Genomic DNA, 66,606 nt, shown 5'->3' with positions numbered 1-66,606 from the left:
ACTAGACGAGCAGAGCGGTGGAGTGAAAAAAATGTACGAGGCAGACTGGGCTGCTGGGTGGGCGTGTCTTTGAACCGTGCCAGGGACAGGAAGTTCTGCTGGGTCTCAGGCAGACGCCCAAATATAGAGTTCCTCTACTTTGTGACATCACAAAGTGAAGCATCTGGAGAAGTCTGTCTGAAAGCAAGCGTTCACAGCAGCCTGTAGACTGAGCAGGGGATTACTCCAACATACTTTAACCTACAGATTTGAAACTTTTAGTCTGAACATCCAACAGTGTAACATTCTGTCTTAAAATGTGAAACAGCGTAACACCCCCTCTTTAAATAAAGTGTTTTTTCCTATTATAGTGCTAACAGCGTAGGACCTTGTTGTCTGGAGTTGCCTTCCCCTTGGTCCACACATGAACAATACACTGTACATGACATCACACACTTGCTAGCATGGCACATGCTGTTGGCTTGTGGCGCAATACCCAAACATACATACACCCAAACGCACACACACACACTCCTCTTCAGGCAGGCTGGGTCAGGCGGTAACTGGGGTGGGTGGGGGTGAAAGGTCAGCTGCATGTCCGTACAGCTGCAGCTCTGTATTTACCTGCTGTGGCTTATTTACCCAGGGCTTTGATGCCGATCGCGGCTTCTTCATCCATTGCATTTAGAACGGTGATCTGGAGGAGCACACGGGAGTTTGGGTGAGTTTCAATTAAATACTTAAAGTTTCTGTCCAACATCAGCTTCAAAAGTCAAACCAAGGGCACCAAATCTGACCCAAGAGACAAGATTCAAAAGTGTCCCATGTCTTGCATGGTAACAGTAATCATTTACATTTCTGTTAAGACACCTGACAGCATAGAAACGTTGGAGCAGAAGCATCTGTCGTATTTGTGAGGCAAACACTGCTGTTCTCCATGAATAAGAGAATCTGCGGCCTTTGATTCACAGCAGTAAACTGGACACAAGGGATACAAACAGGCCAAGGCAAGTTCAGCTCCGAAGTGTTTGAAACGGTTGAATTGTTTGTAGTTGTTTACCACCTGGTAATCTGAGAGCCTTGTTGTAACCACGCAGATCATTTGCGTCATTGTCCTTTAAAAAGAAGCTACTTGAAGTTTTATAATGTGGACGAGAGGAGCTTGAGTTGTTTAATGTCTTTCTGTAAACACAATTTGTGCTGTAATGTTTTACATCACTTTAATATGAGTGCTTTGCTCAGGCAAACCAGCCTGACACACAGGCAACGCTTTTAATTTGAAAGGGAATCAATCAATACTGACTAATCACTAGCCAGCTCCCTAATGCTATCATACATCAAGCGCATCTGTTGTGCTAATGCGGTCGTCAATAAAGCTAATGTCTGATGATCTGGTAAATATATCACAGCGACATCTCGGCTCTTTATCACCTAGCTGCAGTCGAACTGATTCTTATTATCGTCTCCACAGCCGCGTGAAAGGTGTACTGACCATGATCTCCTCTCCGGCTTCATGCTTGCTCTCTATCTCTTTGCCCAGGTCTCCCTCAGGAATCTTCAAGTCCTCTCTCACCTCACCGCTGTCCTGGAGCAGGGACAGGTAGCCATCTTGGATACCAATCAGCTGGGAGAAGGGAAACGACAGGAAAGAGTAAGCAGATGCGGCAGATGTTACCTTTTTTAAGCTGCACGCAAGGTGTTTCAATCAACCCGGTCTGATCAGCCGCGCTAGCACCAAGTAGCCTCTTTGGTAACATATCAGTTTTCAGTCCCTCCACAAATAGACTGTAATCAAGAGGCTGCAGCACTTTGACATTTCTGACATTCATTTGTATGCTCGGAATTACATCATGAGTTTGAGATGATATGAAATCACAAAATGCTTAGACTTTGAACTTTGTTCACCAGCGACTCGCTAACTTTGTCTCTTAGTTGGAGCTGGGCAGGTACGTTAGCACACAGTGCATTTGTCTGAGCGTTTTTCCTGAGCGACAAGGAGCTGAAAGAAGAACTTCTTAGCTCTGAAAACGTTTCTCTGTTGGTTTATCACAACAAGAGACATCTCTCTATTAAAGACAGCTTTAGGAGCATATTTCAGATATTTGTATGAGCTTTCCAGCTACACACCGTACAAGTTTAAATGTTTCTCACACTGGTGCTCTGTGCAGGATCTCACACAGCCTCTGCCTTCAACGACTAAGTCAGCTCTGTCCCTTTAAGAAACCCCGCTCCTACGAGCCAGTTTTCAACTGATTGAGAACACTCCGAAGCCTGCTGAGGCTGCACTTTGTGACGTCACAAAGTGCAGCGTGTAGAAAAAGCTGTGTGAAACCTGCCGTTCACAGCAGCCTGCAGACTGAGCGGGGAGCGTGGGGATTACTCCAACATACTTTGACCTACAGATCTGAAACTCCACCCACGTTTAGCCTGAACATCCAACATTATAACATTATATACATCTTGTCTCTGCGGTAAAAAACAGTTTAAGTGACTATTTGATACTTAAAAATCGTAGTTTTATATCATCAACTTATTCTAATTCTCCAACATGCCTCTTTGTTTCTTTCTTTGTGGCTTCATGTCGGCAAAGTTTCCGAATAATCATGGGGCTTTTACAAATGATCATCCACTAATTGTCCCCCAGCAGCCATGTAGAAACATCTCTGAACACTTTGTATATTAAAGACCAAAGCATAGTAGTGAATATTGCTCTTTCCCCATAGGACGATCATTACGAAAATCACTCATCAGCTCAAAATGACTCACTGGCAACGAGGAGGAAGCCGTAGTTTTAATGGACTTTTATATTGCAATTGTTTGTATGTTAATTTTGTTGGATGTTTGTTTGTCAGGAGCCAGAGGCGGCTCTTTATTTGGCCAAACGTCCTCCATACAAGAACAAAGCAGACTTGGGTAATTTATGCTAACAATACTCAGGGTAACGAGGTATTGTCTCAGCATTGTCGCGCTCACCTGGTAATCCATTCTCTTGATGTTGGGGACATCCATGTTGTGGGTGGAGGGGCAGATATCTTCATATTTCTTACCAGAGAAGATGTCAATGCCGACCAAGTGGACCTGTGCCCGCACAGAACACAGAAAGAATCTCACTCCAACACTTTTCAATACTAAAGTTTAATAATGTAAACTGTCACCCATCAGGGGCACAGAAGTGTTCGGGATTAAAGTGTCCATTAATGTGATTAATGTTAACGACAGTGACCTTGTGCTTATTGCAGAGATTAATGGAAAGATAGGCGAGTGAAAATTCACCAACTCCACATTAGTGGGAAAAATGTTCAACCTATTTCACATTTTAGTTGTTATTCTTTCGCAATACAACCGAACACACAACACCTTTAGCTTCATTAGTTTGAAACAGTTTAGTAGTTTAGAATCGGGCATAACTTCAGCATGTTCTGACCTTAGCGTGGCCGTGCTTGCCGGTCTTGGAGGTGGACATCTCAACGATCTTGCAGGGTCGATTTTTCAGGACAACGAAGCCATTTTTACGCAGCGCCGAGCACTGCATGGGGTAGGTGGCGGATGCCCCGGCATCACCTGTCTGGAAGTCCAGGTCCGCATCTGCCATGCCTGCTGTGGAGGTCGACAGAGGACGCAGACATTATTGAGGCAATCAGGCATTAAAAAAAACTATATAGAAATAATCAATCTTGTCGCTGATGGTCTGGTTTGCTTTTGTAGGTCATATAGAGTCATCAGAGTTAATTTCATAACCAGCAAAAACTCTTTATCTTTAAGTAAGTTCAGACGTCCAGATAAAGGTTATCATCATTATCTTCTTACAACCTGTTTTACTTGCAGGTCACACAACTACTTTGTGTTACACTGGTGTAAATCTGCATTCATAAGCATAGAATAAGTAGTGTTTGTATGAATTAGCGCATAAGCACTCATTTGGGCCTGGTCAATATGGGGAAAGCAGAACAAGGTGGAAATGTGAGAGTTGGCTGGTTGGCAATTAAAACTTGGGAGTGCAAAAGAAGAAGCACACCAGACAGGGCTAAATAAAGCAGCAGAAACATGGCACCTGTTAGCCGGTCCTACTGTAAAACGTTATCAAAAAAAACACCACAATGTAAATGTTAGAAACTGAGTTGAACACTGGCTTTTACCGCTTTAATGACCTGTCAGTTGCTGTACCAAACTTGTAAGGTGCTTCGAGCTGTCTGCCACGAGGACGATATAATTGACAGACAACTACTCAAAGTTTAACAACCAAAACGCTATATTAATCGAAACAGACATGTTCCTGAAAAATTACAGACAGCAAAACAACTTAAATACATGGATAACGGGCTTTTCTAGGCAATTAGGGTGGCTGTTCGCCGGGTAAAACGTTAAACCAGCGCCGCTAATCCGTGCTAATAACCCATAAATCAAATTTCAAGGCGGCGTCTGCAGCCGTGACTTATTAAACTACCTCTGGTGTTGTAACCTGAACATATAACGGGGCGAAATGTAGCGGTAAGTCACACCCAGGGGAGCAAAGGGTTGTACAGTTTGTCCGCAGTGTTGAAAAGAAGCTGACTGCGGCCTAGTGCGTACGGAACGTGACACGGCCCGCCGCCGTTAACGTACACCAACTGTCGGTGTCCCCGCATCCACGCGCACTGACTGCACGCGGGCCGAGGCCCTTCTTCTGATAAAGACAGCTCACAAGGAAAAATGATAACCTTAAGGTCACTCAAACCAGTCGCCATATGAATGTAGATCATATTAATAATGACGCGCTTTATTTTATCCCAGCCGCACGTCCACAGACATGGAAATTTATTGAATTTTGGCCCGCTTGTGTACAGTAATGACTAAGCTAATACTTGTGATGGCTACGGCGTGCACCAGCGCATTGGGGAGGCGATATCAGTTGGTTTTATGATGCTGTGTGCGGAGTTATTACCGGTGGCATGTATGTGAAAACAGTAAAAAGTTGTACTATATGTTTAATATTAAACATCAGCCAAGTGTTGGGGGATTTGCAAACTTAAAACAATAAAAAAAAAAAGAGGCGAAGGAGTCCTCTGGTATTTTCTCCATTTCAGCTCCCGTTCGGATGTGATAAGTTAGCTGCACGTGCCGGTGGTCCTCTCGTTAAACACACCGCTGTTGTTACTTCATGGGGGCGTTTAAAGGGAATTGGTCATAATACAGCCTCAGACGGACATGTGCATGGGATAACTTTTCTGCTCAGGCGCAAACACGTCCCGTCTATTGGATGTGTAGATAAGGAACTTACCCTAGTGATAATGGCTCTCCTCTTTTGTGTTCTTTATCAGCCTGTCTCCCGATAGGTCCACCTCCTCTTCGCCTCACTGTATCCGTGCTAACGGGTCGTCTGGCCGGGGTCTGTCTCCTCCTCAGCGGCTCGTTCGCGGCGTCGCTCCCTTTTTCTAAAGCTATCCGCTATCTGTTTTATTCCTCTCTCATTCCTGTCGTTTTCTGCTCTTCTATCTTCCCTTAATACTTCGTTATCCAAAAGGCAGTTTACCTCGTACAGAGGTACACAACCGTTAAAGTCAGCCGCAGGGCCGAGAAGAAGAACACCCCTGGACCCAGCTATGTCTCTACTGTCTGTGGCTAACACTCCACCTTCTCGGTCTCTCCCTCATCCAGCTCCTCACCACTGACAGAACGTGGGAATAAAAGCTGGGCAACGACTTCCCGTTGCAACTGTCAGAATAAAATCCCCCCATTAATAACACGTTATTGTGGAGTTACACAGTAAATACAGTATATCAACTCCAATACACTGCTGACATTGTGTTTTAGTACACTGTAACTTACATTATAAAAGACAACGTAACATCTACTGTCCAGAGCATAAAGGGACAAACTACTCACTTTGCAAACTTACACTGATGTCAACCATCTCCATGACAAAGGTGCTATACATTTTATTTGCTAGCCTTTATTTAGACAGGTGTCTCAATGTGATCGCCTGTATTTCATGATGTACAATACAATGAACTGAAAAACAATGTCTTCATGGTACTCTGTGATCTAAATGTTTCATTGTATTCAAAATTGAATCTATTGCAATACAGTGTCAACAGTGCATACTTAAATCTCGTTGTTAAATTGATTATGTATAATGTCATTTAGTTCAACACAGTGACTGCGATGTATCCTCCATCCAATAGTTGTTGTACATAATTGCATGCTTTTACTTTGAAGCTCAAAGTGTAACTGTTGCAGTCTTCTCTTCACTAACTTCAAGTGGCTTGATGCTGCTTTCATCCCACTACCCAACAAACCTCGGCAATTTGGCATATTGTGCGCATGCGCAGCTTTTTATTCTAGTGCAGCATGGACCACTCTGCTCTGCTGGACTTTATTTTACTTCGCATGGAGCTCTGTTCTTAGTGTGTAGTAACACCACTACAAATGTGTGCGTGAGCCTTCCCACGCTTTTTCAGGTCATTTTGACGTCACTATGCTAGCTGTAATCACTCGTCAACAGTTTACTATTTCCATGTCATTTTATTGTTTTTCGTTCCTCCAAATAAAAAGGGTCAAACTGTATATTTTACAGATCAACAGTCAGTGTTAGTGTGCTGTTAGTGTCCTTCTGTTACTAATAATTACACCTCTAATTAGAGCCCTCTGTCTGTCCAGAGACCCATGGCTTCTGTGCTCTGTCAATGGTTTCGTTGAACTTGGCAGTTCTTAGAGCTGCAGGGTTAAATTTAGTGCTGTGAAACCGGAGTCCTATGACCTATGTGCTGAGGGCTGTAGTTAAAGACACAGATACTACAACTCCAAATGAATATTCAGGTATTGCTTCCTAACGCCTTGGTCAAATGTAGCTTATTACATTTTAAATAATAGTTTTTTATCACCAATAATGGGTTAGCTCACCATATATAATATAAAAAGTATCCCTATCCATTGATTTTCTTCTAAATTAAAGCAAAGATGATCATCGCTACACTAAACGCACAACGTTAGTCTTTACTTCCCCCTACTGGTCACAAGCAGACATGTCTGGTGGACCCGTGAAACAAGTTGAGGCATGTTGAACAGACAGTACAATGTAATACATCACTTCACCAGCAGATTAAATGTGTGTCATGTTGTAATTTCCTTAAACATTCTTCATGGATCAAAAACATAATTTTCTCAGTGTTTCATTTAAAGAGGAATTGTTTCCTCTTTCCATTCATCACAAGTAGGCTACATAATGTCTGGTACTGTACGTGTCAGACAATAATCTTTCATTTAATTTCACAGAAATATTTTATAATGTCCTAGGGGAAGTCTGGGTAAAACCTTCCAATGAGTATTTCAATTTTATAGACGACTTTTACCTTAGAGAGAAAAAAAATGTCTTTACTTTCCTTTGTTTACGTCACTACACGATGTGACGGCTTGTTACTTCTCAAATTAAAATGTAACATTTTACAAACATATTATTCATAAAAAACTATACATATTTTCACGCTTGATGTAATGAGCAGTTTTCCCCTCTAAAGGTCTCACATGGTTTCATAGAGATTAGATCAAGGTCAAAGGTCAAATACACAACATTTCACAAAAGTTTTCTTTATTTATTTCAAATAAATACAAAAATGTTTTGCAGAATTTTGAATTATATTATTCTACCGCTAATAATCTCTCAACTTTTCTGATTTAACTTATATCATTTCAAGGCATCAACCAGTGAACTAAACTCAGGTAACATCAAATAGACAGCTGCACCTGATTCAAATAACAGGAAGCGACTTGTGCATTTTTGGGATTTAATAATGTAACTTATTAGGCACCGAGTCTAAGCTACTATACTTCAAGTATGTTGTAGTTCTTATGTACTTTTCCTTAGGTGAGGTTTTAAATGCTTATTAAATGGCCTTCAGGTGATAGTGGACTCACTTGAAAATGTCGAGTAAGATGAGCCTATATCCAGAAGGAGGCAGTAATGCGACGTCCTGGATGCCAACCGCCGCAAACCCTCAAAGAAGAAGAAGACGAAGAAGAAGAAAAGTTTCGGGAAGAGCAGGAGGGAGGGGACTCCTGAGTGAAAGTGTAGTATTCCGACAGCGAGCATGACCGACGCCGAGGCGCAGAGCGCTCCTCCATCGGCACCCGTGGAAGACAAACCACAGCCAGAGAGGAAAGTCATAGGTGGGTGTTTGAATGTTTAAGGAAACATTATAATTATTTTGTGTGTGTGGTTTTAGAATCATTCTTTTGGATGAGTGACAAAAAGAGACTTTTATCGTTGACACATAAGTTTGATGTGCATGTATTTTAAATTTCCGCTACTTGATGCTTGAAACATTATCAAGAGAGTTTTGTGTCAATTACAAATTTTAAACGAGCAAGTAACTGTCAATTATGGACTTTTGTCTGTGACATCACGGTGTGTTTCGTCCTTTTTAGCAACACGTGTGCTGAGTTTTAAACTTTGGTTTAGTTTTAAGTAATTATTGAGTCAAACCTTCACTTTGTAATTAAAAACAAGCTTAGAGCTTGTATTGACAAAAAAATAAACCGTTTTATTTAGCCAGTGGTCACAAAGTAGGTCACTGGAGCATGATCATTTCTGCTTGTATTTCCGCGCATTTATTATTTTTTAGGCGAATTCTTTTTTGCTTTGTCTGTACTAAAAGAAACAATTTCACGAGTGTTTAAAGTGTTAGTTGAAAGTGTGAACGTTTGACCTAAATTCAGTTTTTATCAGCCGTCTCGCGCTTTAACTGTGACGTGCGCGCGGGCCCTCACAGGTGCAAATTAATTGTTGGCGAAGCCAACGTGCCAATTAAAGGGGCGCAAGTGATTCTTAAAGGGAGCTGCTCACCACTGTTCCTCGTGAAGGCTGTGAAAAGTTGAGTTTCTTGTGTTTCTAAAGTAAAAATCGCGTTGTCTTGTTGTTAAGCAGCCCCTGTGCTCGTGACCTAGTGCTGCCCTGGTTTCAAAGTCTTATTGTTAATGATTGACACGCAGAGCTCCCATTTCTTCTTGTAAGCCAGGTTGCCATTGATAAAAGCGAGATAACAGTAACCTATAATATGTTCTCTGACTGACATTGTGGCAACATATCTTGTGTAAGATGTTGGAGATACACATTTAATCATGTGCTTCCTGTTGCCGTAGCCACCTTGGTCCAAGGCACAGTGAAGTGGTTCAATGTGCGAAATGGATATGGCTTCATTAACAGGTACTGTTTTCTCTACATTACATACATCATAGTTTTCTAAGTACCAATAGTCAATCTTAACCGTCCAATTTAAAGCCCAGTTAGCCAAGTTTGCTTAAGGTGTATTTTTCTCACAGACATGATACCAAAGAAGATGTGTTTGTTCATCAGGTAAGTAAAAAGGATTTTTTTAAATAAGTTTTGTGGGTTTATGGAACCATTATTTGATATATATTTGTCTCATCAGACTGCCATCAAGAAGAACAATCCTAGAAAATTCCTCCGTAGTGTGGGAGACGGGGAGGTCGTAGAGTTTGACGTGATTGAAGCCGCCAAGGTAAAGATCTGTGAATCCTCATGAAGACACCACGACAGTTTAAGGGACACCCTATTCACAAACTCCGCCCCTCTTTGGTGTCCCACAGGGCTCGGAAGCAGCCAATGTAACCGGTCCAGGCGGCATTCCAGTCAAAGGCAGCCGATACGCACCCAACAAGCGCCGCTTCCGTCGACGATTCTTCCCCCGCAGCCCTCGGCCCGGAGATGAGGGCAAACCGGCTGATGGCCAGGCCCCATCCGGGGAAGGCGAGGGATCGGGGGAGAACGACGTGGCGAGGCCTCAGCAGCGCCGCCGGAGGCCCCGCAGACCACGGCCGGAGGATGTAAGCTGAAGAAAAAGATTGCTTTAAGAAAAACTACAACCTGAAGCAAAAAAATGGGGTCATGTCTTACGATTGACAGTTTTAGTTTGAAGCAGGTTTTGGGGTTAGAGAGAAAACTGTTGAACATTAAGGGAAACTTTCTGACGTATAAAGCTTTAAAAAGTTGGAAGGAACTCCCAAAAGTCATGGGACAAGGTTATTTAAAATGATTTAGAGCTGTTCCTGTCTGAAGTTTTGTCTGCTTGGTCGCCCTCAGGGTGAGCCTGTAGAGCAGAACGGAGAGGCCGACCAAACGCAGCGACCGCCACAGCGCAGATTCTGGCGCCAATATCGCAGGTGACCTGACGACCTCGCTTGTTTAACAGGACTTCTTTTTTATCCTTCTGAATTAAACATGCAGAGCGTATTTATTTTGTTCTTGTTGATTGACAGGCCGTTCCGCCCTCGCCAGCCTTCTGATCAGACTGCGGATGGCCAACAGGATGCACCAGGAGATGTCCAGGAGCAAGGTCAGGAGCAAGGTGAGGTGAAGCAGACGGAGGCCTCCGAAGGCCCCCACATGAACGGAGAAACGGCCGAGGGTCAGAAAGAACGCCGCCAAACCAGACGCCGCCGGCAAAGGAACTCGGAGTCCTCCACCTCGAAAGTGAGTGCGGGTATCATTTAGTGGTTTAACTGCACACGTAGAAAGAGATTCTGAAATATGTGCTTACTTGTTTTCTGTCGCCTCCTTTAGTCGTGTTTTTAAATGTATTTTCTTGACATCCATTTATTGCAGAATGATACAGAGAAGTCTGCATCAGAGCCCGGTACCCCCCCTCAGTCCTCAAAACCAGCCGACCTTAAATCAACAACAAAATCGCCAAAGGCCTCCCCGAAAACCTCGCCTAAAACGCCAAAGTCCACCGAAGTAAGGCCCCTGAAACATCCCAGCACAGCCACCGGTGTTTGACATGTCGGCGTGAAAGTCTTAACCGTCTTCTTCCTCCCAGCAGGCAGATGCCCCAACAGTCCCAGCAGCGACAGAGTGACGCCAGCGAGAGGACAGTCACGTGACCCTTGGCAAGAGGTGGGGACCCCACGCTGGAGCGGTCAGGTCTGGGTCAGGCGGGGCGGGAGACATGAGGGTGTAGTGTTGCGGTGTGTGTCACAGAGGGGAAGAGGCCGGACGTTAAAGGGATAGAGTTTAACTTTAATATATTCTCGCTCCGGGTTAAACGTACATGTGTGTCTTTCTTCGTGTTCTGTCTTCTCCCTTCGTTTCCTTGTTTTTATTCCTTGTCTCTGTCTTCGTAGGTCCTAGGGTTGGAGGACTGGACCTATTTCAGAACACATGCACTGCTCTCCCCTCCCTGCACTCCCCCCTCATCCTCCAACCCACCCTGTCTCGCTGTCAGACCCCCCCCTCCCCCTCCTCCTCCTCTCACCTTGTCTTGTGTTGTCCTGTCTAGACACTGACATTTGGAGAGGGTTGAGGTAGAGAGGACGGGGGGGGATACATACAGGTGGGTGGTGGGTGCATATTTAGAAATTGAAAGTACATCTTTAAAAAGAAAAATGGGAAAGAGGACGATCTGCTTGGTAGCCCAGTTATTCCAACCCCCTTTAAAATCTACTTTTCTTTAATCGCCTAGACATGGGACACGTCAAGTAGCCTTGATTTTTATTTAACTTTTTTAATTTGGTTGAAGAGGGGAAACCCAAGCAGGTGTGAGGTTGGTGGTGCATTATGGGAGTCAGTTTAGTTCTGTTACCACCTCAAGTCTTAAAAACGTGCGACTCCCTTCGTCTCCTCCGTTGAGGATGGATTGAAAAAAGAATTTATTTTTTTGTTTTACTTATTTGTGTGTGCTTTTCTTTGGAGGGGATTATGTGCAATGTCGATACTTAAAATGGTAATTAATAAATCATGTTTGCAAACCGCAGGATTCGCTCCTCATTTCTTGCTCGAGTAATAACTACTTGTGTAAGTCAGACATTAAAGGAGGCGTTCACAGGTGTCTTTAAGTCACATTATTTACAGCACTTTCATCCCTTTGTCACATGACCACAGCATCAATATTCACTCTATACAAATACAGGTCCTCTGAACAGCCTCAATATGAATCCTCAGACGGTAGTGATACACACCATTACAGACCACAAACGGCACACAAAACAAATGGAAACACAAATACACGACGCTTGTGTGGTTAGAAATACTTCCTCTCTTTACAGTCGGCCTCTTTGATTCCAGTGTTTACAAAACCAAACATGTACTGGAGTGCATAAAGAATTTAAACTTCTAGACCCTCATACCTTTTTAAATATTAACCACATAACACACTAATGTACATAAAAAGTACTAAAATACACTTTGTTATAAAGTAGCATTTCTGCAGGTTGTGCAATGAGTCTCAAGATTATATTTTGTGATAGCATTTAAACTGGGAAGACAATACATGAAAACCTAATTTGGCACTGAAGGATTTAATGCTCTCTGAAGTTTATGCAACACCATGGACTTTGATAGTTTGGGCTGGGTATTGATGCCAATAGCGTACTTTTAGATATAGAACCCTCTTCCTAAAGGCAATGGTTTAGCTCAGTTGGCAGAGTGTAAGGCTATCGTCCTCCTGCAGCCGCCCTGTTGTCATGTGGCGCTCGCCCTTGGCTACATGTCATCCCCACTCTCTCCTCCCAACACTTCCCGTCCCAAATGCAATTTTAAAGTTGTAATCTTGAAGTCCTCTTTGGCGGCACCTGTGGCGATAAACGGTAATTGCGGGGAGCACACTTCCCAGATATATATCCAGACAGTGCTGCATGTGTGACGTCCACGGTCGGCTCCGGTTGTAACTCTTGATTTTCCTTTTCAGACTGTTTGCTTCATCTGAGCGTCGAGTTTGTTTCTTCTTCTTTGGATTTTCACTTCTTGTTGAAGTTGTATCTGTAGTCATCCATCTTTTCTTTGTTTGTTCAGCCATAGTAGATTACTGTTTACTCGCAACACTTGCAGAGAGCGGAGAAGCAGCCGCTTAGCTCCGCCTACCCTCTCTGGCAGACCAACCACTGCTGGCTGATGGAAAACGCGTCACTAACTGGGCGGGGCTTGTGATTTTTACCGTGAAAGTTGCGATAGATAGAGACTTTACAGACATTTATTTAATTGAAAATCTTGGAGATGATCACTCAAATCTTAAACTGTTTAAAGACGTAAACAAGTGTATTAATCTGACCTAAAGTTTGACACCAGCTTTTAGTTCTCTACAATTCTCAATAAGTGGCATATTTATGTTATTATTTAGCATTAAATACCCAGCCCAAGTAACTGTATGATCAGGTCGACCCACACCAAAGTCTGAATGCTGTTCACCAGTCTCTGAGATCTGACCACGCTACAATCAGATGGATTTACACATGCAGAGTGCTCCAGCTTAAAAACAAAACAGGAAAGCGTACTTGACTTCATGGCTGTATATTCTACTGTTTTAAACTTTGAAATCTTTGGATGTCTTTGTAGATAAAGTGCAGGAATCCCAAAGTCTCTTCTACTCCGTCTGTCAATATTGCATCACCATGGAATAAAATCCTACCACAATGGCAGTCAATGCCCCAACAGTCAGACCCTTTGTTCTTATGTGCATCTTATCCCTAAAAACTACAGTCAACTCTTAAATCAAAGGCTTTTCGCCCTTTTCAAGGCCCACTTGGTAACCATTAACCTCATATTGCAGTGGTACCAGCAATGGACAATTCACCCTTCAACAATATACATGACAGAGAATAAAAGTTTGGAGTCAGGCCCGTGTAAAGTTCATTAAAAACTGTACTTAGTCCGGTCTTTGTTCAGACAGGGCGTCCTCAGTTCATGCTTTCGTCCCCCAAGTAGTCCAGCTCTGTGCTCGGCTTGTCCAGGTCCATGTCCAGGTCCATATCCATCATTCCTCCCGCCGAGTGAAGGTGGAAGTTTGCCGCGATCTGGTCGAAGGTCTTACCCCTCGTTTCAGGCACACGGAAGAATGTGAATATGAGGAAGAAAAGGAGGAGTGCTGCGAAGATCAGGAAGACGTATGGCCCGCAAAGGTCCTGGGAACGAACGGGATCAGACACGACATAAGAGGGAGCAGACCTCGGACATTTGCCGACAATACTGGAGGTACACAAATGAGGTACATTATGACATTCGCAGTACATCTATAGAAAGGTAGAATATACTTACAGCAACGTATTGGAAGCACATGCCGATGATGAAGTTGGCAGTCCAGTTAGAAAACCCGGCGACAGCCATGGCAGCCGGCCGTGGACCCTGAGAGAACAGCTCGGCTACGAAGAACCAGGGGATGGGACCCGGGCCGACCTCAAAGAAGGCCACAAAGCCAAAGATGGACAGCATGCTGATGTAGCTCATCCAAGGAACAGAGTCCTGAAGGTTGGGAGATAGAGGAGTTCAGAGGCTTGTAGAGACAATTTCCATAACACCAGTGAATTCTTTCAACTTTGGGAGACTTACCAATAAAGCAAGAGCCGTGGTCATGATGACGGCGCAGATACACATCCCACCGAGTCCAAGCATGTGTAGCGTCCGTCGACCCATCCTCTCTATCAGGAAGAGCTGTTTGTAATAAGCAAACATGGAAACAGAGAGGTTATCCTCAGTTGGCTAAAACTAGCATATGTAAGTTGCCACCTAGTCGAACCTGATGCAAACATGCTAACATTGTCAATGCTAGCATGACCATAGTGTGGTAACATGCTAACATTGTCAATGCTAACATGACCATAGTGTGTTAACATGCTAACATTGACAATGCTAACATGACCATAGTATGTTAACATGCTAACATTGACAATGCTAATATGACCAAAGTGTGTTAACATGCTAACACTGACAATGCTAACATGACCATAGTATGTTAACATGCTAACACTGACAATGCTAATATGACCATAGTATGTTAACATGCTAACACTGACAATGCTATCATGACCATAGTGTGTTAACATGCTAACACTGACAAGGCTAACATGATCATAGTGTGTTAACATGCTAACACTGACAATGCTAACATGACCAAAGTGTTAACATGCTAACATTGACAATGCTAACATGACCATAGTATGTTAATATGCTAACACTGACAATGCTAACATGACCAAAGTGTGTTAACATGCTAACATGACCATAATGTGTTAACATGCTAACAATGACAAAGCTAACATGACCATAGTGTGTTAACATGCTAACAAAAGTAGCACAAACTACCGCTGATGATGTAGCTTGATGAAATGTCAGAGAAACACCAGTGTTGTAACAATTTAACTTGAAGGGGAGATGACTGTTTGTACCAAACCTTATTCCAATCCGTCCACTAGTTTCAGTGTCATCAAATGAGTCACAAAGTTGTATTTTAGCCATGCTAGCATCATGCTACTTGGGATGGGATAGTTTTGAAAATATTTAACTTAAACCCACAAATATCAACCTCATGGTGGCGCTAGAGAATAGCGGGGAGTGTCTGTATGATTACATCGCAATCCATTCTAATCTATAAAAGGTGGACGGACATTGCCATCTCAATATCCATACTGCTAGCAAGGCAAAACAGTAGCATTTTTAGCCTGTTTAATGAACATCTTGATCTGCCAAACCAAACTTGGCCTATTTGGAAGCAGGAAGGTTTTAACATAACAACATAACAACCAACCTGTCGTGTTATCTTATTTGCGCTTTGATAACAATGTTAAACAGTAATAGAGACACACTTTGGTACATAGCAGGGCTGTACTCTTATCAAACTACATTCATAAAAGACTGAGCTAAATTCTTTATCAAGGAAGGAGGAGCTTATTAAAAAGCCAAGATGAATGAAGGCATGTTGGGTTGGTTACTGACCGAGACCACAGTGAAGGCACAGTTCACCACGCCCGCTCCTATAGTGGCATAGACCGGACTTTGGACTCCGGCCTTCATGAAGATACTGGTGGAGTAGTAGAAAATCTGTCCAGAGGGGTAAACAGATTGAGATTAAGTCAATATTATTCCTGCACTGATTCAGATTTTCCCTTTGAACTTAAGTCTACAAAGGAGCCCTCTGACTCACTGCATTGATCCCGGACAGCTGCTGCGAGAGCTGCAGCAGGATGGAGATGATGATGGGCTGGCGGTAGAGCGGAGAGCGAAAGAGCTCCAGGATGGACACCTTCCTCTCCATGTCCATCTTCCTCTTCTCCTCCTTCATCTCCGCCAGCATGTCGCCCACTTCCTGTTTGCCCGTCAACCTCCTCAGACCTGCGCACAGGAGGAAATTTAAGAATTACAACTGAGTGTTGAGAAAGTGACATGAGAGTTTAGGCTCTATTTCTTTAAGGACGAATGGTTGAAGCTACAGAGGCTCTTTGGGGCCAATTTAAGGTCTTATATACAGACGTGTAGCAATAGTTCAACCAAAACAAGTACAGAAAACGCCGGTCTCACCTCTCTTGGCGTGGTGCTCCTGGCAGCGGACGATGTAGAGGAAGCGGGGGCTCTCAGGGCAGAAAGGCAGAAGAGACATCTGAAGTACAGTCGGTATGACGGTTAAACCCATCAGGACCGGCCACAGGTCCTCACTGCCCAGTAACACCTCCAGACCCAGGATCTGCATACAGAGAGGTATCCAGTGTGAGGGGAAGAGCATTTAAAACTTTAAAACTCAAGACAAAGCTCATACGTGTTCACACACAAAGGTGTGCTGTCATACCTGTGCTATGAGAATACCAGTGACTATAGCCAGTTGGTGCAGCGTGCCCAGCGCCCCTCTCAGACTTGTTGGAGAAATCTCACCCACATACATTGGAGTCAAGCCTGATGCCAACCCTGCACAAAGTTGGATGACATTCAAGGACTTTGATAGCAAAAAAAATTCTTGAAATTTTAAGGTAAATAAAAACAAAATAAGAGAAAAGATGTGCTGCTCACCACAGTAGGCGCCGATGACGAAGCGTCCCAGGATCATCATTTCAAAGGAGCGGCACAGCTTGGACAACCCCATCAGACTGCCGCCGATGAAGGCAAACAAGTTGTTTATGAGCATGGCTTTCCTCCTGGAGAAACACAGGCAAGAGATTCAGTTCGATTGAACTGATGTGTTATTTTAGCCTCCAGAGGGCAGTATCATACAAAAGCATTGTGAAGGTTGCATAATCCACGAGTGAAATCAGAAGTTACTCTAAAACAAACTGAAATATGTAACATTTACGAGCCCCGATGCTCTCTTATTATTACTTTTAAAGCTACTTTTACAGCGTGAGTAAACCAACATGCCAGAAATTCATGGTGCGTTCAAGTGTTGTACAGCAAAGTGACCGGACCGTAGACAACACATCAAGATCAACATTGAGATATTTTTAAAGACACAACACACATTTTAAGACGATAAAAATGTACCCTGAAATTCAAACATCACGCCTGTCGCTTCCTCTCTCCTGTTAGTAATGAACTCTGTGTGTGCACTGGAGACCCGAGTTGCATCTCAATCATTTGACCTCAAAGGTCACAGCAGCTCCCATCCGAGCTACCACTGTCTGCTGCTTTTTTAGGAAGACCATGTCCCCGCTGCACCCAAGCTGGACGCCACACCCCATACCCCCTCCTGACCCAGTGCTGCCAGCTTGTTTAGATCCACTTTCAGTCAGTTGGAGCTGTGGGCTGCAGTCCCGTTTGCATCCGAGCTCAGGTTGCAGAGGGAAACTGGGTCTACGAGGAAAATCCTGCGCAGAGTTTCCACTGAATGAGTAGACTTTGGGATCTATGTAGAGGTAGGAAGGAGGCCACTGAAATATTCTACAATTTTATGGTCTGTAACAACTTATGAGAGTGTGGATCCAGGAAGATATTTGTAATCTCTACGGCTATATTGTTATTTTTAAAGGCCTACTTAAAGCTTTCATTTAAAACGCCAAGAAGCTTTGATTAAACCAAAATCCTTCTGTCAGAGATGGTTAAATAGATGCTTTTCTTGCACCTGTAACCCCCTTAAATACGAAGAGTCAAGAGTCGTGTGTGTCCCTACCTGCCCAGCCACTCAGACACAAAGCCCACGCAGAAGGAGGACAGCATGCCACCGATGGAGAAGATGGCCACAGACAGGGACCAGAGCGAGGTGAGGGTCCCTGTGGGGATGTGCTCTCCATACCGATGGATCCATGTTGCATTATAGTCCTTCTCAATCATCTACAACGTAGAGGTAAGGGTAAAAAAGGTAAGGGTATTTCCTGTATGACTTACATTTTAAAAAACAAGCATCGCTCAGTAAGCTCAGTCTAAAACAACTCTATTGTCAAACAAAAGCGTCCTAAAATCTCGCGCACACATAGAAACACAATAGCTCAGCTTCTATTTTTGTTTTTATTCTCGTGCCTCTGTGAAACTTCGTCAGCCGTGTCATGTTTGCACTCGAGGGTCAAGGCTCAACAACAGATGACCACCGGCAGCCGAGGACTCACCTGACTCGGCTCGAGTTCTCCGCCTCCCTTAATTCTCTGACTGCGAATGTGTCACGACATGCCGACGACACTCTACTGTTACGTCTGTGACGGATTTATGTGTTCAATGAAGTGGAAGAATTTATTTCATTTGTGAAGTGTTTCTTCATGGACCTGCATATTAAAGCCCTGATAATACAGCGGGAGACATACTTGATATAGGCCGTCATAAATAATACAGTACATTTCTCACATGCAGTACTCCAGTGCGGCTGCAACATGAGCAGCTACACGTTCTGTGGCAGGAGCACACCAGGTTTTCTTTCTATTTATACATTCATACAGTGTTTGTGGTGATGTGACAGAGAGCTAATCATATAACCCCTTGATCCCTTCCCTTCTGTTGAAACCAGACGAAAAATATATATTTAAATCAGTCACACTCAGGGTGGGAAGCTCAAATGCTGCTATAATGTCATACTTCTATGTTCCAGGCTGTTGGTGGTTTAAACAAAGACAGTCTCACAATATTTTATCATTTTGCCGCTTCTAGGTTAATCAGACTAAAAAGAATATTATTAAAAAATCAGGAGGGACATCTGGCCATGTTTAAACAGACCCATTTACCGTCTGAGAACAGCTAATGTTAGCATCCAACCACTTTCCAAGCTAGCATAACCATTTAACAGTGTTTAATGTTAGGATAGGAAAAGCGTCCTTTCCTAGCTAATGGTAATGCTAGCTAGCAAATGGATTAATGCTAATGTTTGCTGTTTTGTCTAAACTGTCAGTAGCTAATGATTTAGCAAATATGGCTTGATTTTCACTTTACTTACACTTTTCCAACGTAACCATTTGATAGTATTTTACTATAATAGGTAATGCAAGTCCTAGCTAACTGTTATATTAGCTAGCATTAGCTCCTGACAGCTTAGGCACAAAAGCATTCAACTGTATGCTAGCTAACATTACCTAGAAATTCACAATTCTCCTGCTTTATTATTTAACACTATCAAACGGTTATGTTAGCTTGGAAATGGTTGAAAGCTAACATTAGCTGTTGTCTTATGCTAGCTAACAGGTTAGCAATTGTGTTGTAGAGCTTTCAATATGGCCACATTTCCCTCCAGATTTTCACATTTTTTTCAGTTGCAGATGAACTGAGAAGCAGTGGATGATAACGACACTTATGCTGCTTTCAACCTGGAAACACAGCAGTAAAACATTACACCCTCACAAGGTAAATTGCTGCCGTGTGAATATGATGAATATCTGTGTTTCCATAAGAGCGTGTCGTGACTGTGTTTACACAACTAACCAAAATGTGCTCATGCCCTTCTTTCACATTAGGTGTTAATGTGACTCATTGTGTTTGCATCATGTGATCACGGAGCACCATGTGCCTGGGATAGTTTCCCACTCCCGATGTTTATTTTCTAAACACCATTGGCACAGTCAGAGTCAGATATTGTGCCGTCAAACATCTTGTAAAATAGGTGAACATAAGAATGAGCTTAGCTGACATCTGATTAAATGTCACTGCCTTACATCAGCACTTCTATTAAAGCAGTTTGGCACCAGTTTCATTGGCTAGTTTTGGACACCATCTTTGTCATTAGTGTTTTTACCTTCTGAGGGGCATTGATGACGCCGATGTTGTATCCAAACTCCAGAGATCCCAGGACGGCAGTGAAGACTGAGAGAACAAAGGTCCCAGTCACCGTCTGGAAAAGAGAGACGTGCACACAGAAGCATGGAGAGAAATGTACAACTAATCCTGAGAGGGGTTTTTTTGTAAACATAATAATAGCAGATAACAAGGGAGCTTAAGCTTTCAGCCCTACTCCACTAACATCAACTATATATAACTGATGAGACATAATCCCAGCAGCGATGTACTTTTGTTATGACGCCTGAACTTTAACTTCCCTCCACTTCCCCATCAGGCCACTGGCACCTGTCTCCGCTGTGACAGACGGGACGACCTTGGGGAGATGAGGTCTTCCCCTTCAACGAAGTGCGTTGCAGCCCCACAAACTGAGACCCTGTTAGTTATCTAACAGCTCAGTGCGAAAGATAAAACTCCAATACAGACAAATGTGATGATTATTATGGGGCTTTTATAGGTGTTTGGTCTTTTAACACCTGCTGGATAAATATGATCATCGTGGTAGTAACAAGGTTTATTGAAAGTTTGACATTTTGGTGATGTGGGCATGAAAACAAACATGGGACTATAAAATACAATATTAATGTTCCTGCACCCAGTAAATATGTATTATTTAATTATTAGTACATTAGCACATTTTGTATACATTTACTCTTTTTTATGTTGCATTTAAAATCATCTCCCTATTTAATCGCAGGCCTATTGAATGGATAAATTGAGATACGTCAGTGTTCCCTAAGTTGGGTCAAGTAAACTGTGTCACGACTTTGCTGTGTTGAGTCTCTAGATAAGTGCTGTTTTGTATTCATGGACCAAAACATGGGTGGGTGTGTTCCTGTCCTTACAACAGAAAGGGTAGAACACCAGAGGCAGAAAGTAATGCCCCATTACACTTTATGTTTTAATTAATTTACTGTTGCCTACTTGGTGAGGTATAAAGCATTAGCTACCGTTGAAGAACAGCTAATGTTAGCATTCAATCACTTCCAAGCTAATATACCAAACAACTGTTTAATAGTGTTTAATGATAAAACCGTAGCTAACGGCAACGGCTTACTACCAAATGGGTTAATGCTAATGTCAACTTGTCTCAAAGCAACCATGTATGTACAATTTCATAGTATTTCACTATATAATAGATACCGCTTAAATTCCTAGCAAACTGTTATATTAGCTAGCTGGTGCTACTTTATGGGTGAGGTATAAAACAGATACACAATTTTCTCAGTACTACTCACGACAAAACTTTGAAGCTAACAGAAGTTCCCACATCCCTGTTTAGTTAAGTTTATTAGTTTATTTGACGGGGCCAAACTCAACACAACTGTTTGAGAGTTAGCTCGTTCGCATCTGTGGTCTCTGGAGCTCATGCTTGCACTGTTAGAGAGTTGTCTGTTTAATCACAAAGAAGCAGCTTTAACGGTTATTCTTCATTGTATCACTGTGTTGCAAAACTATGGAGGAATTAACTGTCCAAACACTAATTCAGGCATCCATCTGACCTAGTAATGATTCCTTAAACAGAGCCGGAGCGAGCATGCAACACAGCCGCTGTTTATGAGGGTGGTGACAAGGAACCAGTCAAACTAGGCGGCCTACAACAAACCCACAGTTCTGCGCTGTGACCTGTAAACTCAGATATTTGGCTGGTCAAGGTCACTGCTCAGGACTAAATAAGGGCCAGAGCTCGCTCAGAACAGGGCTGAAACTTATTGTAGCGGTGCAGAATACATAATCATTGATTATCATTATTATGCCCAACAGTTCATTATTCTAAACTTTAAGCAAAGGGGAATATAGACTATTGCGTCTACTGTGTGTATTTTTACGGATGCCCTACTTCAAATCATTTTAGTTTTGACATAAACTGCAATATCGGCTTATCAAAGCATGCATAAACTCTCACAGTCTTTGTGTAAGATGTAAATAAACCCGTGCGTAAAATCTATCCAATTGAGATTACGCACCAAACAGTGATATGTGCTGTAACGGCTTTCCCAACAGTCTTTAAGTATTCACGTTACTTATTTCAGTAAAGAAATGAGCATACCCTCACTTATAAGCAGTTAAATACTCTCGAGAGACAAATTACCTCCCCTCCGAGTTGCTGAAACCCGGCCGGCATGGCTTTGGCAGCTCGAGGCACCTAGCAGCAGTTGATGACAGATGCGTCTGGTGCCAAACGGAGACACGTGAATGTCCGCCAAAAGGACAACAAGCCCCGACTTAAACCTTGATCACTTTAGCGCCAAAACACGCAGGAGAAAGTAAAATCCAACAGAGAAAGAAACAGTGATCGGTCTGGTGCGTCCTGTCCTGCAGGGTGTCCTCTCTTCTTTGAACCTTGTGTTGTGCCCGCTCAGCTGGGATAGAGTGACACCCGCACACCCACATGCATGCCTCTCTGCGTAGGGGAGGCGGGGGTTAGGGTACTCTAGTCCAGAGACGCCCATGTGGGCTGATCTTGAGGTCCTGCAGCAGAGGTCGAGACCAGGCAGGAAGCTCTCTTGCCCTTAACTACAATTGGCTGAAGATGAAAAGGAGAAAGGAGATCTCACAGGGAAGAAGGGGGTCTGCAAGAGATGCAGAAACTATTAATTTAAAGAAATGTTTCATGAGCTTGGGGTTTGTTCAGGGCCAAATTTAGTTGCAGCACCCAATTTCATGAGGCCTGTTTGTCGTTGACCTTTCAGTTGCTACAAAAGAGAGAACCTGTGATGCATCTCACATTTGCAATATCATGTTAAATTACTGGATCGATCTGACAAAGAATCTATGAAGCATGACGTACAGAGGGTAATAACATGGAGGTAACATAGGTGGAGGTAACACGAGTGTTGGACCTTATGTGAACCTGAGCCGAAATCAAACACACTCCTGGCTATGACTCAACATTTCTCCTGAGCAGCAAAGAGGGGCTCGTCTTTGCTGCCCTGGCTGCCATTGTCTGTCTTCCTAACGCCATAAATCCCTTTCTATTTCAGATCACATGCCAAAGGGGTCACACACCATGGCTCACCCGGTTCCACAAACCCCTCCCCCCCTGTTGCACACAACAAAGCCTAATCCTCCTTCAGCAGGCAACAGGTGGACCCTAAATTTGGCTTGTACCACCTGAGCTAGCAGCAAAGGTGTGGTCAGGGGGGAAGTTTAGGCAATGGAGTGACGGTGTGTCCAAGGCGGGGATTATAGGGGGTGTGTGGTGGGAGGGTGACACTGGGCGGGAAAAGTACAGACTTCCAAAGAGCTCAGTGGAAAAATATCTGCTCTAGATCTCTCAATCGAATGATTTAAGACACACCCCCACCTCACGCCACTCTCTCCTTGCTCGCTGCCATCGCCTTTTTCCCTTCCCTGCCCTCGTGCGCACATTGAGAAAGAGAGGAAGAACCTGACACCCCTCATCCAAAGCCAGGGCCCCCCAGCACTGTCATGTGTGTGACTCCGACTAAATGTAGAGAAACTTTACACCATCAGGACAGTGCCGTAGAGCCCACACAACATAGTTTAAGGGTTCATGTCCGTAACCAGAGGCGGTGTTACATTTCCACAAAGTATCACATGGATTCATACAGAGAGAGCCAAGAACAATGATATAACTACAATTTCGGACTAACAACATGGTCTAATACGCTAAAACTGTCTTCATGGAGTCAATATTTTAAAACGAAATCACCTGTTCAGCAATATTTATTTAAATGTCACCTTTGTTGTCTCAAAACTGGAGATGCCAGCGAGTGTTTGTCATACTGTTATCTGAAACAAAGAGTCACACCACCAAACAGACGCACACACCATGTGACTGCCCTCCATCACCCCCAAACAGCTCATGTAAATACTGTTCCTCCTTCTCCGGACCTGTGTGTGTGTGTGTGTGTGTGTGTGTTTGTGTGTGTTTGGTTGGAGGGGTCAGCTGGTTCAAAATCATGTTACAGTAAACTGAGTCGCGTGATGGACAGCAGGTGTTGTACTGTGTGGTTTGTTTCAGCATGTGACGGGCGACAAACTGAATCCAGTCCAGACGCTAACTTCAGTGATGAGGGTTGTGAGTGATGAAGAATGGTTTGACATTTGAGAAACACATTTGTTTGCTTACTTGAGATCTTAATGAGAAGATCGACATCTCTCACATGTCTGTCCGTTCAGTATGGAGCAAAAGCCAAAGGATAGTTAGCTTAGCTTAGCATAAAAGGTGACACAATCCACCTATCAGGACCGTCAAAGTAAGCTAATTCATCTGTTAGTTATATCTAATTAATCTGTACAATAATCTTATGTATGGCACTACTTCTTAGCCTTTTTACTTTCAGAGCAAGGTGAGCCGTTTCCCCGTTTCCAGACTTAATGCTAAGCTAAGCTAATGTTTACCATACAAACCTGTGCGTGTGTGGTATCAATCTTCTCAGCTAACTCTCCCCAAGAAAACTAATGAGTGTACTCATTAAAATGACAAACCAGTCACTTAAGATAACACTGCAAAGCTACAAAAACTATGGCGATTTAAGCATTGTCTCTGCTATAAGTGGCACAAACAGGAATAAAACCAACCAACATGAAACAAAAACAATTTGAATGTTCAATACTTGTGGATATATTTCTTTTGGTGTTACATCCACTGCAATATGTAGTGCGTCTTTTCATGCATATTCAAACCACTTACATACAGAAAAATCAGCAAAAAACTCTACAAATAAAGAACATCTAGTCTTAAAGCATTTATTAAAACAATACTCAAGGCTGCCCCAGAAAATAGGAAACCTGCAGTCATTCAAAACACAGACATATTCACTCATCCAGCCTCATGACATTCAGGCAACAAGAAAATGTCAAATAACATCACATTACATTTGTTAATCAACATTAATCATGTAAATTCTCATATCTTCTTTACCCTGGCCCTGTTCTTTCTGAGCTCACTATTGTGTCTATATGCAGTGCCAGTGTGCCACTGGGATCAGGTTCATAGTGGACCCACTGGCACCACCACCACATTCACTCAAAGGTCAAACAGCCATCAAGCCCAAAAGTGGCACCAATAACCGCAGAGAGACAGATGAGAACCAACATTAAGCGCGTACTCTTTGGATGGGACTCCTGTCAGTTCAGGACAAGAGTCCAGCAGCGAGGCACGAATAACCCGATGTAGCTGCAAGCACCTGAGATTCCCCACAGCTCTGGTCCCCTGTGGCTGACATCCTCCAGCCTGTTAGAGCAGATTATGATATCAACAGACAGTGTGAAAGTAAATGTACACATAATCTACAAATACAGATCTGTCCAAACGTATGTAGAAGGAAGCCATCCTCGACAGTCCTTGAGTTAGACGGTGGCCCTGCCAGCTCCAGGAACGTTGCTTCAAAGTTGACCTCTGACCTCCTGGAGAGAGAAAGAAGCAAAGGCACAGCGTGGGTTCAAATCTTAAAGATAGCCTTACGCTTAAACTGCCAGGTTATACAACTTTAAGTTATGTTATATTTCAGAATATGTCATCTTCACGGTTTGGTAATATTTATATAATCATTTAAAAAAGTATCAAAAACATTGAAATTGAAAATAGAGCTTCTTAACTACACTACCCTCCAGTAACACAATGCACACAATCAAAGATACACTGAGGTTTGTGAAACTAAAACGCTTGTAAACACAGTATCTATATGTGTGTTTGATTTTAATTGTAGATTCGGAGTGAATGTATGTTTTATCCAGGTTACCAACATAAATAAAGTACTTTTGCATGTGGCCATTTCATCATTTATCATTCAAATTACCATGTGGTGTGTCTGCTTGATCTACAATCAGTATTTTTGCGCAAATAATATATAAATGATTGGCTAAATGCTTAAATTGCTTAAACTTGGACAATATATCAGCGGTTCCTGTAAACGGCACTTTGAAAAAAGGCTTACGTTTTCTGTTCGTCATGGCGTCGTCATGTTGCCTTCAGGTACTTAGCAGAAGTCTGTTTAGTTAGCTTTCTTTTTACAGCCTGATATTGTTATTGCAGTGGGCTTCCTCGCACCTGTCTCTGAACCTTGTAACCTTAAAGTTGGAGAGATAAATTGGCTATAAATGTGTGTAAGTGTTTTAGTGTCACTTTACACCCAAATCAGAGTGTTAAAGCCTGTTACACAACGTAAACCAGATAATATCAAATTATACAATTTGTATGACGATTTGAATGAGTAAGATAGCTTTTTGTTTTAAATGTAACTGTTGCTCAAGGCTGGCCTCTCCCCATCCCTGATGTTGAGGTTTGGCAAAACTCAATATTTAAAATGTTTGTTATGCATGTTACATATAAAATGTTGTTGTTGTTGTTGTTGTTTTATATAACAAGTAATGCAACAAACAGGAATCTATTGACAGCACAGTATTGAACATTAACGCAAGAGATAACTTGTGAAAATATGAAGGCATGGCCAATTAGAACTACCCCTTTTTGCGCGGTGGTTTTTGAGTTTAAATATGTCCGATAGTATTGAATGCAGCATTAGCCTTCCGCGATGTCAGGAGAAGAGGGCGCTGTGATTGGACGGCTGAGTCGCGTTAAAGACTGCCCCTCCCCCTTGCAATCGGTGGGATTCCCCGACCAACAACGTGCTCAGCTTTACCTCAAAATATTTTGACTTTTTCGGCTGTTTTAGCTCGCCTTCTGCACTCCCACCAGTGACTCATCATCGCTGAACAGCAGCAGCGGGACCTACAAGGTAGCTGTGCGTTTAAACACACTGCATTTGTCAAAGCTAGATAGTCGGAAGCAACTTATTTGTCCGTTAAAGAAAGTTTTACGTCAGTTTAGCGGATTCCAGAACGTAGCGCTAACGTATTTAGCTTTTTAAGCTAACGCTAAGCTCGCTAGCCAAAACAAAAAGAGCTACATGGTAAATAACGCGAACTGATTCTATTGAACAGTTGAACAATGGTCTTTAGCTGTCAGGTGTATTTGGCATTAAATAAGTCGAATAAGGGGCGAATTGTCGACAGGATGGCCGGACAAAGCTAGCTTCATTCAGTTTTTTAGGCCTCTTGTTCGAAATAAAATGGAGGGTGATTAGCATTAGCAGGGTAATTGTGCGGTTTGTTTAGAGGTGTGCTAACGTGAATCCAGTCAACTGGGTTATATTTTAAACTTTGGACGTTTAAACTTAACTTAAAATACAGAATATTTGTGTTTTATTGGACAGTAGTTACACAGTCTTACGTTAACGTTAGCACACCGCGTACAGAGCAGAAGGCCTACTTGTTTTCAACTTTGTAAACCCCTGTGTGGAATAAAATCAGTATTTATTTTGTTTCATTCATTCATTTGTAAGATTCTATCACCGTTTACGTTACACTCTTATTTCCTGTTCGAATATTTCTCCACTTTGAAGGAGTCCTTGTAACTCGACTGTGACCTACTTTTAGTCGCTTCTAATAACTTAAATGGCGTTGAAAAAAGTTATGTAAGTTGACCAAAAAAGTTGAAAAGTGATCTATTAAAGAAGTCAAACCTTCTTTGGTTTCGGTTCCTAAATTGTACTAATTTTCTGGTTTTTATTTAACTGTAGATCAAAAACATTTGCGTCTATCAGACAAAACAAACTATTTGAAGACGCAACTTTTTGGAAATTGTAATGCTTATGCACTATTTCAACATTTTATGGATGGGAAAATTAGTTTATTAATCATTTCGAAAAAATAAATTCAAAAGTATATTGATAATAAAGTTGCTTAAGTCAGGGAGGCACGATATTATCAGTAAGTTATCGGTATCTGCAGATTAGGGCTTGAAAATGACACATTGGCATCGACAGATATGTCATTTTATGCCGATATTTCCCGCCCATAAAACAATAAAAAAGCGTGTGCGCTGCCCCCACCACGCCTCTTCTGTCAAGTGTGAAGAAGTAATGTCATCTCAGAAAATGTCCATGTACACAAAATAGGCTCACAAGTACGTAGTATGGCAGTTTTTGGCCACTACAATAAGAGTTGATGTTCTCTGCAATTAGGTGGGGAAAAAACATGTCCCTAATATATCGGTATCGAAATCGGAAATATCTGCATAACAGATATCTGTTGTGTTAATATGTTAATCTATTGTAATGATTATTCAATATTTAAAAAAAAATAGTTTTAAAAAAAATTTAAAAATGTATTCAAAGGTATATTGATAATAAAATAGCTGCTGCGCAAAATATCAGTTATACATTACTTGATTAAGCTGTTTAATCATATGTGGAGTTTGTTAAAGACAAGGATCTTACAGGCCTCAAAGATCCTAACTCAAGTTCTTACTTCCTGTTGTTCCCCGCAGCACGCCTGCAGCTTGGCTCTTCCTCATTATCTCTCAGCCGAGGCCGTAATGATGGAAGAGCAGGGTTTTGATCTGACCCTGAGTCAGAGCCTGCCGCTGAGCCAGGACTCCTTCAGAGAGCTGTGGGAGACTGTGTAAGTTACGCGTTGATACTAAATAACCTTTAAAAAAAATGTGGCTTCCCTCCAGAAGTTAATTTGTTTGTTTTTGCAGGGTCACTCCCTCCATCTCCACCATCCCGACGGTGACTACTGACTCTAATGAAACATGGAGGACAACAGACGGGCAAATAGAAATGATGGTAAGCATGAAATCACATTCTTGTAGTTTCAATCTGAACTTATTTATTTATAGAGGCAGACTGACTCTCTTTCATTCCTCTCATTTCACAGCTCATCAACGATCAGGTGCTGGCTGAGGGGTTTGATAACTTCTTTAACTTCCCTGAGACGTCCACAACAGACGGCGTCACTCCCCCGGCCTCCACCGTCCCGGTCACTACAGATTACCCGGGGGAATACGGCTTCCAGCTGCGCTTTCAGAAGTCCGGCACGGCAAAGTCCGTCACCTCCACTGTAAGCGATTCTTAAACCAAGAGACTCTACTTTTATGTTGAGCTCGTTTCTGTGTTGTAGATCTTGTATAAGTTGATACCAGAAAACGTACTTTCTGGTCTTACTTAATTTGTATTTCACATTTATAACAGAATAACAAACATTTTAGGCCAGACATTTTGAATTTTAAGAGGACTTTCAATCGATTATCCTGCAACCAAACATGGCAAGAATCAGTGTGAGCCTCTCACCGAGAACAAAAGGGATTCAGCAGCTGCTCAGCGCTGAGCCGACATTCCTTTTAACAAGAATTTCTTCCAATCGAAGAGTCGTTTTTATGAGTAGAAACTTTGCTCCTTTTGTTTAAATCTCACTAACTCCAACTTAAATGGAAGTAATTTCATGATTTGAGGTGTAGAAATTTAGTTTTTCTAAATAAACGAGCTTAAGTTTAAATTACCCACAAAATGAGTGAACAGTAAAACTCTCTTACCTTTGCATCGCGTGAAAAATCCATTCTTTGGTATCTCTCATGGTGCCGCTCATGTAGAATCTTATTCATTGTGGCGATTCGCTAAATTTCAAAGTCTAGAGTCATTCGCTGCCTTTGATCGGCCAATGGTGTTAAAGTTTCCGCGGTGACTCAACCAGCAAAGCGCTGCAGTTGGCCAGTTTAGCTGAAGTTAGTGTGCTCTGCTGTGTAACCCCCGCCCCCCTGCGACTTGTGCTCCCCTCTGAGGCAGAGCGGCAGGCTGGTTGTAAAGCACAGCTCTGACATGACGGGGCATGTTCCTGCTCTGCCTTCCTGCAGCACAGAAAGGGTTAAAACCAGAGGAAATGAAGGTAGAAGCTGTCTTTACGTTTGCCTGTTCTGTCCTTACAAGTTTTACATGTAGTTTTTTCTTTACAGAAGAGAGCAGTGATTTATGGAACTAAAAGAAAACAGTTTGACTTTTACTCTTAAGTAAAATAGTGTGCGTGATCTCAGACTTGACATTTGAGTCCTCACACATGTGCACACAGTTCTGCTGCTCCACAAATAGTAACATGTTTTCTTCCTGTGCGTTCTCTCAGTATTCAGAACTTCTAAACAAGCTGTTCTGCCAGCTGGCAAAGACCAGCCCGATCGAGGTGCTGGTGACCAAGGAGCCTCCCGCGGGCGCTGTCCTGAGGGCCACGGCGGTCTATAAGAAGACTGAGCATGTGGCCGAAGTGGTCCGCAGGTGTCCCCATCACCAGAATGAGGATGGTAAGAAGGCGAAGAAATGACGTTGTTAAAGGATCTGATTCTGATGTGGTTTTAATGACGTCGTCTCTGTAGTCCATTCAGCTGTGGAGCAGCGCAGCCACCTGATCCGAGTGGAGGGCAGCCAGAGAGCCCAGTACTTTGAGGATCAGCACACAAAGAGGCAGAGTGTGACCGTCCCCTACGAGCCCCCACAGGTACGCCGGCCCTGTACATCCCCTAACCTGTGACCATAAGGCATATTCTATTCAGGTACATAAAGGAACAAATGTGTCTCATGTTGTTGTTGTCTTTCCTGTTTCAGTTGGGCTCTGAGATGACCACCATCCTGCTCAGCTTCATGTGCAACAGCTCCTGCATGGGGGGCATGAACCGCAGGCCCATCCTCACCATCCTGACCCTCGAGACACCGGAGTAAGTCCTGCTTCTCTTTTAACAGACACTAGGGGGGGTGCAGGATTAGTCGTGTATCTTTTCGTGAAAGGAGGTGGTGTATTTTATTTACCCGTCCGATCATTCGTCTTTCTTTTAGGGGATTGGTCCTGGGCCGGAGGTGCTTCGAGGTGAGGATTTGTGCTTGTCCCGGCAGGGACCGCAAATCAGAGGAGGAGAACCACAACAAATCGCTCAGTGGGAAACAGACAAAAAAACGCAGTACGTTTATTTTTTTTACATCCGTTTAAGTCTCTGGTCCTCGCTTGCTGTTCTCTTTTTAACTTGACTGTTTCTTCAGAGAGCGCCCCGGCACCTGACTCCACCTCCGCCAAGAAGACCAAGTCCGCCTCCAGTGCAGAGGACGACGACAAGGAGGTTTACGTGCTCCATGTAAGTCAAGATGCATGTTGTCATAAAGCGGCGGCCCTGTATGAAATGTTGCACGCTGTTTGATTCCCTGCGCTCTCTCCTGCAGGTCAGAGGTCGGGAGCGCTTTGAGACGCTGAAGAAAATCAACGACGGCCTCGAGCTTTTGGACAAAGAGAAGTGAGTAAAGCAGTTTCTTACAATGACATATATAACTGCAATTATTTTAACTCTTTTTGGTGTCATCAGTCACCTTTTTGGATTTTGTTCCTATAGACAGATGCATACACATTATCCACTGTTACAAAGCTGTATGTGCTCGTCCCAGCGTTACATCGGGACCCTTTTAATGGGTCGTTACAAAACTGAAAAGATGTTTCATAAAATAAAGTTCTTCTAGGATCTTCCAGCCTTTGTGTGCTTTCTTACCATTTCGAATACACCAAATCTGCTTTCATGTCCGCATTGTAAATCCTCCTTTCTCTCCTCAGAGCCAAAACCAAGGTGCCCGTCAAACTGGAGATGCCGCCGCCCTCCAGCGGGAAGAGACTCCTCCGCAAGGGAGAAAAAAGTGACAGCGACTGAGAAGCTCACCTCGCCTTAAATCATGAACAGGCTTTTCCCCTTCCCATGCATCAGGATTATTTCAGGTCATAAGAACCCCCGAATCCGCTCCTGCCTCTGCACACTGCCTCGAGTCCTGTGAACAGGATGTATATGTTAAACTGCATGCATGCCACAGGATACCAGGGGGGGGCTGACGTATTTGTATTTGATCAGTGTTAACGTTGGCAGGGACTTGTCATTTCGTCTGCCATGTTGTCATTTTATAATGTGTTAAATTTAGGTAGTCGAACTGAACTGAAGATTGTTTTTGGTCTTTCAAATACTTTTTTTTAAGTCATAAAGATTATGATCTAAATTGGAGACGTCTGTAATCATACATGATGCTTATTTTAAATATACAAAATAGGTTTTGTATAAACGGGGCTGGCTGGCTCACCCCAGAGACCAAAGTCGGAGTATTCGGCCTCTCTCTGCAGACCACACAATCTTCAGCCAATCAGCACTGTCAATAAAACCACTTTGTTTCCACACTGCCAAAAATATTCTTTAATGCCTATCTTTGTTTTATTTCTGTGTCTTTTATAGATTATTTTGGGATCTTAGTTTTGTATAAGAGGTTTATCTTTCTATATTTTTCATTGTCGTTATTTTTTCATGCTTTTTCTTTTTTTTATACTAATTTGCATATTTGTTACTCGAGCTTAACATCAAAATAAAGTAATAAAATGTGCCGACGCGTTTTCTGTCTTTCTATTTATTACCTCACTGCAGTTTCCATATTAGTGCTTTGCATGTTTCAGAGGTGGATGCAAAGCTGTGTTCAGCTGACCCAGGGTGAACAGGACTTTTTGTTTCTAGTCAAATGTGCTGTTTATTACCTGTTGACTTTCCAGGTGCTACAGAAACACCTTTATGCTCTGATCATTCACTCCTGGTCTCTCGTGTAACAAGATGTATTCGTAGTCTCCGAGTAGTGAGACACTAAATGTTACTTATCCTCGGGTGACATTTAAAGACCCTCAGCATGGGACGGTTTCTTCTCATAGGTAAAATCTTTTTTCTTGCGTCTTTGGGTGAGTATTATTTCCTCTGGTATTTATTGTAACCTGAACACAGCTCATCAATCTGCCGTTTCTGTAATTGATTGTGTGGCCGATGAAATTTAAAGGAGCAGCAATATAGCCATCTATGTCGGTGTGTGTTTCTCCTCAGCTCTGATGTTGACGCTCGGCGCTGCAGAGCGACAGTACTTCCATCAATCGAACCGTGCCACCTGGGAGGAAGCCAGGAAGCACTGCCAGGTACAACAAGATGCCGAAACATGAGGATGTGTTAGAAGCAAGTTTTTAATTTTATACCGCCATGTTGCTTTCATGTACGAGCATTTAATTTATGGTGTAGTGGTTGGTGCTGTTGTCTCACAGCTAGAAGGGTCCCGGTTTGGATGTAGAAGGCTTTTGTGTGTGGAGTTTGCGTGTTCTTGCCGTGCATGCGTGGGTTCCCTCCGTGTGCTCCAGCTTCTTCCCGCAGTCCAAAGACAAGCTCGTTAGGTTCATTGGTGATTAAAGCCGCTTTCCCACTGGTCAAAAAACCCAGCTTTTTTGCTTAATGGGAAAGGCATTCAGACCCGGGTCAAATGACTCTGCAGAAGACCCGGGTAATTATCGCCTCGGCTCCGATCGGCATTGATGGGAACACAAAACCTGTGACGACACGCTCACCTCTGCTCTCTTTCCAGCGCGATGCTATGCTCCGTCTGTAGCTGTAACATCGTTCCAAATTTGTCGGCACCGAGATTGAAAAACAGGATTGAACGAGTAATGGATACAAAAAAGACTTAAGACCTTTCTGGTGCGTTTGTGATGTCAGACGGTGACGCAGCAGAAAAGACACCGACGGGAGGATACTTCACTGGCAATGGGAAAAGAGACAATCGGCATTTATTAGAATAGAATACTTTATTGTCATTATACAATGTACAACGAGATCAGGAGAGCACAGAAAAACAAACAGCCAACAACAACAAACAAAACAAAAGATTGGGAGAAAGTGCGTGAGAGTCAGGGTGTCAGTGATTGTCAGTTCAGAGTGGTGCTGGCTTTGGGGACGAACCTGTTCTTAAGTCTGTTTTCGTTGTGATGCACCTGTAGCGCCTGCCAGAGGGCAACAGGTCAAACATCTGGAAACCAGGATGAGATCTGTCCTTGATGATTTGTGCCTTATTCAGGCAGCAGGAGGTGTAAATGTCCATCAGGGAGGGGAGAGGGAAGCCAACAATTTTCTGAGCTGTTTTGATTACCCTCTGAATCCTCTTCCTGTCTGCCTCAGTGCAGCTGCCGTACCACACTGTGATGCAGTACGTCATCAGGCTCTCAGTGGATGAGCGGTAGAAGGTCAGCAGCAGATTAGCGCTGAGGTTGTTCCTCCTGAGGACCCTCAGGAAGTGTAGCCGCTGCTGAGTCTTCTTGATGACTGCTGTGATTCTCCGTCCAGGATAGGTTGGCTGAGATGAGAACATCAAGGAACCTGAAGGTGTGAACCTGCTCGACACACTCGCCGTTGACGCAGAGGGGGGCAGAGTCTGTTCTGTTCTTCCTAAAGTCCAGGATGATCTCTTTAGTTTTTGTGGTGTTCAATGCCAGGGGGGAGGCAGCCTTTGATGTATGGAAGAACCAGCCTCTCGAAGCACTTCATGATTACCGGCGTGAGTGCTACAGGGCGGTAGACGTTCAAAGTGGCTGGGGGTGACTTCTTGGGTACCGGGATGATTGTTGCAGATTTCAGGCAGGGGGGGGATGATTGCTTGGGCCAGGGAGAAACTGAAGATGCTGGTGAAGACAGGTGTGAGCTGGTGGGTGCATGCTCTGAGCACCTTGCCAGGCACTCGTGGCCAGCAGCCTTCCTGGGGTTCACTGCCCGAAGCACCCGCCTCACGTCATGCTCCTGTACAGAGAGTGCAGGGGTGCAGGACGCTGGTGGGGGCAGGGGTGAGTGTTGCTGTGATGATTCAAAGCGAGCAAAGGAAAGGAAGGAGTTCAGCTCCTCTGCCAGTGATACACTCAAATCCCCTGTTGTCACGTCACAGTCCCTGTAGTTTGTGATCTGCTGTAAGCCCTGCCACACCTGCTGTGAATTATTGCTGGAGAGATGGGTCTCTATTCTCCTCATAAGATCTGCTTTGGCTTTCTTAATTCCTCTTTTCAGGTCAGCTCTAGCAGAACTGTACAGAGCTCTGTCACCAGAGTCACAGGCCCTGAGGAGCTTGCGGACCTGGCTAGTCATCCAGGGTTTCTGGTTTGGGAAAACCCCAATGCTTTCATCCACAGTCACAATGCCAATGCAGAACTTGATGTAAGCTAGTACTGTGAATGTTTCTAGGTCCTGGTGTTCAAATAGAGTCCAATCCGTGAGATCAAAACAGTCCTGTAACTCAAAAAGTGCACTTACAGGCCAAGTTGTAACAGTCTTTGTAGTAGGCCTGGTTCTCCGTCGGAGGGGGGTGTATGCTGGGGTAAGCAGCAGGGAGAGGTGGTCTGACTGGCCCAGGTGGGGGAGAGGTATGGCTCTGTAGGCGTACTTGACAATAGAATACACATGATCAAGAGTGTTTCCTCCTCTAGTTGGACACTTGACGGGAGTACAGTCTTCAAGATTGCCTTATCGCTGTTGTTTGTTTATGGTGCTCAATAGGGGAGAGAGTGCCGTGCTAACGTTAGCATCGGGTGGAATGTAAACAGCCGTGACAATCACTACTGTTAGCTCTCTTGGTGACTGACAGGTACTCCAGGTCAGGGGAACAATGCTCGTCTATGATCATGCTGTTGTCGCACCAGTCGGGTCTCCCGGGTATGAAAGGGGTATGTGATTGACTAGAGATCAGTCCAGGGTGTACCCCGCCTCTCGCCCAATGACGGCTGGGATATAAGCAGTATAGATGATTCATGGATGTTCATTTATGGGCGTTAAGTACTTTAAAGTCATAAGTAAGGTAGACCTTTAAAAGTCCTAATGGTTTATATACAAACTATGCTGTTGTAACCTTTCACTTCCTATCAGGTATGTTTCAAAGACCTGGTGACACTGACTCCTGAAAACATACAAACCATCGTCAAGGAAGCTTCATCTGAATCCTGGGTCGGCCTCCGCAAGAACTTCTACTCGACTAGCAACACCACCAGCAACTCAACCAGCGACTACCCTGTAAACGCTACCAGTTACATCGCAAGTAATGCCACCAGTAACACCACCAGCAACTCAACCAGCGACTACCCTGTAAACGCTACCAGTTACATCGCAAGTAATGCCACCAGTAACACCACCAGCAACTCAACCAGCGACTACCCTGTAAACGCTACCAGTTACATCGCAAGTAATGCCACCAGTAACTCCACTAGCAAGCCTAGTATGCCCTGGTCCCGCTGGGCCAACGGGGATCCCCTCTCCTTCCAGAACTGGTACCCTGGTTGGCCCGTTTTCAAATCCTCCCTCCCAAAACGAGTCTGCTGCAGCTGCTCCTGCACATGCCCAGTGACGACAACCCCGAGAACGACAACCTCCACCACATCCACAGAGTTTACAACCCCAGATGTGACGAGCTCCACTGGACTGGGAGAGCACACAACTGACAATGTGAAAGACGTGAGCAGCTTTACCGACGCAACCACAGGTCAGAACGTGACTGATGTTACTGGATTCAGTGAGAACGCCACCGAAAACATGACAGACATGAGCAGCTTTAGCGACATAACCATATATGAAAATGTGACTGATGTTTTTAGAGTCGCTGCATTTATGATAGAAAACATGACAGACGTGAGCACCTCTACCGACGCAACCACAGGTCAGAACATGACTGATGTTACTGGTGTCAGCGAGTACGCCACCGAAAACATGACAGACGTGAGCAGCTTTACCGACGCAACCACAGGTCAGAACGTGACTGATGTTACTGGGGTCAGCGAGTACGCCACCGAAAACATGACAGACGTGAGCACCTCTACCGACGCAACCACAGGTCAGAACGTGACTGATGTTACTGGATTCAGCGAGTACGCCACCGAAAACATGACAGACGTGAGCACCTCTACCGACACAACCACAAGTCAGAACGTGACTGATGTTACTGGGGTCAGCGAGTACGCCACCGAAAACATGACAGACGTGAGCAGCTTTACCGACGCAACCACAGGTCAGAACATGACTGATGTTACTGGATTCAGCGAGTACACAACCGAAAACATGACAACTTCTACTGAGACGATAAAGATCTCAACCAAAAACACCCCAGTGTTTACCACAACCCCCCCCATGACGACTTCAGCGCCACCAATACAGGCAGAGTGCGTGCGCTCCCCGATGCTGACGCCGGATGTCCCTGAAGCCGATGAGAACTACATTGAGGACTCTTGTGTGGCCATGCTCGGCTTTGGAGCCTGGATAGAAAAGGACTGCTACGATCTTCTGTCTTTTATCTGTTATGAAGGTAAGAGTCTCTGTTGTCATCCTATTATTTTCCCCCAGTATGATAGTTTGATGCAACACTTCATTAAAATACAAAAACACTCAAAGCTGCTGATTTTCCGATATAATTGTTTCCCATCTGATTCATATACCTGGACTTAAAGCTCCTGTGAGGAACTTCCTGTTTGTGTTGACTTTGGCGCCCCCTGTGGACAAAGCCGTACCTCTTATCGCTCTTATCGCTTTGTCCTGTACAATGTTGGATGTCCAGACTAAACGTGGGTGGAGTTTCAGATCCGTAGGTATAAGTATGTTGGAGTAATCCCCAGGCTTCTTAGCTCAGTCTGCAGGCTGCTGAGAACAAACTGTTCACACAGATTTTTCTACACGCTGCACTTTGTGATGTCATAAATTGCAGCCTCAGCAGGATTCAGAGAGCTGGCCAATCAGAAGAAACATGGGCTTGTAGGGGCGGGGTTTCTTAAAGGGACAGAGCTGACTGAGTCGTTTTAGGCAGAGGCTGTATGAGGGCCTGCACAGAGCACCAGTGTGAGAAAAATGATGATCAAACTGTAAATTATGCTAAGCTACTCCACAGGTATCACAGAGTGAAATATGGAGCTTGAAATTAGCATAATACCCCCCCTTTAAGCTTTTTTTTGTCAGTATAAACACCTGCCTTATGACACATCACATTAGCCTCAGCTATAGTTTGTGAAGCATTGTTAGCATTGTTATTGTGAGCCTGTTAGCATGTTTAAGTTAGCATTTAGCTCAAATAATGTCATTTCCTTGGTTAAGCCTCGTAGGTCTTGATATCTGAGGTTGTTTGCCAACGATCAATCAATCTTATTTTCAGATCGTTTCTTTGGCCAAGCCAACGTCTCCGACGTTACCTCCAACAGCGCCAACCTCACATGGCTGCCCGGGACCGGTGACATCAGCCATTACCGCGTGGAGGTCAGTGGTGATAAAATGTTGATAGATAACCAGACTGGTTTGTCCTCTGACCTTGGGAACCTGACAGCAGGCACACGCTACTCAGTGCAGGTGTTTCCTGTGAAGTGTGTCAGAGACCTCAGCCCGCAGGAGGTCGCCTTCTACACCAGTGAGTTCTGTCATTTCATCCCTGTGTACCAACTTTTCTCGTAGTAATGCAAACACTCGTAACACTTGTAACACTAATCTCTCCTGTTATTCAGCACCAAACAAAGTCGAAAACCTCACAGCCGCCAACGAGACAGAAACCTCCATCTCCCTGAGCTGGGACAAACCAGCAGGAGGGGTGGCTTTCTATCTTATAAAGTATGAGAATCAGGAGACTGAAAGTAAGACAGCGGGCACAGTGGTCGAGGGTTTGACACCTGGAAGTCTTTACACATTCACCGTCCTCTCTGGAGTCGGAGACGGGTCCAAGTGGAGCGAAGAATCCAACGTCACAAAATACACCAGTGAGTCTAGGCCTTTTTTTTGGCTTTAAATTCTATTCATATTGTTTTTTGACCTCTTAATGAGTCGACAAGTTTAACAGGAAGCACACTTTAAGATCGAGACCAGGGAACCAAACTCAAAAGCTTTTTAAGACCTAATGAGGAAGAGGTTTATAGCTGTTCAGTTCTTGCTAACATGGCATAAAATTCAAATCAGCTCAGGTAAATTAGAGTCCGTCAGTAAACAGAGGGTTTGTTTCATGTTTATCTGTTTCCTCTTTCAGAGCCGGGAAAAGTTTCCAACCTGACGGTGTCCAGTAACACCAACACCTCACTGCTACTAAAGTGGGATCCACCCAAAGGAAGCACCACAGGTTTCTCTGTAAAGGCCGGGCCAAGCAGTGGAAAGTATGCGATAGACAGTACAGATGTTGTGTACTTGCATGGGAGGGTATTGTTGACCTGTTGGTCTGTCCACCGTTAAGTTGAAATATTGAGATACTAATAATTTGGTTTGCAGCCAACGTTACAACGTCAAAGTTTGTGTTCAATGCGAGCTAATGTTAGCATGCTAACAAGCGACAATAAGATGGTGAACGTATAACAGTAAGCATCATACCTGCTAAACATGTTAGCATTGTCAGTGTGAGCATGTTTAAGTTAGCATTTAGCTCAAATAATGGCTGCTCTCTTTTAAAGCCTCACAGATCTGTTAGCATGGCTGCACATTAAGAAAATAAAACCATGCAGTTGTTATGTAACCTTTGATGGATCGTATTAGTCTATATTTTCCATGTTAGTCCGTCCAACCCGGACTCACAGGTGTCTCTTCGAGCAGCATGTTTCGTAAAGCGTCTGTGTCTCTTCCTAACAGTGAATCGTTTTATGAAGTGGTGAAGCAAACAGAAGTGAATGTAACAGGCCTGTTGACAGGCTCCAAGATAACCCTCAGTGTGAGAGCCCTGATTAATGACACCCTGGAGGGAGACGAAGTGACCACCTACAGCTACACTGGTAACACTGGGATAATAGTTGATCATTTTGGTCTCCTGCTGTGTTGAATTTCACTAATCAGACTTTGTGGTTCCTTCATAGCTCCTGAACCGATTTCGAACTTGATTATGTCGTCCGCCTCAAACAACTTCCTCGAAGCCCGCTGGAACCGTCCTGAGGGGAATTATTCGTCTTTCACCGTCGAGCTGCAGCTTGATGGCGTAAAAGTGAACACAAGTTACAACCTGACAGAGGTGTTTGTGAAATTTACGGGACTGAAGACTGCAGCTGGGTACACGGTGATCGTGTACGCCGTTAGCGGACATCTCAAAAGCCCGCCAGTGAAAGGAATCTTCTTTACCTGTGAGTCCAAAAGATAAAGTCAAATTTATTCTTTTTTTTTTATCACTAATTTGGTTTATAGACAAATACCTGCAAAACATACACCGTTACATTAGCCTCAGCTAGTTTGTTACGCTAATTAGCTCATGGTTGCATGCTAACAAGCTAAAATAAGATGGTGAACGTGGTAAATATTACACTAGCTAAAAATCAGGATGTTAGCATTGTCATTGTGAGCACGTTAGCATGTTTAAGTTAGCATTTAGCTCAAATACATGCCATTTCCGTAAAAAGATCCAACTTCGGGACTCCCTAAAACCACGGCATTTCACCCGGATGGGCGTGGCTTTGCAGGACGTAACAGTGCACGCGTCGGCGAGCCCCGTGACCCTCAGCCGTCTCAGCGCTAATTGTTTGTAAGCTAACGTTTCGATAACAGGTTTCCTTTGAAACAAGTGTCACGTGCGCAGCGCTTGGTAACGTTTGCCCTGTGGGGCTGTAGAGAATGAAGTTAACCGAGTCTGTTGTTAACGTGGGTTAGATGCTATTACATATACACACCTCATGTGTACAAGGAAGCTTACTGTCTTGTAAGCTCATTTGGGCTGGGCATCTATTGCTGCAAGATACTACATTGATATCAGAGTACAGTTTCTAAATGTTTAATCTTGGCATTAAAGATGCAGTAACATCATTAAAATTTTGTTATATTTGCTCAAACTGTCACTTTAAACATGCAGCAGTTCATGAGAGAGATAATCATGTTCCTCTGGCTCCTCCCACTGCTCCTAATGGCATTTGTAAGAGCCCAGCGCTCCCGAATCACACAGCCAATCAGAACAGTCTCTCAGGCTGCTGTCAATCACACGCTGCGCCGCACCACTCCTCCGCGCATGCTCACACGGTCAGCCTCAATTTCTTCAGCGTGGCTTGTGCCCACCTTGGCTAAAAAAAATCACAATCACAGGGAATGCAAAACTGCCCATCCCTCCACTGACAACTACATCTTATACTTAAAGACCGTTACACCTGAGAAGAGAAATGAGGAAAAGCATGCTTAAAAGAAAGAGTTGGACCGAGACAGAACGGGAACCAAGAGGTTGTAATCTTGAAGCAAAGTCCACTCTCTTCTCCGTCTCACCTACTGCAGCTTTTAGGCAACAAATAAGAATAATAAACAACTTTTTAGGTTAAGTTGTTGCTAGCTTATCTGAAAACTGACGAGACGAGCTGAATGTGAGCCGCAGAGAACGGGCGTCAGGCACACAACACTCTGTGAGACGCAGGACGTAAGGCCCCGCCCCTGAAACACCGTGTTTCGAGGGAGTCCCATCCAGCTTCACCTGTAAGTCAGAAAATGAATCTGATGTCCCAACAGTTTCGTTGTTGGCACTAACCTCTTACATTCTCACAATAAAAGCGACCCTGTGTTTCGCCAGCTGAATGCTTTTAATTTGAAGCCGCAGTGAGAAATGTTGGTTAGCATTAGCGGCCGCTTAATACAACGCTTGAATATTATTGCCTCATACGAATTAGGCTATGGAACTATTATATCGAGAGTGCATTAAACGGCTGTTGTTGAAAAATCCTGCCTGTTATTTGCTCTCTGTTGCCTGACGACTGCACAACATCTGATATATCGCTGCCTCATCTTCTCTCTTCCTTCATTCCAGTGCCGTCACCGCCTTCTCATCCTACAGTCATCAACTCGGGCAAACACAATATGTCCTTCCAGTGGAATGCGCCCGTCAACACGGCGTCAGTCACGTACTTGGCCAAAATCAGCTCCAGCTTCTGGGGCCACAGCTTCTCCGCTAACGTGACCCAAACCAATCACACGTTTAAGGGGTTGAACTCAGGGACGAGGTACAAGTTTGAAGTGCGAACAGTGGCGGGTGAAAAATCAAGTCTCCCAGTGGACATATCTCACTCTACAGGTGAGAATCCCAGACTCAAGACTATACTGGTTTCTTTGGACACATTTACTACATTAGGGTTTTTTTTAAACGTAGGCAGCCTTAGGTTTGTGTTTGCTAAAAATAAACCGACAAAGCTTTATAAATCAAACTACATAAAGCTCCCTAAGAAATCAGTCTAAACGTGTATTTTATGTGTTAGAAAATGGCGAGTATTAATGTAAAGAATGGATTAAAGGATCTGAAGTCCGTGTGTTTGTGACTCGTATCTTAGGCGACAAAACAAACATGCAAATTTGACAACATTACGGCCGTTTGCTTCCTCTTCACACACTATCTGTTTGTTCCTCAGAGGCGGACACAAGAACGATCAGTCTGTCCATGTTGTGCTCGTCAGCATTGCCTCTCCACTGTGATAACAGCTCCACAAAGGACAGTGTGTTTCAGAAGGTATGTCACCACAGGGACAAATACACATACAGCGTCCCTTCATAGTTTTCTTTAATTTTGTGTGTTTGTTTTTTTTTGCAGTTGAAGGAACATTTCCAAGAAAAGTTGGGGGACAATGTTTTCTGGACGCTGGAGAAGCAGGAAACGGGTTAGAAACACAAGTTAATTTTGTGTCCTAATTGGTGTTTTGGAAATTACATATTAGATCAACATGTTTGATATTCTGTCAGAGGAACTGAGAGGTTTTAATTCTGTCTGTCGTGATTTTAAACGTAGCTACAATTCTCAATGATATTCAGAATATCACAACCTCTCTTGCGATATTGCTTATATATCACAGTTATACGAGCGGCAAACAGTAGTGAAAAGTAACAATCAACAACAGATTATTTTCTGCTCCACCAACTCAACTTAACTGAAACTGGACCTTTGTTGCCTAGCAACCCAAACATTCTCCTGCCCTCTGTGTCTCCAGGTTACCACACATCAGCTGTTTTTTATCATGTACATGTATCTGTTTGTTTTAATGTATCATCAACCAGTCAGAGTCAGAGGCACCAGCTTGATCAACGTGTGATGTTAACTAACAGTATTCAGAACACCTGGCTGCGGCGGAGTGATACACAGAGTGAAAAGTCCCAGTGATGTTGTTCTCTATATCAGCACTAATGGAATGCCTCTTATCCAATCAGAACACTTGGCCGGAACTAACTGTTGTTTAATATATAATAATACTATGATCTATTTTAGACTTTCGCATCCTTTCCTCTTGTTTTTTTCGCGCGCTCGCTTCCTGTGTGTATGATTTGGTATGGTTGATTTCTGCCTGAAGAAAAAAAATATATATATAAATATACCTTGTTCCATTGCTAATAAAGTGACATGAATACACAAACCAATTACCGTAATGGTACTGTTTGTGTTTACTTCTTCCTCCGAGACAATATCAACTATGGTTCAAGAAAATAAAAGTAGTGCACACTCTTTCCCTTTGTTCCCTTTTCTTCGAACTTTATTGATTTCCAGCAGCAGAGAGAAACAATAAAGTTAAATAAAAGCACAACAAAGGAAAATTTCTCACCAGGTATAAAAAGTCCCTGTTCCACTTTACATCAGTTTCAGGGATCAGTAAATTTACATTTTTGCAACTTTTATCATGAAAAATCAAACTTTACTGCAGCCCACATTGATAACCACAATGACCCGATGGCTCTATTTGATGATTGAAGATCTATAGATAAAGATAGAATAAAGATAATCAGCAGATCGTTGAGGTCAGATCAGCAGAGAAACATGCAACACACAGACGTGTTAAAATTCACATGAAAAAAACACAACAGCGAAAGAGCGGCTATGTCAGGTTCATGTTCACATGTCACACCTCCAGGGTCTGAGATGGGGCCCCAGATTGTTAATATCCACCCTGCCTACTTCCTCTGCTACACTTAAGTCCCTATTTTGAGCCTCCATGTTGAAGAGGACTGTCGGCTGTAAAATCAGGCTGAATGGCCGCATTTTGTTCAAACGAGTGGACGAGAGCTTCGAGCGGCTGCATGGATCCGAGAAACCAGGGGGAAGATGCCGAGAGGGAAACACCTGCAGGTTAGTTACAGAGAGTTACTGCCACCAAATCTCATGTAAATAAGTGGTCATTTTACACTAGCACCAGAAAACAAAGATATAGCTTCAGAATAATAATGATTCTATGTTTTTACAAGAAGTGAAATTAAAAATCAGCCAAGATGGTCTTGTCAGTGTGCTGTTTTTATACGGCTGAACTGTTATTACTTCATGTACCACCCAAATATGTCACCTGATGTTGCCGTTAAAGGCTGAACAGACAATAACAAGCGAAGTGACAGTTACGTCTGGTTTCAGTTCACATTTTCTCCTCTCAGAACGTGTAACAGTTATCTTAATAAGTGTCAGAGGTCAGAGGGTGGATGTTCTGTATGTCACTCAACACCTTTACTGAATATTTTCTCTATACATGTAGGCTGTACCTATACCCTGCTCATCTGGGTTCCATTCCAAGATAACAACCTGCTCACTAGACATTATCCCGCTTATTACACAGCCACCTACTCACAAAATCATTGTGTCAACTTGACCCAAAAAATTGATTTGGAAATTATTTTATTAATTTAAAAATGATATTTCCATTTTCTGTTTTCAAATATGTTTTCTGTTTATACTCACAGCGAGAGATGCTACCATAGCAACAGTTCACTCTGTAGCCTTCTGAAAATAAGCTAACAAAGCTGTTTTACTACCTTAAAATAAGCTAACTAACCTAGCTGTTTTACTCACATTAAAATAAGCTAACTAACCTAACTGTTTTACTACCTTAAAATAAGCTAACTAACCTAACTGTTTTACTCACATTAAAATAAGCTAACTAACCTAGCTGTTTTACTCACATTAAAATAAGCTAACTAACCTAGCTATTTCACTCACCTTAAAATAAGCTAACTAACCTAACTGTTTAACTACCTTAAAATAAGCTAGCTAACCTAGCTGTTTTATTCACGTTAAAATAAGCTAACTAACCTAGCTGTTTTACTCGCATTAAAAAAAGCTAACCTAGCTGTTTTATTCACGTTAAAATAAGCTAACCTAGCTGTTTTACTCGCATTAAAATAAGCTAACTAACCTAGCTGTTTTACTCGCATTAAAAAAAGCTAACCTAGCTGTTTTACTCAGCTTAAAATAAGCTAACTAACCTAGCTGTTTTACTCACCTTAAAATAAGCTAACTAACCTAGCTGTTTTATTCAGGTTAAAATAAGCTAACTAACCTAGCTGTTTTACACACATTAAAATAAGCTAACCTAGCTGTTTTACTCAGCTTAAAATAAACTAACTAACCTAGCTGTTTTACTCAGCTTAAAATAAACTAACTAACCTAGCTGTTTTACTCGCATTAAAAAAAGCTAACCTAGCTGTTTTACTCACATTAAAATAAGCTAACCTAGCTGTTTTACTCACATTAAAATAAGCTAACCTAGCTGTTTTACTCAGCTTAAAATAAGCTAACTAACCTAGCTGTTTTACTCACATTAAAATAAGCTAACTAACCTAGCTATTTTACTCACCTTAAAATAAGCTAACTAACCTAACTGTTTAACTACCTTAAAATAAGCTAGCTAACCTAGCTGTTTTATTCACGTTAAAATAAGCTAACTAACCTAGCTGTTTTACTCGCATTAAAAAAAGCTAACCTAGCTGTTTTATTCACGTTAAAATAAGCTAACCTAGCTGTTTTACTCGCATTAAAATAAGCTAACTAACCTAGCTGTTTTACTCGCATTAAAAAAAGCTAACCTAGCTGTTTTACTCACATTAAAATAAGCTAACCTAGCTGTTTTACTCAGCTTAAAATAAGCTAACTAACCTAGCTGTTTTACTCACCTTAAAATAAGCTAACTAACCTAGCTGTTTTATTCAGGTTAAAATAAGCTAACTAACCTAGCTGTTTTACACACATTAAAATAAGCTAACCTAGCTGTTTTACTCAGCTTAAAATAAACTAACTAACCTAGCTGTTTTACTCAGCTTAAAATAAACTAACTAACCTAGCTGTTTTACTCAGCTTAAAATAAACTAACTAACCTAGCTGTTTTACTCGCATTAAAAAAAGCTAACCTAGCTGTTTTACTCACATTAAAATAAGCTAACTAACCTAGCTGTTTTACTCAGCTTAAAATAAACTAACTAACCTAGCTGTTTTACTCACATAAACGCTCACATTATCTTAATAGAAAAGAAAGTTGAATATTTCTACATAAAGTGTCACAATGATGCCAGAAACTATGATGTTTGATTCATGATTTTTTTTGTTACCCCCACAGATGCAGGATGCTGTCAATTCTGTAAGCTAACGGCTCGCGTGGCTGTTGCTATGTCAATAATAATTCTTGTTGTGGGACTTGTTTCGTGCGTGGTATTGTTAGGTAAGTATTTATATAAGATAATCAATGTGTTTTATAATCATGTTTATATTGTACATAAACTGTAAATGTGTAAATTGGGTAAAATTTAGTGGGAAAAAGGTGCAATAAAAAGTTGTACTTTTCCTCTTTTTATCCCAAAGTCAAACTCACATCAGGTTATTAAATGATTTCATCTCCTTGATGTTCATCTGTCAGTCTGGAGGACGTCAGCACCACAAGTGGATCATCCCGCCTCCAAACCTTCAGTTAAGGAGCTGATGGAGGGACTGCAGCAGTGCCACTTGGAGCGCCATGATCTGACCCTCATGCTCCAAGCTGCCACTCAAGGTGATGTTCATGAAAAAGTACAGTTTTTTTTAACAGTAAGCTTACGTCAGAGTTGATTTCCTGCTGTGTGCAGACTCCAGGTGCAGGTTGTGTCCTGGAGGCTGGCAGTGGTGGAGAGGTCACTGCTACTTCTTTTCAGTGGGACTGCAGGAGGATCGTCGGTGGAACCAGAGCGCTGAGTTCTGCCGGCAACACAACAGCAGCCTGATGATAATCAAAGACTCTGCAGAGATGGTAAGAAAACAGGCAGAATGTCTGTCCCCAAAATTGATCTTTAGTTCTCTAATTGTTGCGTCCTCCTCAGGAGTTTATCCAAAGTGTGATGAGGACTCTCCCAAAGTTTCCCTTCCTGTGGGTGGGACTGACGGACGCCCTGCAGGAGGGACGCTGGCTGTGGTGGGACGGGACGGACATCCAGCACTACATGCAGTAAGTCCACATTAAAGCATCTTTTTTTTTTTTAAAGATTATATAGGACAGCTGAAGAGAGACAGGAAGTCGAGGGTCCAACCTGTGGGGACATTCCTAACAGGAAGTCAGAAGTCAGAAAAAGCACGATGGGGAAATATAGGTTTTAAGATGCATTGAATTCAGATTTATTTTATGGTTCTTTCATAAATAAATATTATAAGTTCTCTAAGTTTCATGGAGAGAACCCATTTTTTTGTTCCTAATATTATAAAAATTAGACGGATATGAGGATTGTTTTCTATTTAAACTAAATACTAATTTCAACCTTAATAATGTGTTTTTATGAACACTTACAGCTCCTGTGACGAGTCTTTTGGTGGTTAGCAAACAGACTGAAATGAGTTGATGCATCTTTATGACCTCAGAAAACCAACAGTGGCCAGAGTGAATGTTTTTTAATAATGTTTTTAACGCCTGAAAGTACTGCGGTGGGTGTCAGACAAGGAGATTTACATTTTCCATGGCAAAGCTTCTCGCTGAGTCGTATGTTTGAACGTTAAAGGGAAGCAGGATGAGTGAGGATGATTTTCACCTAAAAATACTTTAACATGTTCCGGACAAGATCAGCAAAGAGATAATACATGGTGCACATCCACAGGGGGCGCCAAAATCAACACAAAGGTTCCTCACAGGAGCTTTAACTACTTTACCCACCTCACCTACAAGCACTTAACCTACCAGAAGCTTAATCAGTATTAACTTACATAAACATTTCTAGTAAACTTTATTTCCAAGACCTTCAAAATAGTGTTTTTATATACGTTATAATATAGTCCAGTGACAAACTGCTGTGTGTTTTCATGATTAAAACACAAACATTTTACTTTTGCTTGCTTTTATTACCACAAGTACATAAACACACATTATACACATATACACGTACATACAACTTTATTCTGACATGAGACAACAACCACTTATATCCTAGTACATGTTTGTTATGACATAACTGAACTGTATGTGTGTGTGTGTGTTGTGTTTTGAAGGCTGACTGTAGAGTGGGACTCTGATCACAGAGACTGTGCAGACCTGCGGGGAGGCGGGAGCCTCTTTGCAGCAGACTGTGAGGCGTACGGACCCTGGACGTGTAAGAGAGACACCTGACAGGCGGCACACGCCTCTCTCTCCGTCTCACGCACGCGTCTCTTTTTGTTCAACGTGCCGGGAAAAGTCCGATCAGCTAAACAATGATTTGTTTACTGTAACAGAAGTGAGGTTAGCGTTTAAAGAAAGGCTAAAGTGTGTGTATCTGCTGAAGCTTTACAGACACATGTGATGTTTATATGGATGCAATCATTTAATCTCAGAGTGAGAGACAAAACGAAGACGACAGGATGTGGTTTTGTTATGTTTATTATGTGCCTACCTGAAAGTGCATTAAAGTGCATGCATGTATGTTACTGCGGAGTGTGTTCTCACTTTCACACATAATCTTCTCAAATCTAGTGTCGGATTATCTTCTGCTAATAATCGTTAATTTCACGTCTTTCAGCATTTTCAGCCTCTCATGTGGACAAACTGAGCCGAGCTTACTCTTCAAAATAAAAATAAATATTTTTACACTAATTAAAAGTTTGTTTTTGTCAAGGTCTGATCAAAATCACCACTTTTAAAATTGCAGAAATCTTGTTTTTTATAGTGCGATGATCAGAGACATCTGTTCCCAGCACTTTGTTGTCGTTCAGTCTTTTTAAACTGTCGACCAGTTTTTAACTCAAGCTGAAGAGATTTTACATGAATGTGACAAACTGTCAAAAAGGATTGAAGAATGAAGAAACATTCATGTGAAAATTACTTTTTTTTTTGCAGGTTTTTCATGCTCAATCTTCATTAAATTCAACGTGAATCCTTCAACGTGTCCGCCGAAACTTTCGTCTCTCTCAGTGTGCGGAGATCTTGTGTGGTGGCATGATTCTCATGAGTGTGCGCCCATCCAGCGGGGCGAACAGAGGGTACAGCTTCCCTCTGAAGCTTCCGGTGAAGGTGTAGATGTGGTTCTTTGTCACTGCGTTGTAGAAGGAGATCTGGCCCTCTTCGTAGTCCAAGTAGATCCCCATCCGCCGAGGCACGAGGCCGTTGGGCAGCGCCGTCTCCGGCTTGGTGCAGGCGTAGAACTTGTTGGTGCTGCGCCACAGGGACCAGAAGCCCTGCTTCGGGTACATGGGGAAGTGGCCTTCACGCTTGGAGTCGGCGGTGGCCATGCCAATGCGCCAGTAGCCGTTGTTGGCAATGTCGACTTCCCAGTAGTGGCGGCCGCTGCTGTAGCCCTCCCAGCCCAGCACGCAGGGCCAGCTGTCGAAGCGTTGGGGGCTGTAAGGCAGTTCGACCTCTGTGTGCGCCTCCTGGACCATACGCTGGTCGTCTGACAACTGCAGCCAGGGGTAGTTGGTCTTGGGGTCGAGAATCACATCAGCTGTGCAGAAAAAAAGAGCATGAATTAGCTTGTTGTGTTGTGAATGTGAACCTTGACCTTTCTCTGTTTTATGTGACATAAAATGAAGATGACGTGGAGGATGATCTCACCTGCTGAGCTGCAGATCCAACTCCAGACTGCAAACAGAGACGGACATTACGTTAAACTTTCAGCAGATAAACAAGAGACGTCTCTATTGTACACCAGCGATAAAAATGCAAACCTGAGTTTGGGATGTATCTTGGTATTCCGGCTTTCCACGTCTGTTGCTTTGTGAGCAACCACAGCTGCGGGACCATCATCTGAAAAGGCAAAAGCATTTTTATATGCTGGTTCCCAAATCTGTCCTTCTCTTGAAAACTGTCGAGTTCAAAAACATAATCAACCCTTCAGGAAAGATCTCTCCCTCAGCGTTAGTGTTTGGTTAAGATTGGATCTTTATGAGAGCTTTAACGCACAACACGAGACTCTTCACACCATGTATGGAAGCCCGTAAGGTCATAACCATGCATGAGTAAGAACGGGGCAGTTTATTGATGCTGCACATGTTGCAGAAAGTCATATGTTAAAGTGTTTATGCCTTAACTCCAGCTGAAACAGAGTGAAACACAAAGTGACCTTTGCCACACACAGCGGACCATCGTCTGCGTATGTGATGATAATTCAACTGAATCCCCTCTATCAGTTATTCAGGACTTTTATTGTGACAGTTTATCAGACAGAGGAGGACAAGGGTCATATTAAGTGAATCGCAGAGTTCATCGATTGATGCCAGCGCATCAGTTCACTCTAATCAGGCGTTACATAACGTCGTTTCGTAACAGGTCGGGTCAACGTTAACAACTCGTTTAAGCCAGTTCTGTGTTTTACAGCGTAAGGACGCAGTTTTTCTGACGGTGAGGACAATTCTTGCTCGTTATTTTCCACCTTCTTAGATACAACCCGATGCAAATTGCTCAGTTAATGATCATTCCTTATTTTCTGCTGTTTATTTGCCTCACCGTGCTGTCTTCTTTGAGCAGAGACCAGGTGATGAACTCCATCAGAGGCAGCAGGTTGACCAGGCGTTTCTTCTTAAGGCCCAGCAGACGCAACACTTTCCCCAGCTCTTCGCTCGGCACACCACAGCTCTGCAAACATAAATTCTTATTTCAGTGGCAGGAAAAGGGATACAGTCTCTGACAACGTGAGAGTGAAACTAAAGTTTTTTCGGACTTTAAGCTACAGGGTTTAGGACTCCTCACCTCACTCGCCTCCTGCAGCTCCCTGGCCCACTCCATCATCCTCAGCTGCGCCTCCTCTTTGTCGTCTTTAGCCTTCTTCTCAGTTTCTTCACTCTCAGCCCACGAGGCCTTCTTCAGGAGCTAAGGACACCAAATCAGTGAGTTGAGTTTCATTATAAGACATTTTACCACCACAGCTGTTATGAGAATTGCACCTTTGATCCGTCATTGCCATCCCGTGCACGCACTGACCTTGTCGACGTGACGGAGTTCGTCGGCCCACTCCAGGATCAGCTTCCTGCTCTCCTCAACGCTGCGTTCAGTGCGGCGGTCTGTACTTTGGGCTTCTTTAGAAGATCCCTCCTTTGGATCGCCGCTGCCCTGCTTCAAAAAACACGCCACACATTGTCACACTCTTAGAACCATAAATGGTGTCTTACCTCGGTTAGCCGATAACTTTTTACAGCCAACTGTTAAGTAAGGTTCAAGGCTGAAACTCAGGAGGATTAAGCACTGATGGCTTGAGGGGTTAAAACAGCTGATTAACAGGTCTTATCAGCCTTTAGGGAAAGTTCACAGGTGTCGATAAAGTGTTATGTTATTCAAGCACCTCGTAAATTACTTCAGTTCATGTCGAGTTCAACGCAATATCTCCCAGGCAGCCCCATAGAGCAGAGGGTCATGTTACCAGGCTGTAAACACGCGTCCTATCTATCAGCCCAAACAATTAACCCGGCCATTGTCATAGCGATGTTTGTCCACCTTTACTGGCCTGGCTCACCTGGACTCATTACCCACTTAATAAGGTCAAGCTATTTCATCTCAAGCTTCACCTTCTATCAGGCTAAAACTTTCTAGTACTTTAAATTTTTTCAACATTTCCCTTCAAAATAAAAGCCCTTTTTTCTCCTCTTTGTTAAAGGAAATTGAGGCCTTTTGTGTTTGCACTGTAAGACTGCTGTGAATGAGTAATTACATAAGGCTTTGATAACCTGAGCCACTTTCCTCCCTTGTTCCCTTCCTGCTCTCATGTCCTACCTTGCACACTTGGTCCACCTGCTCCTTCCAGTGATGGATGAACTGCACGCACTCCTGCAGGCTGCGGAGGTTCTTCAGGCCGTTCTGACGAGGGTGTTCCTGCAGAGGAACACAGGTGAAATTAAAACTGTACTCCTAACCAACAGAATGAACTCACACTGACTTTAAACGTTTCATGTACCTGTGAGTGTTTGCTGAGGCTGCTGTTGGTGGAGGGTCCGCTGGGGGCCGAGTTGTGAGGCTGACTGCTCTCCACAGGCAGAGTCCAGCGCAGGTGCCCGACGGAGCTGCTCTGGGTGGTGCTGCTGTCCTCCATCATTATGCTCACTCCTGCAGGTGCGGGCACATTCAGAGGAAAACAACCTTATTTGACTGTTAGCGTTTACGAGTGATTTAATGTTAGCTGCGTGACACATTAACTAGTCACGCTGGGCAAAGGTGGTGAGCGATACACCGTGCACGGAGCAATGGAGATAAAAAAAAAACACCTACTTTTGACGGTTTTCAGGATGCCTTTGTTCTCCATGATGATGTTGGTTGTCACTCCTGTGGAGCTGAGACAACAAGAACATAATTTAATGTTTGGTAAAAAGTGTGGGAAAAGAAGAATCATTGGGGCGCTGGTTAAGCTCAGTTGGTAGAGCGAACCTCCCCAACGTACAGAGTCTACAGTGCTCGACGCGCTGACCCGGTCTGCCGATCGGTGGGTGCATGTCACCCCTACTCTCTAATCCCATATTTCCTGTCTCTCTACAGCATCAAAAACACTCAATTAGAGCTTCTAAATTAAAGTCAAAGGGCTTAACAATCACAAACATGTACTTTAAGGATCAAAAACAGTTAGAAATCGGCGGCCCTCATTCCCGCCACTATCCACTGTCCTGTCTCTAAAATAAAGGCATAAAAATAAAAAATAAAATCTTTAAAACTACACTTATAATTGACAGAAATATCGCCGTTTTTGATGATATAATTAGATTATTCTTACTGATGCATTAGCTTGTATTTGGTCGAGCTAATTTAAACAATTGTACTTCCTGTTGGCAACTTTTACACAGAAATAAGATTTGTATTCCGTCCTTTCAAAGTAAAACTAAAATATTTCAGCTGATAGTTTAAAACTCTACAGTATGAAGAGAAACAACTCAAATATTTACATGTGATTCACTTGTAACAATTATACAATTGCTGTATGATTACATTTTTCTTCATAAATCATTTTAACAATCCCGTACGACCAAAACCAAAACAGCAATCTGTAGGTAATCGAGGCCTGAATATAAAAAACCTTCTAAAAAATGAAGAAAAACCTTAAAGTTTCAAGTTTGTAATAACGTAATATTCATTCAGTTGTCCCCACATACATGAATATCTACTCACAATGCAGAATAATGAAGTAATTCAGTCGCAAATTAAGAAGAAAATGTTGCAGTATGCTGTTATAAATCCGTATAACACAGCACACTGATGTTCCCAGAGTTCATAGTGTCGTACCTTCTGTCTGACGCGGCGGTGGTGCAGCTCTGCTGGTGGAGAAGACTGGACGGTAACCGCTCTCTGCTCAGACTTTTTGTCCCTCTCTGCGTCTCCCTGAGCTTTGGACTCTTTTATGGCCTCTGAGACGACTTTCTGCATGAATCCTCTCCGCTTCCCGGCAGCGGCGGGCTGGTGTCCACGAGGGTAACAGCCGTATTTATTTTTTTATAGCAGAGATAAGTGTGGGTATCAGCCAGGGTGACGCACGGATGCTGAGTTTGCAGAGGTGTTGCTGTACCTGTAAAGCTTGTTGCAGTTGTTTAATGGAAGCTGGGGTTTCATGGCAGAGTGAGGGTCTTATAATAGACTTCACTTATGTGTAAAATTGTTCTTTAAATGAGAGCTGTGACCAAAAGTTAAACAACATGGACACTTATTTTCACTTTTGATAGGAACGTCCTAAAACATTTGTTTCAACAGAAAAGAGACTCCTTCACGCTCACGCTCAAGATGGTATGATTCAAAGCTTAACACCTCACATGTTTCTGTTTTTCTGCACGTCTACAGTTACACACAAAGTTCCTGGGATAAAATATTAAAGACGCACACGTAACACCTCGTCCCACCCTACATTCAGCACCACCTGCCGTCACCAGTCAAACTACAATATGATTCAAAGTGAGCAGTTATATTTGTTTTATTTAACCCTGCCCGACCAGATCGTCTCAAAGCGTGTGGTTTGTAATCTGTGGGGAGTCATGGAGCTGAAATCTAATGCTTTGAATGTGTGGCGGTGCAGGAGTTACACTTTGGCCTCACAGCTTGAAGGTTGAGGGCCTTTCTGTTTTTTCAAACATTATTATTTTGCCTTTATTTATATGACAGCTGAAGAGAGACGGGAAATATGGGGAGGAGAGAGCACGCCGAGAGTCGAGCCTGCGATCAGTGCGACGAGGACTGTAGCATCTGAACGGGGCGCCCGCCGGAGTCTGCATGTTCCCCCTGTGCGTGCGTGGGTTCCCTCCAGGTGCTCCGGCGTCCTCCCACTGTCCAAAGACTCTTTTCAATAGGTGTGAATGTGAGCGTGAAAGGTCGTCTGTCTCCGCGTGTCAGCCCTGTGACTGACCCCGCCTCTCGCCCAATTACAGCTGGGATAGGCTCCAGTCCCCCCCGTGACCCTCGACAGAATATGTGGTATAGATAATGGATGGATTTAACAAACAGCGTGAGTAAATAAGTCTGTTAAAGCCCTTCTAGTCGTCGTTTCAACATCAACATGAGGACATAGTGATGTAAAGATGTGACGTACTCTAAAAGAGGTAAAAATCCTGCTTTCAAAATGTAGTTTAAAGTTTAAGAAGTGAAGTTATTTATGATTGAAACATTATACAAACATTATATTACGACTAACATGTAAGTTACGTACGTTATAAGGGGTCAAAGTAGAGCTCTCTTCTTGTACTGCAGTAAAACAGAGTAACACAGAAGTGAGTCAAACGCTTACATAAGCGCAGCCTATAGAGAGCGTTCATCGTTAAATCACGCCGGCCGATAACGACTCGATCGCCGTGCCAGGTTATATTCACGTCGCCATGGCAACAGAGATTAAACAGCAAAGTGAAGGCGCGGCCCGAAGAGCTCTGCACAGTTCATCTTGTGAACGCGAGCTGAGAGGAGAGAGAGTCAGAGACGTTCGTTTACAAGCAGCAGGTTTATTCGTTAGATGCAGCAAATCTGTGACACGAATGTAAAAAAAAAACAGGAAGCAAACCAAACTTTTTTTTACGCAGCAGAAGAAACTTTGCTTGCATATAAAAGTGGCGTCACATCTCTGATTCTACCAAACCCACGATAAGCTCTGCTAGGCGCCTTACAAATATGTACATACGAGTCAAAGCATATAAAAAACGATCCAGTATGGAAGCCGTCCCCTCCTGCGCACGTTCTCTCAGATGTTCCCGGGTTTAGTTCCAGTTCTTGAAGAACTGCTTGAAGATGATGGTCTCCTTCCCCTGAGGCAGAATCTCCACCTGCAGCACAAACACATCCACCTTTACTGCTCACATAAAGACAAGCTGCAGTGAATGTGCGAGAGGATCGTTAAAAAGCATAACGAGCGGGTGTAAAGGGCGCAGCAGGCCGAGCAGGTGATCCACAGAGAGATAAGTATGTTTACCATACGTGTGAGACAGTAAAAGGTTTCATTAGAGTTCAAAGGAAGGAGCAGTACCTGTGTTTTCATCCTGTTGTACTGCATCTGATCGATGAAGCTGTCCGCCATCTGTAGGGCGACCTGCTTCTCCTCAGTGTTCGCTCCTTTACCTGAGAGCGGATCAGAACATGACATCAGTATCTGCACCTTTATCCCGCTTTCACACCAAAACTAGCGAGTTTTTCAGACCCGTGAAGACCCGCTTATAGATTGTCTCTTTTCCCATTGCCAGTGAAGTATCCTCCTGTCGGTCTCTTTTCTGCTGCGTCACCGTCTGACGTCACAAACGCTCCGCAGACAGGGTTAGTAACCAGTGAGGATGTTACAGTGGTTAGGTCTTTGTTGTGTCTGTTTATCAAACTTGGCGCAGACACATTTGGAACGATGTTCGAGCGCTGCTCGGACGGAGAAAGGGGCGGAGATTAGCGTGTCGCCCCGGTCTTGTGTTCCCATCAATGCAGATCAGAGCCGAGGCGATAATTACTCGGGTCTACTGCAGAGTCATGTGACCCGGGTCTGAATACCGATTGGAGCCTTTCCCATTAAGCAAAAAAGCCGGGTGTTAGCGGGTGTTAGCGGGTTTTTTGACCAGTGTTAAAGCGGCTTTAGAGATGTGAAACTGTTTTCCCCCCATAGATGGATGTTTATCTCTCACTGTGCCTGGCGTCCACAGGTTTAAACAACAGCAGCAGCTTCAGATGAAGTAGGATTAAGAGATTAAAACAGGTAGTGACTTAAAATAAAGGAAAGTTTGCAGCCGAGAAAGAAGCGGTTGGGACCTGAGTCAGCACCTCCGAGTCTGAGGCCGTGCTTCTCTGCCCCCTCCGGGTGTGGAGCGACTCTCTGCCTCAAACGAAGGAGTTCAAGTATCTCGGGGTCTTGCTCACGAGTGAGGGCGACATGCATCGTGAGAGCGACAGGCGGATCGGTGCAGCATCAGCAGTAATGCGGGCGTTGTACCGGAGCTGTGGCCGTGAGATTTGGGTGGTGACCAAAAGAAAGACATTGCGGATACAAGCCGCTGAAATTGTCATTGAGGCACAGAACTTTACCGTCTAACACGACTTCAATCTAAACACTCAAAGCAAATCCTCCGTCCCAGTAATCACGCAGGTTTTAAGCTCCTCACCTTTCCACACGAAGATCTTCCCGTTGGCTCCGTTGTCCAGAATGAAGCAGTCGTCTCGAACCAGCAGCTCTTTGGCGAACGGGCTCTTCTCCGACACCTGGGTCATCGTCATGGAGCCGGTCGCGTCAGACACCTGTGGAGGAGACAGCTGTTACGTGAAAGGTGGGTTTGGTTTATTAAAGCAGTTTTTAAGGATGTGTAGGTGAAGTCACCTTGTAGAGGGAGGCGGAGTTCGATGCATCTGCTTTGGTGTCCTCTTCTGTGCTCTCTGCCAGCTCGGGCATCTGACCCAGGACCTGCGCACGAACACGACAGGAAGCTCAGGAAAAAGACGGCTTGTAATACTTCCTGAACTTTGTAGTTGCTGACATGAAGAGCGTAGTTAAAGGTTATTGAAATATAATACCCAAAGTTTTGTGTGTTTACCTTGAGCATCTCCTCAGGCTCCTCCCCCTCGCAGGTGTCCACGATCCGGGCCTTTCCGTGTCTGTCCGTGTCGCGGATCAGCGAGGCGATCTCGCGCACTTTCTGCTTCTCGAAGACGTTGGCCTGCGACCCGATCCACGACACGATCGTCTGCGGGGCGAATGAAGCAGCGTGAGGTCACAGAAACACGATGATAAGAGTCAAGAGTCCGCATGCTCACCTCTCCGAGGTCGAGGATGAAGCAGTCTCCTTTGTTGAAGCTGCTCCACGACAGCTCCACCTCCTTGGCACGGATGTTGCGTTTGCCTTTGACCTGGTATAACCTTTGAACCGTGCCGGAGCCCTGAGGCCTCCTGAAGCCCGACTCCACGCCGCCCTCCTGTCGACAGACATTGTATGCTTTTATCTTTATGTTTGTTGTCCTGCAGGAAAAGGTCGCTCAGATTTAACTTCCTGGTTTGTTTTAATGAGCACGACTTGGTGCCCGTGCAAACAGAGTGACACGAGCGCACTTTGATACAGAGGCTATAAGGGCGTTGTAAACTGACAGAAGGGATTATCATGAAATATAAAAGATTTCTTCCGCCATTTTTTGCATCCAGTTCTTCATTTCTGACCGAAAACTTAACAAAATAAAAGTCTAGTACTCTAAAAACTGATATTAAAGTGATTATGAAATGTGTCTATAGACAAGCACACTCCCGTCTCCTGTCTCTCCTCGTTAAAGCCCCTCGAGCTCCAGAATGAGGCGTCTGCCCTCCTCACCTTGTAGCTGACCCCTCTGGGAAACAGAGCCATGAAGTCCTGGGACTCGTAGCTCTGAACCTCTCGGTACTGGGTCGGCTCGCCGCCCAGGAAGTTGTCCAGCTGCGTGGACAGCATGGCGCACGCCACCTGCTCGTCCCGGGACGACCTCTCGCCTGCGACAGAGAGAAGAAAGAAACTAAAGATCAGACAGAAACTTCGACATAAGGGAGACATTGTCGGCTCTTTTATTCCTTTTGTTCCGAGTGTTTGATTTTATTTCCCTTTTTGTTGTTTGTTATGAATCTTTTGGTTTGTGTGTAGGGGGTTATGTCATCTCAAAGATCTCAGCTTCGTTCTCTTTAATGGTGATAAACATTAACTGCAGGTACACACAGTGCTGCATGTGTGACGTCCACGGTCGGCTCCGGTTGTAACTCCTGATTTTCCTGGCTGACGGTCGCTTTCCTTTTCAGACTGTTTGCTTCATCTGAGCGTCGAGTTTGTTTCTTCTTCTTTGGATTTTCACTTCTTGTTGAAGTTGTATCTGTAGTCATCCATCTTTTCTTTGTTTGTTCAGCCATAGTAGATTACGGTTTACTCGCAACACTTGCAGAGAGCGGAGAAGCAGCCGCTTAGCTCCGCCTACCCTCTCTGGCAGACCAACCACTGCTGGCTGATGGAAAACGCGTCACTAACTGGGCGCCGCTTGGGATCCACGGTTTGGAAATGTTTTAACATAAATGCATCCCGACGTTCTGCACAAGAAGCCGGTGTCTGCAGCTGCTTCAGATGTGGCTTCACGATTGCTCAGCTTGCAATTCAACAAACAAAAAAGCTGGTCGGTGGACCTGAAGTCGAGGGAACTCTTGTTGAACGAAACTTCTCTGCACTGAGGTGTAAGACGTTACAAAACAGCTGCTGACGGGAGGTGATGTGTCAGAAACACCCGGAGAAACAGGAGTCATCCCTCGTAAACAAGCGGAGGAGGGAGGGAGGCTTCAGAGGGACGCATGCCTGAGCACAGAGAGCCCTCTCCAAGCTGTGACAATCAGCTTAGTGTTACCTAAGCACCGGATACATGCTGGAAACAACAGCCACATTTGAGTACTGTAACAGTCCTGCTGCATTTTTAATGAGCGCTGCTCAGAACGCATCCCAGTTTCCCTCGGGACCTCTCTCTCTCTCTCTCTCTCTCTCTCTCTCTCTCTCTCTCTCTCTCTCTCTCTCTCTCTCTCTCTCTCTCTCTCTCTCTCTCTCTCTGATCATCCCTTCTTTCCTCTCCGCCCGGCCTCGCCTCTCTCTTCACACAATGATGCAGCAGGTCGGTGATGAGTCTCATGTGTCGTCACCATTAGCGGGAGGGTTATTAGCTGTCAGGTGTGGAGTACAGGCTGGATAATGGTCAGAAGTAGCTTGTCTGTTTAAGTCAGAGCTACATGTTAAAGGTCCTGTCCTCCACTTCCTGTTTGATACAGTATGTGATGTGTCTTTTAACCTCTGTGACCTCTTCGGATCTTTAACCTGATAAATATAGACATTTCCATTTTACAGTTTTCTTCCCATCCATAGGAAATCTACTATTATTACTACTTTAATACTTTATAGCATGCAAAAGGCAGAAGTTTGTGTGTGCAAACGTGTGTGTGTGTGAGATTGTGCTGCATAGTTGAATCACTTTGGAAAGCTTTGCCTCGACACGCATGCGCATAAATCACGGCCACACGCACGGAAATACCGACAGATCGTGTCTGTATTTGTTCAGTGAGGAGACATCGAAGTTTTAAACACGGGACGAGCCGACGAGAGGGACGGCGCGGGTCAGAGAACGATGATCCAGAGTGTGATCTGAGCAGTTTATCTGAATGATCCAGCAGAGAGCAGTTTCTAATCATGCAGCGCAGTGAGGACACGATCTGTGTGTTTCTCAGGCTCCGCCCCTGACTTCATAGCGTTGTGATCGACCCTTCATAAAGCATCAAATACGTCTTCACACGCTGTGACTGAGACGAGCCGGAGGTGATCCACGCAGAGTTATCACGCCGTGCAGGGAGGAGGCAGAGATTACAAGAGGAGCAGATGTGACGCAGACCTGTGTGTGTTTTGATGCTCTTAACGTCGCAAACCGTCCGTATTTCTGCACACAAGTATAAACTTCGTCTCCACAGGCTGTCACATGCTGTGTAGTTCATATATTTCACTGATAAACGCAGAGCTTTAGAGGCATCAGGCTTCATGATCAGAGTTTCATGGGATGCAAAGCCAGGGTTGCCAGGTCAGCGGTTTTTCCAGCTGAATCAGTCGACTTTTGAAGAGTCTGTAGAGGCGAGACTCTGCGTATGTTTAGAATGTCACAGACATCTATTAAGTGGGGTTGGGAACAAAATCAGCAAAGAGAGAGGAGGTACGGCTCCGTCCACAGGGGGCCCAAGAAGGTTCCTCACAGGAGCTTTAAGTCGTGTAATTTACGCAGCAGGAAGAAATGAATTCAACATGATCGAATGTGAATATAGAAGAGGATATATCTCTCTCCTGATGACATCGTTTTAAGTAGACGCATGACAGTAACATGGTAGTCCTAAGCCTGACTCGGTTGAAGTTGTTGAAGACGTTTCACCTCTCATCCGATACTGACTGACTGGTGGACGGAGCGAGAAACATAAGCCTCCTTCTCGCTCCGTCCAGGCTTTCAAATGAGAGGTGAAACGTCTTCAAGAGCTTCAGCTTAGACCGACATCCACATCGGTCTCTTCTGGCTCTGGAGCAGGGCGATGATGTCACTACCTTTGATCCCACCCTCAGAGCTCTTGTTGCTTTTTCAAAAGAATAATGAATAAAAAAAACCTCTGAAAACGGGCTCAGGGGTTAAATCGCGTGGCCCATATACAGAGGCTGCCGTCCTCTGCCCTTTGCCGCATCTCTCTTCCCCTGTTTCCAACACTATCCAATATATCTGTATATATTTATAATATATTGTCTTTAATGAATTAAGACTTGACTGAGAGATTTAGTCCTGAAATGAGGTGCCATCATTGGGCAGATGCCGTCTCCTCAGACGCACTGGAGGCCCGTTGAGTGTACTAAGAGCTGAGGCCTTCAGTCTGATGGCACAGCTGCTTCATACACAGCCCCTGTTGTGTTTGACATGTCTAAGCGTGTGCTGACAAGTATGTCATGAACCTGTGCTCTGACTCTGGTTCTCACATGCTTCTCTCGTCTCTTACCTAACCACATGTGGATGTTGACTTGTCCTGGCCCTCTGTTGTCCAGCACCAGGTAGGAGTCGCCGTTATAAAAGGCTCCCACTTCAGAGGCGTCCAGCAGCACCGTCTTCATCTTCTCCACCCGCCACACCTTGATGCCCAGCTCCCGGACCTCTGGACCGAACTGACCTGGGGCGGCTGTGAAGGGGAGCATGCTGCGGGGAGAAGAGATGGAGAAAAGAGCGATGAGAAAAAAAGGAAAGAAGAGGAAGACGATGGCTGAAACAGGAAGTGGAGATACGTGGAGATGTGTCACTGTTTCCATGTGGGAATGGATGCTCAGTTTGGTTGGAGGGAGGAGAAGTAGAAGCAGAAGTTAAGCCTGCAAAGTGCTGACACGGAAAGACGTATGAAACTTGTGACGATCAGAAGACAACGCTCCATTTTTACTGTTTTCTGTGTTGCAGCTGAACATCCCTGGGCTACATTACATCACTTTTATGCAACACAACACCGAGCAGGCCGCACTAACGCTAACTGTGCCGCTGCACAGAACCAGGTGGGGCTATAAGCAAGCTGGATCATGTCGCAGGTGAGGACGAGCCGGGCTGAGTCGCTCCGATGTTCGGCTGTGTCTCTCTGATGGTTTCACACAGGAAGAAGAAGAAAAAAACAACAGATTAAAATAAGCGTGTCACCCGACCACACCTTCCTGTCGGCTCTCGCTGTGCAGAGAACACTCAGAGATGAAGTGAGGTTTGTGGAGAGATGAGTTGCTGCTATCTTACCCGTCCTATTTCCTCTTTCTGTCACACGATATTGCAACGTGTGTTCAGATACATTCACAGATTACAGTAAGCTTCACAGATACACTTCCACATGGGTCGATAGAAATGGGAGAAAGAAACCAAGAGTTTCCTCCGAGTGATGTTCACGAAAACAGCCTCCAAACTGACTTTAAAGTTCGATTAATTAATCAGTTAATCATTGCAGGATTTAAACATCTCCATGTGGTGTTCATCGTGTGCTACAAGACACATCAGGGACAACATCAGCATCATCTCCACGGCTGGGCCTGTCTGCTTTTAAACTGCAGTGTACCAAGGACAGGCTGGACAACACGTTTTCAGATCGGCAGGTTTGTGACGTCACAAACCTAAGGAACCAATCCCGTTAAAGGATGGGGTGACGCTACGCATATCATTATGTGTAACCTATGGCAACCACGTCGGCGATGCACGTACTGTTTGCAAACTCACTACTGACTGCTAACGGTAACGTTACTACTACGACGACATAAACATAAACGACGGCAGAGACGTGTTTTGTTTTCGTGACGGAGGGGGCGGTTGTAAATGTGCACAGTGGGCGGGGCCTATGCAGATTTTCGGACACAATTTATTATTTCAAGCAGAGCTTTTTATGTGTCTTAAAACACGACTGCAGCTGCTCTTCAATAATATAATTAGTCAGTCTAGTCATGAAAACATAGGGACTGCAGCGAGCGGGAGTTTACTTTTATAAACATTTATAAACACTTGACGTGATGTCTTAACTTCTTTTGTCGAGTGGAAAAGGAAAGAATATTAAATTGAAACCATTTAAAACATCAAATACACACTTTAAAGAGGTGACTGTTTGGATTTATGCTTGAATAAATAACATAAAAACTTAATCAGAGGTCCAAACTGCTTTTTCCTGAGTGTTCAGCTGTCAACCATAAGGACAGATACTTCATTGATCCTGAGCAGGTGCCTAGTTGCGTACAAGAAACATGAAATGGCACGTCCGTCACATAAGAACACCCGCCCTTTGTTGAACCCTGAAATACATTTACAAAAAGTTTAAAAAGAGATGCTGTTAAATCTCATGGTCCTCCTCGACAGATGCACAGCTCTTGTTGTCATGTGGCCTGAGCTGCCTCATAACGCTCTGTGAGAGGCAGATGAAGCCGACGTTAACTTCCTGTTTTCTTTTTTTCCTCGGCAGATAGTTTGGTTCGTTGTGTGAACAAAGTGACAAACAGAGCTCAGTAAAACTCTGGTCACGTGAATAATAAAGGCTTTCCACTGAGGACGACCGTGAATGCAGTACTCAAATCTGAGTCAGCAAAGTGCAGGAATAGAAGCTTGAAGCGCCGCCTTCTCTGTGAAAAGATTTCAGCACAGGAGGAAGGAAGAGAAGATCTTTTGTAAGAGTTTTACAGTTGCATTTTAGCGCTCCTACAGAAAACCAGAAGGGATGATCTCACTAAATTTGAACCTTATCAAACTCACGTTGCAGCTTCATAAAAAAGCTTCGGGGCCTCGAGGCTTTATTGCGGCTTTATGATTTGTTGTGACAAATTAAAGCCTGGCAGCGTTACACGCCCATTTAAGTTCTACTATGTTAAATAAACATCAACATTATTCACTGTGCTTCCTTGTCAGACTATCAAATACAATCCGTTTTTATGTAGTTCAGCTGCGAGACAGGCGCCAGGCCGCAGCCTTAACTGATAACGTGGGAATAAATAACAGTTAGCTTAATTAGAGAAGAGAATCAACGTGTGACTCCGAGTGCTGCAAACTGTCCCATATTATCTGTTAAAAAGGCGGCAGAGAAGGTGAAACTTTTAGCGCTAATTGTCAGCATTGTGGTCCGTCAGAAGCAGCCCCGCCCTCCTTCTGTTTGATTTTCCTTTGAAAGACAGTTTCACGACTCGATCGCTCTCCCCTCCTGACGTCTGATATAAACTGAGCAGCATTCCTGCAGATTTAAATCAATAAAAAAGGTACGAACGAGCCCGATAAAGAGGTTGAAAACGCCGGAGGGGATATTTCAAAGGTAGACGAGAGGAGAAGAGGAGGTCAGGGAGCAAGGGAAGAGAGAAAGGGCCTAACTCAGGAGACGTGCAGCGCCCTCGGGGTTAAAGTTACAATGCTTGGACAGCCGCTTTAAGAGTAAGTAAGGACGCAGAGAAAAAGGCCCGATCCACTTAACTGTATGATCTCCTCTGGTACCTCCGGCATGCTGTCTGACTCCGGCTCCATTCTGCCTGTCCACTGAAGTGTGTGTGTGTGTGTGTGTGAGGTTGTAAGGGATCTAGAGGTCCGGCGAGGAGGAGTGTTTGCGCTCACCTGGCCTGGTTAGCTTATATGTGGGACGTAACAGGAGCCGGTGTGATGAAAGCCAACCTGCGGCCTGTGTGTGTGTGTGTGTGTGTGTAGGGGGGGTAGAGTCGGGTTCCTGGTTTCTGGCTAAAGCTAAACGCCAAGTGGATAATTACTGGGAGAGCACGCCGCTGGCTCCTGCGTCTTTCCGTTAGTCTCCTTCAGCCTGACTCCTGCTCGTCCTCCTCCTTTAGCCTGTGTCGAAGGAAGTACAGACCCCCAAACACACTCCTAACCCTTCTCTGTCTGGGAAGCAGGAGCTCCTGGTTGCTATCAGTGACTAACAGTTCTCCTGAGAGATCACCTTTATACTACAATTAAACATTTCTATCTTGATGGGAGTGGCCTCTCCTGGATGACTAAGTACCCATCCCTGTGGCACGTGTGGTTATTAAGTGGTTCAATGAGTATGACACGTATGTAAATCATACACAAGATCCCAGCCCCACTAAACTCCAAGGGCAGAGTAAGGGCCTGTGTCCACTAACAGAACTCAATTTCAGAGCTCTTCTCACGGGTGATGACTGTTGCTAGGTTACGAATGTTGTCTGGGCGGCACTTCTGCTTCCCCCGATAGCGACCGTTTAGTGTGTTTGAAATGCTTAATATTTACTTTTATTCAAGGAAATTTAACAAAGAAAACGTAGGCGTTGGCAGCAGCTCTACACCTGGAGATTGCACCCTCAGAAAAACGTTGCTTCTCCGCCATTGTTGTTGACCAAGTTGATATCTGAAGTCCCGCCCCTTCTTGATTTTAAATGGTCGAGCACAGCGACAAAAAACAGCTGACACCGAGGGCGTGTTCGCGCTGAGGACGCTGAGCTGCATCGGTTTTGTACAGAAAATAGGTGCTGCCAGTGCAATAAAACTCCGTTAGTGGACACAGGCCCTAAGAGACTTACTTAGAAACTTAGTGTTGTTTTTTCCTTCAATTTAATTGTCTATATATTTACCATAAATTATTATATCCCTTTTTACATTGCAATTTTGCGACATCACTGTGAAGAAGCTCCACCATTGTGCCGCCTTTGCCATTTTACATTGAACCAAGCAACCCCAGCGTAAAGACGCCCCACTGTGTGTTTTTACACAGCGTTCCAGCGGTACCGAAGCAAAGCGTGTGCTTCAAATACACACATTTCGCCTGTTACTACCTCCGATGTCGGCTCAGACTCAGAACAGCTTCACTCCACCGTTCAGCCTCTGTGCGTTTTACAGAGAAGACGAGGCTGAGCAGAGGCGTAATAACCCCGCCTCGAACTGGCAGTGTAAAAGGGGCTTTAGTTTGCTTTAATTTATGGCAGTAATAAACTGCTACTGTGTCTGCACTGCTGATACGCATGAACACTGATTTTACCTCTGACACATATACTGACTCGTTTGCCTGTTAAAGCAGTTTCCAGTTTTACTTCTACGCATTCAGGTGTTAACATAGGTCACATTTTATTATGCTCTATCCCCTCTGTTGCAGGTGAGCGAGTTGTTTACTGTATCAGCAGGAGGCATTTATTGACACTAACATAACTCATTAATGCTCTAATCAAATTGAGTCATTTACTGCAGTGACACAATTAAAGAAAATAAACGAGGTTCATTCAACGTTAGATAAAAACTGCCCCTTTGACCTCGGCTGCTAGAGCGATCAGTGACGCGATCAGTGACGCCTGGTTAGACAGAGAGAGAGACAGAGTGGACGGAGGGGGTCAGGTGGAGACACAAGGTCACTGACGCCATCAGTCATTCATGCGATGATAAAGTGATGCAGACGGAGAGACCAGACAATCAATAAGGAATAACATGAATGTTAAATGACACCTTTAAAGCTGTTAGAAAATACTTTCCGTAGCAAGCTAAATGTTCTAAGCTTAGTCACAAGATCTGAGGCGGTTACCGCTTTAATGCCTCACCCACACTTTAAGGAAGTGACACGATTAGGACCTGGATGAGGAGGAGGAAGTCAGACGGGAACACACTGGGAAAGGAACTTACAGGTGTGGCTTTTCCTCGGTTAATAAAAGAAAAGAAAAGTGAAACAGCTCATAACAAACACAGGGTGTGAATAAAAGAGGGATGTAAAAGAGGCTGCAGTCGCATGTGAATAAACTAAAGATTCATTGTCCCGTTGTGAAATTCCCCGGCTGATTGCAGGAGCAGGAATGTGGTGAGTGAGCAGGGAAAGAAGTGTATGGGAGGAAAAATAGAAAAAGTGGCAGGATTGAAGATTAAGCGAGGGAAATAAGTAAGAAAGGAAAGAACAAATCTGATTCTGTGTGCAGAAAAAAAAAGTGGCAAACTTACCTTGAAGAGAGAGAGTTAACGGTGGGGCACAACACGTCTGAGCAGAGAGCAGAGAGAGACGAGCAGTCATGCAAGGAGAAGCACGTCCCTAAACACACAAAGTCTCCCCCTCTTTCTCTCTCACACACACACACACACACACACACACATTTCCTGCCTGTCTCGGGCAGACTTAGCCCGGCCCTCTGACTCAAACACAAAAGAAGAAAAAGTGCGGAAACTTGATTGAATCAGGACCACGAGAGGAGGGAAGGGAAACTACTTGTTGCAACAGCTGTTCTTTGGACCTGATTTTAAGACGTACGTTGAATTAGTCTTTGTATTCAAAAATATACTAAAAAATTTAACAAAATAGTTAATTAACTAAGCCCGTCCCTTAGCTTTTTAGTGTTTAATATATACCACTTTTATTATATATAATCTCCCTTAAACAACCTTTGCAATAATGATTCACACCAAGGTCTCCACAGCAAACGATCCAAACACACTTATTAGTCATACATGGATTCCCCCGCTTACACACACCCATACGTGAAGGAAGCCCCGTGCAGACACGGATCATTACACAACTC

At 43.8% G+C, this 66,606-nt stretch overlaps 8 protein-coding genes across 9 annotated transcripts in view; 4 read left to right on the top strand and 4 right to left on the bottom strand.

Annotated features, from left to right (window-relative positions):
• The window catches only part of LOC138601183 (eukaryotic translation initiation factor 5A-1), a 7,357-nt gene extending 1,746 nt beyond the window's left edge, over positions 1-5,611 (bottom strand). The window contains exons 1-5 of one of the 2 annotated variants that reach the window (XM_069672762.1): positions 5,237-5,611; positions 3,404-3,576; positions 2,953-3,057; positions 1,472-1,603; positions 604-676 (exon numbers count right to left, since the gene is read on the bottom strand). In XM_069672762.1, the coding sequence (XP_069528863.1) occupies positions 614-676; positions 1,472-1,603; positions 2,953-3,057; positions 3,404-3,571 (468 nt within the window). In that variant the 5' untranslated portion in view covers positions 3,572-3,576; positions 5,237-5,611 and the 3' untranslated portion in view covers positions 604-613. The remainder of the gene's footprint in view (positions 1-603; positions 677-1,471; positions 1,604-2,952; positions 3,058-3,403; positions 3,577-5,236) is intronic. The other variant, XM_069672763.1, reaches the window with a different exon arrangement.
• Positions 5,612-8,042: 2,431 nt separating this feature from the next.
• LOC138600884 (Y-box-binding protein 2-A-like) lies at positions 8,043-11,682 on the top strand. Its single transcript, XM_069672415.1, has 10 exons — positions 8,043-8,121; positions 9,094-9,157; positions 9,274-9,307; positions 9,384-9,473; positions 9,562-9,798; positions 10,055-10,134; positions 10,231-10,444; positions 10,577-10,708; positions 10,791-10,867; positions 11,095-11,682. Exons 1-9 carry the CDS (start codon positions 8,043-8,045, stop codon positions 10,827-10,829), a joined length of 969 nt encoding a protein of 322 aa, XP_069528516.1. The 3' UTR covers positions 10,830-10,867; positions 11,095-11,682.
• Positions 11,683-11,782: 100 nt separating this feature from the next.
• LOC138600882 (solute carrier family 2, facilitated glucose transporter member 4-like) lies at positions 11,783-22,261 on the bottom strand. The gene is made up of 11 exons (XM_069672413.1): positions 22,005-22,261; positions 19,872-19,967; positions 17,832-17,992; positions 16,739-16,863; positions 16,521-16,636; positions 16,256-16,418; positions 15,882-16,069; positions 15,674-15,778; positions 14,291-14,392; positions 14,000-14,203; positions 11,783-13,866 (listed from the first exon to the last, which is right to left on the bottom strand). Exons 1-11 carry the CDS (start codon positions 22,035-22,037, stop codon positions 13,642-13,644), a joined length of 1,518 nt encoding a protein of 505 aa, XP_069528514.1. The 5' UTR covers positions 22,038-22,261; the 3' UTR covers positions 11,783-13,641.
• Positions 22,262-26,502: 4,241 nt separating this feature from the next.
• Positions 26,503-32,109, top strand: LOC138600883 (cellular tumor antigen p53-like). Its single transcript, XM_069672414.1, has 11 exons — positions 26,503-26,619; positions 28,212-28,345; positions 28,425-28,512; positions 28,604-28,786; positions 29,840-30,014; positions 30,087-30,208; positions 30,316-30,425; positions 30,544-30,665; positions 30,745-30,836; positions 30,922-30,992; positions 31,304-32,109. The coding sequence occupies exons 2-11, from the start codon at positions 28,260-28,262 to the stop codon at positions 31,395-31,397; spliced, it is 1,143 nt and encodes a 380-aa protein (XP_069528515.1). The 5' UTR covers positions 26,503-26,619; positions 28,212-28,259; the 3' UTR covers positions 31,398-32,109.
• A 231-nt stretch (positions 32,110-32,340) lies between these two features.
• Positions 32,341-42,859, top strand: LOC138600999 (serine-rich adhesin for platelets). Its single transcript, XM_069672566.1, has 11 exons — positions 32,341-32,425; positions 32,592-32,680; positions 35,436-36,861; positions 37,699-37,947; positions 38,042-38,290; positions 38,554-38,677; positions 39,144-39,283; positions 39,365-39,625; positions 41,278-41,541; positions 41,873-41,970; positions 42,052-42,859. The coding sequence occupies exons 1-11, from the start codon at positions 32,404-32,406 to the stop codon at positions 42,121-42,123; spliced, it is 2,994 nt and encodes a 997-aa protein (XP_069528667.1). The 5' UTR covers positions 32,341-32,403; the 3' UTR covers positions 42,124-42,859.
• Positions 42,860-43,523: 664 nt separating this feature from the next.
• On the top strand, positions 43,524-48,076 carry LOC138600439 (CD209 antigen-like protein C). The gene is made up of 5 exons (XM_069671864.1): positions 43,524-43,572; positions 46,118-46,249; positions 46,323-46,483; positions 46,554-46,678; positions 47,707-48,076. Exons 1-5 carry the CDS (start codon positions 43,524-43,526, stop codon positions 47,822-47,824), a joined length of 585 nt encoding a protein of 194 aa, XP_069527965.1. The 3' UTR covers positions 47,825-48,076.
• A 524-nt stretch (positions 48,077-48,600) lies between these two features.
• On the bottom strand, positions 48,601-53,029 carry LOC138600438 (E3 ubiquitin-protein ligase TRIM39). Its single transcript, XM_069671862.1, has 10 exons — positions 52,860-53,029; positions 51,887-51,948; positions 51,576-51,724; positions 51,395-51,493; positions 50,609-50,737; positions 50,378-50,497; positions 50,135-50,263; positions 49,357-49,435; positions 49,244-49,270; positions 48,601-49,133 (listed from the first exon to the last, which is right to left on the bottom strand). The coding sequence occupies exons 1-10, from the start codon at positions 53,027-53,029 to the stop codon at positions 48,601-48,603; spliced, it is 1,497 nt and encodes a 498-aa protein (XP_069527963.1).
• Positions 53,030-54,566: 1,537 nt separating this feature from the next.
• Positions 54,567-66,147, bottom strand: capgb (capping protein (actin filament), gelsolin-like b). The gene is made up of 9 exons (XM_069672368.1): positions 66,035-66,147; positions 60,606-60,799; positions 57,403-57,557; positions 56,858-57,016; positions 56,638-56,787; positions 56,424-56,507; positions 56,212-56,344; positions 55,101-55,192; positions 54,567-54,900 (listed from the first exon to the last, which is right to left on the bottom strand). The coding sequence occupies exons 2-9, from the start codon at positions 60,796-60,798 to the stop codon at positions 54,835-54,837; spliced, it is 1,032 nt and encodes a 343-aa protein (XP_069528469.1). The 5' UTR covers position 60,799; positions 66,035-66,147; the 3' UTR covers positions 54,567-54,834.
• Positions 66,148-66,606: the final 459 nt, after the last annotated feature.

Source organism: Semicossyphus pulcher, unplaced genomic scaffold (assembly GCF_022749685.1).
Source record: "Semicossyphus pulcher isolate SPU_LCO1_2020_fin unplaced genomic scaffold, fSemPul1.0.p SCAF_21, whole genome shotgun sequence".
Taxonomy (NCBI): domain Eukaryota; kingdom Metazoa; phylum Chordata; class Actinopteri; order Labriformes; family Labridae; genus Semicossyphus; species Semicossyphus pulcher.
The sequence above is the reverse complement of the archived record's forward strand: the minus strand, read 5'-3'. Positions and strand labels throughout refer to the sequence as shown.

What these genes read in the sequence shown, in the direction of transcription:
- LOC138600884 (XM_069672415.1), top strand. Translation starts at nt 8,043, where the DNA reads ATGACCGACGCCGAGGCGCAGAGCGCTCCTCCATCGGCACCCGTGGAA. An exon ending in GGATATGGCTTCATTAACAG is followed by an intron (nt 9,158 to 9,273) that starts GTACTGTTTTCT and finishes TTTTTCTCACAG; the next exon opens with ACATGATACCAAAGAAGATG. An exon ending in AAGATGTGTTTGTTCATCAG is followed by an intron (nt 9,308 to 9,383) that starts GTAAGTAAAAAG and finishes TTGTCTCATCAG; the next exon opens with ACTGCCATCAAGAAGAACAA.
- LOC138600882 (XM_069672413.1), bottom strand. Translation starts at nt 22,037, where the DNA reads ATGCCGGCCGGGTTTCAGCAACTCGGAGGGGAG. An exon ending in GGAGCACCACGCCAAGAGAG is followed by an intron (nt 16,070 to 16,255) that starts GTGAGACCGGCG and finishes TCCTGTGCGCAG; the next exon opens with GTCTGAGGAGGTTGACGGGC. An exon ending in GTGCCTTCACTGTGGTCTCG is followed by an intron (nt 14,393 to 15,673) that starts GTCAGTAACCAA and finishes TATTACAAACAG; the next exon opens with CTCTTCCTGATAGAGAGGAT.
- LOC138600883 (XM_069672414.1), top strand. Translation starts at nt 28,260, where the DNA reads ATGATGGAAGAGCAGGGTTTTGATCTGACCCTGAGTCAGAGCCTGCCG. An exon ending in CCATCACCAGAATGAGGATG is followed by an intron (nt 30,015 to 30,086) that starts GTAAGAAGGCGA and finishes TCGTCTCTGTAG; the next exon opens with TCCATTCAGCTGTGGAGCAG. An exon ending in GAAACAGACAAAAAAACGCA is followed by an intron (nt 30,666 to 30,744) that starts GTACGTTTATTT and finishes CTGTTTCTTCAG; the next exon opens with AGAGCGCCCCGGCACCTGAC.
- LOC138600999 (XM_069672566.1), top strand. Translation starts at nt 32,404, where the DNA reads ATGGGACGGTTTCTTCTCATAG. An exon ending in GACCACCTACAGCTACACTG is followed by an intron (nt 39,284 to 39,364) that starts GTAACACTGGGA and finishes GTTCCTTCATAG; the next exon opens with CTCCTGAACCGATTTCGAAC. An exon ending in AGGACAGTGTGTTTCAGAAG is followed by an intron (nt 41,971 to 42,051) that starts GTATGTCACCAC and finishes TTTTTTTTGCAG; the next exon opens with TTGAAGGAACATTTCCAAGA.
- LOC138600439 (XM_069671864.1), top strand. Translation starts at nt 43,524, where the DNA reads ATGGATCCGAGAAACCAGGGGGAAGATGCCGAGAGGGAAACACCTGCA. An exon ending in TCAAAGACTCTGCAGAGATG is followed by an intron (nt 46,484 to 46,553) that starts GTAAGAAAACAG and finishes CGTCCTCCTCAG; the next exon opens with GAGTTTATCCAAAGTGTGAT. An exon ending in GACATCCAGCACTACATGCA is followed by an intron (nt 46,679 to 47,706) that starts GTAAGTCCACAT and finishes TGTGTTTTGAAG; the next exon opens with GCTGACTGTAGAGTGGGACT.
- LOC138600438 (XM_069671862.1), bottom strand. Translation starts at nt 53,029, where the DNA reads ATGCAGAAAGTCGTCTCAGAGGCCATAAAAGAGTCCAAAGCTCAGGGA. An exon ending in CATCCTGAAAACCGTCAAAA is followed by an intron (nt 51,725 to 51,886) that starts GTAGGTGTTTTT and finishes CCGCACCTGCAG; the next exon opens with GAGTGAGCATAATGATGGAG. An exon ending in AACTCCGTCACGTCGACAAG is followed by an intron (nt 50,498 to 50,608) that starts GTCAGTGCGTGC and finishes TGGTGTCCTTAG; the next exon opens with CTCCTGAAGAAGGCCTCGTG.
- capgb (XM_069672368.1), bottom strand. Translation starts at nt 60,798, where the DNA reads ATGCTCCCCTTCACAGCCGCCCCAGGTCAGTTCGGTCCAGAGGTCCGG. An exon ending in TCATCCTCGACCTCGGAGAG is followed by an intron (nt 56,788 to 56,857) that starts GTGAGCATGCGG and finishes TTCGCCCCGCAG; the next exon opens with ACGATCGTGTCGTGGATCGG. An exon ending in ACAACAGGATGAAAACACAG is followed by an intron (nt 54,901 to 55,100) that starts GTACTGCTCCTT and finishes TTTGTGCTGCAG; the next exon opens with GTGGAGATTCTGCCTCAGGG.